Source organism: Enoplosus armatus, chromosome 2 (assembly GCF_043641665.1).
Source record: "Enoplosus armatus isolate fEnoArm2 chromosome 2, fEnoArm2.hap1, whole genome shotgun sequence".
In the NCBI taxonomy this organism is placed as follows: domain Eukaryota; kingdom Metazoa; phylum Chordata; class Actinopteri; order Centrarchiformes; family Enoplosidae; genus Enoplosus; species Enoplosus armatus.
In genome coordinates, this window is record NC_092181.1 from 1,511,355 (window position 1) to 1,583,443 (window position 72,089).

The 72,089-nt window shown below is 42.6% G+C and overlaps 2 protein-coding genes across 2 annotated transcripts in view; both read right to left on the bottom strand.

The window, feature by feature from the left end:
* Positions 1-222: 222 nt before the first annotated feature.
* On the bottom strand, positions 223-40,701 carry crebbpa (CREB binding protein a). The gene is made up of 31 exons (XM_070926367.1): positions 40,593-40,701; positions 28,401-29,107; positions 23,565-23,744; positions 22,235-22,490; positions 18,912-19,025; positions 17,331-17,594; positions 16,891-16,990; positions 16,546-16,683; positions 16,302-16,419; positions 16,018-16,189; positions 15,256-15,318; positions 14,897-15,018; positions 13,311-13,523; positions 12,629-12,937; positions 12,158-12,310; positions 11,169-11,340; positions 10,631-10,749; positions 10,282-10,521; positions 9,835-9,923; positions 8,704-8,784; positions 8,260-8,316; positions 7,319-7,396; positions 7,152-7,219; positions 6,504-6,654; positions 5,361-5,507; positions 5,137-5,250; positions 4,818-4,983; positions 4,399-4,566; positions 3,932-4,093; positions 3,409-3,690; positions 223-2,878 (listed from the first exon to the last, which is right to left on the bottom strand). The coding sequence occupies exons 1-31, from the start codon at positions 40,678-40,680 to the stop codon at positions 590-592; spliced, it is 7,380 nt and encodes a 2,459-aa protein (XP_070782468.1). The 5' UTR covers positions 40,681-40,701; the 3' UTR covers positions 223-589.
* Positions 40,702-46,994: 6,293 nt separating this feature from the next.
* The window catches only part of adcy9 (adenylate cyclase 9), a 31,765-nt gene continuing 6,670 nt past the window's right edge, over positions 46,995-72,089 (bottom strand). The window contains exons 2-11 of the mRNA XM_070917723.1: positions 57,071-57,270; positions 56,501-56,608; positions 56,053-56,327; positions 55,232-55,334; positions 53,825-54,042; positions 52,754-52,913; positions 50,507-50,655; positions 49,910-49,939; positions 48,382-48,667; positions 46,995-48,086 (exon numbers count right to left, since the gene is read on the bottom strand). Of these exons, the coding sequence (XP_070773824.1) occupies positions 47,049-48,086; positions 48,382-48,667; positions 49,910-49,939; positions 50,507-50,655; positions 52,754-52,913; positions 53,825-54,042; positions 55,232-55,334; positions 56,053-56,327; positions 56,501-56,608; positions 57,071-57,270 (2,567 nt within the window). The 3' untranslated portion in view covers positions 46,995-47,048. The remainder of the gene's footprint in view (positions 48,087-48,381; positions 48,668-49,909; positions 49,940-50,506; positions 50,656-52,753; positions 52,914-53,824; positions 54,043-55,231; positions 55,335-56,052; positions 56,328-56,500; positions 56,609-57,070; positions 57,271-72,089) is intronic.

Consider the following 72,089-nt stretch of genomic DNA (forward strand, 5'->3'; position numbering starts at 1 on the left):
GGAATGACAGCTTGAGAAGAAAACAAAAACCTGGCCCAATTCCCAGACAAATTATTTTACAGTTTCAACACAAAAATGCTTTAAGTTTCTTTTCAAAAGGTACAAAATAAAAAGATATGAATAATATAATGCAATTGTACATTTTCTTTAAAAAAAAAGAAGAAAGAAACAAGAAAGGCATGAAGCCATACCAAAAACAAACCAAAAATAAATTGAGTATTGAACACATTTGGTCTCAACCAAAAAATATATTCTTTGTGATTTAAATTTCATTTAAGAAGCGACTTGCAAATCCCTCAACGTCTTAAGGAAGAAATACCCATCACTTAGGAAACAATTACATTCCCTACAAGTGTTGACTTTTTTCTCGTTTTTTCCCCCCATATTTTTCCTCAACCAAATCTTCTTTTTTCTTTTTACAACAGTTGAAATTTTTTTACATGTCAGTACAAAAAATGTTCTCAACTTTAGAAAGAACAAACAAAGCCCTCTAACGGGGTAAAGAGTCTGATGGGAAACTAGCAGGAAGAGGAGTGGGAGGATGGGTCCCTGGGAGTGAGATTGTGTTCTTTAGTTCCCAGCAGAAATGCTACAATCCTTCCACAAACTTCTCCAGAGTATCCCCTGTAGCATCTCCCACCATCCCCAAGTCACTGTTCAGCCCCCCTCTGTTGGGCGTGTTAAGCTGCGGTAGCATGGCGCTCTGTTCTGGTGTCCCCAAGTGTCCCTGCTCCATGGACCCTGACAGTGGGCCCCCGAGTCCCGGGTGGGGGGAGCCCGAGTGGGGTGGATGTGGGTGCTGAGGCGAGGGCTGGGGCTGGTTCTGGACCTGCGGTGAGGGACTGGAATGTGGCCGCTGCTGCTGTTGCGGGGGCGGACAGGGGGACTGTACTGGCGCGGGGGAACGGACCTGGTTGCTGAGGGCATTGGCTAGTGCGGGCTGGCCGGGGAGGTGGGCTCCACCTTGGGGCTGGCCGGCCAGCAGGTGGGTCTGGGGGCTCATGGGGCTGGGCTGGGCAGGTGAACCCAACTGCTGCTTCAGGACGGCCTGCTGCTGCTGGGGAAGTTGCTGCTGCTTCTGGAGCATTCGTTGATGTAGTAAGTTCTGGGTGGAGTCCATCCCCATGCCAGGCTGGGCCATCTGAGCCATGGGTGGGAGCTGGCCCATGGGTCCCCCAGCTGTTCCTGCACCTGCCTGCATGGCTATCTGCTGCTGCTGTTGCTGCATGCGGAGCTGGGAGTACGTAGCTGCGGTACCCTGCGACTGAGCAGGGAACTGGCCAGGATGGCCCTGAGGCATCACTCCCTGTTGCTGCTGCTGTTGCTGCTGCTGCTGCTGCTGCTGCTGCTGCTGTTGTCTTAAGAGTTGCCGACGGTAGAGCTCCTGGATCTGGGGGGTGGTGTGTGCTGCATTCATCAGCTGCCCTTGAGCCCCTATTGCGGCCATGCCCTGCGCAGGAGGCTGCTGGGGCTGCTGAGGGGGCATCCCCGGCCTTTGTACCGCCCCTCCTGGCATGGCCATGGCCTGCATTGCTGGCATGCCGGGCTGCTGTTGCTGACCTGCTTGCTGCTGTTGCTGTGGCTGGTTGGCATGGTACTTGGCTGTTCGCTGTTTGATGAAAGCAGCCATTAGCTGAGGGTTTGATTTGAGGATGTTGAGGACTTGCTGCTGCTGCTGGGGCGAGCTGGGGGACTTGAGGGTGCGGAGAAGGTCCTGCAGAGCGTTGGGTGCAATAGCACCAGGTCTCTGGGGTGTTTGCTGCCGGGCACCAGGCTGCTGTGGAATCAGCAGCCTCTGGCCCTGCTGAGGTTGCTGCCCTGGGGGCATCATGGCTCGCTGCATGGTCATGGCCTGCTGCGGTGTCTGGCCGGGGACAAGGCCTGGTTGTTGAGTTGGAGCTGCCTGCATAGGCCCTGCAGCTCCAGGCCACTGTCCTGGAGCCATGCCTGGTTGCATGACCTGTGGTCCCCGGGGCCCTGGCACCATCTGCATGGGGGGCTGCATTGGTCCAGTCATGCGTTGCTGTGGCTGCTGGGGGTTCATGGGCAAGCTGTTCATATTGACCCGGAAGTTCTGCTGGTTCTGCTGGGCCTGTGCCATCATCTCGATGTGTCGTGCCATCTTGACTGCAGCAAGGGGTGGCTGCTGCTGTAGCTGCTGAGGTGGCTGGGGCGGCTGGGGGAGAGGGGACTGCTGCTGGTGTAGAGGGGAAGCCTGGGGCCCAGGCTTGCCCTGAGACACCGGTGCTTGAGGCTGGCCATTGCGAGGTGTGTTGGGAAAGGAGGGGGACATGACGCCTGTTGAGTTGGGGGTCTGCGGCTGGTTGGAGAGTGGCTGCTGGGGCGTCTGGGGAGTGTTGGGTTGGGCATGGGAAGTGGGAGTGCTGGGAGCAGCTGAGGCCGGTGGGGACGGGAGTGGCATAGTTCTGCCTTGCATGGTGGCCATTCTTCTCCTCATCAGCTGAGCCTGCTGGAGCCTGTGCTGCAGCTGCTGCTGGCGGAGCTTGTGCTTTATGTTCAGGCAGAACGGGACAGGACACTTGTTCTCCTGACAGTGTTTTGCGTGGTAACAGCATAACGCAATAAGTTGTTTGCATACAGGGCAGCCACCATTGGTTTTGCGCTTGCAGCCCTTGGTGTGCTGCACCACTCGCTTCATCTTCTGGCAGGACGGCAGAGAACAGTTGGCATTGCGACACTGACAAGCATGGACCAGGGACTGGATGCAGCGTTGGATGCTTAAGCGCCGGCTCTCCTGTGGGCTCTTGGAGGCCTCTCCACTCTGGCTGTTGTTGTCGTCGTCCAGGCCAAGGCCCCACTTCACCATCTGGTGCTCGTGTCCCTTTGTATTGTAACAACTAATACAGAGATCAAAGTCCTGCAGAAATGGGCAGACAGGGACACAGTAATTAACATGAGTCTATCCAAGTCTGATAAACTGATTTGTCAGAAGTTTCACAAATGCTATTTAGAATACAAAAATGTGACGTAGTCCATAAATATCATTCCTGATTTAACCTCATCAGAATCAGAAACTGTTTATTGCCAAGTAACATACATTACAAGGAATTTGCCGTGGTCTGATGGTGCTATTGTTTAGACAACAAATATGTAAAAATAAAGGTAAAAGAATAAGATAAGATAAATAACAAACAGTGCAGTGACCAAAATAAAGTGTCCAGGTAAAGCGTCCAGTAGGGGGCGCGTGCGTTAATGTAACGCAGGGGGGACAGGGGCGGTGTACGTTAATATAACGTACAACTTGTGTTTGTGTTGGGGGGGGGATCAGTGCAAGACTTTGGCCGTGTTCATCATCTGTCCATGTCTGTAATCAAACACTGACACAGCAGTAATTCCAGCGTAAAAACACCATACAGCATACTAATAGTAGTAATAGCAGTAACTCACCTCGCACACAGTGCAGTGCCAGCGAGTCTCCACATGGTGCTTGCACTCGTTGCAAGTGTAGACAAAGCGATCCTGTCCCTGGTTGTGCAGCTCAACCAGCATACACATGGTGCTCCACTTGCACCTCCTGAGGGAGCTGAACTCCCAGTGTTTGTCCCTGGCCAGAGTCAGGAAGGCGTCGCGGCCATCCATCAGGTCACAGGAGAGCATAGGATCAGGGTCAACGATGGGCGGCAGGGTGTTGGCCATGGGACCGGAGTGGAGGTGGATCACAAAGAACACCTTCAGCAGCCACAGAAATGAGAGTTACAGAAGCACAAGCCAAACTGAAACAGGTATTTAACATATCAAATGATCACTAAATCTAAGTCAAATAGTAAGGAAGCAACTATAGTGTCTGACATTAACTACTGCCCTTTGTTCACCATGTAATACACAAACATCCATAAAAAGTCTGTTTATCTTCTAAATTACTGCCAATATCTATAATAAACTATTAAAAAAAATGTAAAAGAAGTCTGACCTCTTTGTGCTTCTCCATGGTGGCGTAGAGCTTCTGGGACAGATCATTGGCTACATTCGGCATGCCAGGCTTCTTCTTATTGGCTCGGCTCACGCTGCTTTTATTTTTATTGGTCTTCTTGTTGTTCTTCTTCTTAGCGTTCTTGCTGTCACCTGGTGTACCCTGAGAGAGATATCCAATGACAGATTATTAAACGATCACATATTCTCACAGGTTGATTGTTGATAGAATCTCCATCTGTCAAGTTAGTTCTCATTACAGTGAGGAGTGACACTGTGTTACTCTATGTTGTCACCTAGATCCGACTTCTATTAGAGTTTATTAAAATTCATGAAATTCAATAACATTATTCAAAAGCTTGAAAAACAAAAAGGGTGCACATGAAAGAATATTTAATCCATAGAAACACTCGAGGTTGGAAATCTCTGCTAGTAGCACGTCAACAAACCATGACACAATGTTCGCACCTCAGGAGTTTCAGAGGCAGCTGTGTTCTCCTCCTTCTTCCTCTCCTCCTCCTCCTGCTCCAGCTCCTTGATGCTCTCCTCCAGCACGTTGGGCCAGAAGTCGCCTTCGAAGTACGGCAGCTCATTAGCGCTGGTCAGACGGTCCTCAGTCGCCTGTTTGAAGATGTCCTGAGAGGAAGACAAAAAACATGGATGATTCAAGCTATTAAAGATGTATTTTACTTGTTTTCAGTAATCCAACATACCTGGCATTTTCCCCTGTTAAATACAGACAAATGTGTTCAGACTATCAACTATTCACACAGACTTGTCTCCCTTGCATGCACCTGTAAATTTGTCCTTTGATCTAAATATTACAGACTGTATATTCAGACGTAAGCCTTGGGTCAGTATTTAAAAGAAACATTTCTCCTCCTTACCTTGTAGTCATGCAGAATCCTCTCTGCAAAGGCCTTGTCTAGCATCTTCCTATACCACTCCTGCAGCCTCTTAGGCTTCGGGATCTTCTGGTCAGGAGGATGGCAGTGGAAGATGTAGTCGTCTCCTTCACTGGGCGGACACGCCCAGATATGGCCCTGGGCATACCTGCGGGCATACACACACCAAAAATAAGACCAGAGAGACAGTGTACAGGTTAGGACATCTGCTAGAACTGAATCACACAGTTCACTCCAGTGACTCTTCCCCATGTTGTATTTTTCAAGAGAGGAGGAAAAGGAGTGGTAGAGGAAGGCTTACCCAAGTTTCTTGACATATTCTAGATAGCCGATGAGGATCTCGTGGTACACTGCTGTTCGTAGAATCCGAGGTCTGAAGAAGTGAATACTGTCAAGGTATGATATGTAGACCCGTCTGCAGAGGTAGAGAGATGGCAACATGGTCAATTTCACCCGTAAAAAGCACCTGAAGTTTATTACCATGTACTACGTACAGTACTACATACAATAGTTGGAAATACAGACCTAGTGTTGGGGAATGGGCACTCGGAGCCGTACTCCTGCACGTGCATGCCGAAGAAGCACACGTCCACGCCGTCAATCTCCTCAAAGGCGAAAAGTGCTTTGGTTCTATAGGGAAAGGTCTCGGGCATCTCACCCGTGTCCACAAACCTGTCATAATGAAGACACTTCAAATATTAAGATGTGAAGAGCATAATGTGATCTATAGTTAGATGGAGAAGCTGGAACATTTTGTGACATTCAGTCTTGGGATATTGCCAGCTACAACATGTCACATGAGGCTCAGCTCTGAACACAACAAAACTCTCTCAACACAAACATGTGGACATGCAAAGATAGTTTCTCTAACTGTATTTGGGCAGGGTGTAAAGGTATGTTACAACAAAAACATCGTAAAACCAAAGGCTAAGATAAAGTATTCCATAGGTATATAATATAGTACATACACTTTTTATTTTGACAGTTTAAAATGCTTTCTTTATTTTATTGTGTCTATAAAAGCTTCTAGGAAACAAGAGTCATGAGCTGCCCAAGAAGTTGTCCTGTGTGTTGCTGCTCTTAGCGATACTCAAGAGCATAATGGGACAATTCAAGTCAAGTGGCCTTGAGTCAATAAAAAGCAAACAGCCTTAAATCAGTCAACCTGAAGATAACAGGTTCTTGGATGAGGGCCTCCTCCCTGCGAGGATGGGATGAGCATCACAGACTTTGATCTTGTGTGATGAAACTGAACAACCCTCTGAGGTACTCAGGGAGGGTGTGCACTCCATCTTGTCAAACATGCAGGTTCCACAATCACTCTGAGTGGGTATAAAAGCTTTATAGAGGGCGTTCAGCTTTGTATGGCAGGGACAATAAAAATAAGCTCAGGACAAATACGAGCTGTGCCAGTGCTTCTACAAATCAAAGAGGGCGAGACAGGTATTTGGTTGTCTACAACATTTTGGCCTCCCTCCTGTTGACTCTTTCTTTGTTCATTTATTTGAACAGGCAAATTGAAGTGATAAATAAAAAAAAAGATGGAGTGATTTAAGGTATAAAGTAATAAAAATGATTTAACACACCAGAGCATACATTACTTAGAAATAAAAGCCTGTTTCTGGAGACTTGATTGTCACCCAGCCCTCCTGTCAGTGATGCTCTCACCTGGCTTTCATGCCTGGTTTAACTTCCACCGTTTTGTCGGAGCTCGCCACCACTCGCACAAACACCTCTCCGGCCTCTGGGTGGTTCTGTCTCTTCAAGTATTTATTCACACGGTCCTCTATGTACATTCCCAATCGTGTCGTCTGCAGCCCTACAGTGCACAAACACACAGGGGAAATTTCAGAAAAATGTAAATTCTTTTAACTTTCTAGGATCGAAAAAAAGCGGGGGTTACACATTGGGTCTTTAACAACCTGCTGTGGCCTTCAATTTAAGCAATTCAAGCAAGCAAGAAAAGGCACTAGAACTGATTTAAGTGAGCCCATGAGAACTCAAATGGGTTAGCACCACATGTCATAAAGGTCAGAAATGTTCTCCAGGGCACCAAAAACACCAAACACCAAACTAAAAAATACCAGTGAAACCACGAGGCCAACATAAAACAAAAAGGAAAAAAAACAAGGCGCCACTGCAGGAAAGCCACTAGAGACATATGCAGTCCATGTGCAGGTGGTTTACATTCTCGTGTCTTCCATGCTTGTGAGACAAAACTGCAATGATCTGTTGAAAGCTTGAACACTGCATGAAACATTACAAGGAAAGCCGATTCAAGGACGTGATATTTAAAATGTAGAGAAATTAACTAACGTTTTGCAGAGAACTTGTTTTCCTTTCGTGTTTTTCCACTCTTCTTTAAACAGTTGTCACAGATGAATCTGGAAAGAGGAAGAGACAAGTTAGACTTATTGTTACAATTAACGCACAAACTATGCAAAAAAAATTATGCACATCAAAAGTAGGGGTTGACATCTCACCCAGATGGCCAAATGACCTCGTAGTGTAAGACGCATATCTGGTGCATCTTCCGTCCACAATCTTTACATTCAACAAACCTAAAAGAAAAGCAAACATTAAGTAAGACATTTCCACATTTTAAAATAGACTAAAAAAAGTTCACAAATCTCCATAGAAATCTTTGTGTTACAAGTCTCCTTTTAAGGAGTCCCTGAATAAGACATCTAAAGCCACCTAATTCACTCTTTGCTATATTAAGAGTGTCGGCCAAATGGTAAAAATGCAAAAATCTAGCATTGAGCAACTGCACCGTCCAATTACTGTTGAAGCAGCCCTTCAACGTGCGCTCTGACATGGATGACTCAAAAATTTCATACGTATGTAATAACCAAACACTGTTCGAAAACTGTTGTGCTCTTGATGGCCATCATTTGTATGAATGTTGATATCAATACTGCTGAGGCAGAAAGCAACAAACATCTCCATTCAAGTTTATTTTCCTCCAGTCGTTACACACTTACAAGCCAGCCAATGCAGGAGTGCCTTTGTGGGAGGATCAGTAAGTATTGTGCCTCTTACTTGACTAAGTCTCAATGAGAATGTGAAAAGCAATCACTGCATATCAAAAAACTAAGGGCCTGTTCTCTGATGGAAAATCTCTCATTGGACACACTCAAGTTCCACTCAGCAGGTGGCGCTGCTGAGTTGCCCTGTGGCTTCAACCAAAGTGATTGATCAGAGTTCCAGAGGGAAAATATGCAGAATGTGCACCAAAAGCGCTAAAACAATGCCAGATGTGAGTGGCAAAAAATTACTTTTTAAGATGTGATCAGGAACACGTCAGTAGGAAAACGAAGCAAAACTATTATTCAACGCATATGAGACTGAAAAAGAAGCACAGAAAGAACATGCTTCTCTGTCAGTGTTGGTCACAGAGGGTGTGGGCTTTGACTCTACTTACGGTTCAGGGTCGAGTACATCATTCTTCTTCCGTTCGAATTGGTCTTTTGATATCCTCCTGAAGTGTCAGAAAAAAGAAGTGAGAAAAACAAGACACACACAAAAACACTTCATTTCCAAGCTTGGTGCATTATACATTAACAATTTACACAAGATACGAATAAATGGACCTTTAATTTAATGTGTGAGCATGTGGACTGTTGTCGAGTGCTGTGTCAATAATGCACACATAATAATCATCTAAAAAGCATGAAGACACTGTTGAAGAAATACACGCCTTGACAAATCTGAAATTAAAATCCAATAAATAAGTTAGTTACGTCAGAGGGCCATTTTCCTTTACTCTTCAAAATGAATAAAGGTCCAGAAAAAGGCAAAAGTCTCCCCTCACAATATATTTCTAAACATGTATAAACTTTGTTTATGCAGTGGCCAGTTTACTTACGTCTGTGGCTGTGCAGGATCATCTCCTAACGTCACACTCTCCCCCTGGATCTCATTGAAGCATTTCTCACAGAAATGATACCTGCAAAAATACCCATTTAATGTTCAGCACAATCAACACTGTATGTGTAGCTGAACAACAGTTAAATGCAGCCCCTCATGTTCTTTTTCACTGAAATATAAAAATGTGTAATATTACAATGTTTAGTATTCAGCTACTTGTGTATGTGTGTCCAATAGAATTGTGCCCAGAATAACACTTGTCTTTTATGTTTTATAACAAGGAGCAGGGGGAATCCCTGAGCTCCCATTGAGAGTGTAAATGGACTGCGCTGCAGGAGCCTCATGCTGTCTGTCAGGCTGTGCTGTATCACTACTGCTGCTGTGCTGCTCCGCTCTCAGAGAGCTCAGTTCAAGTGTGGGGAAAAAGGCCGCAGTTACATAGTTTAAACCGCAGGGGGCGCAAGGGAATATGGTGTGAGTAGTCATCTGCTGGCTTTCAACTGAGGGGGAAAGGCAATGATGTGCAATGCTGTTTGTGGCTTGAACCAAAGCGTCACTGTCGTTCAAGTGAGGGGGCAGCAACACTGAGTTTCCTCAGTCCCTCAATAGATGCTGAGCAAAAAACAATCACACACTGCTTTGTTGCCATCATTGTCTGATGCTCTTTTGGGTTTAGGGTCTTCAGAGTGTTTCCCTTTATGTGCCATGCTGGAACCTTGCTGTTAATAAATCTTGTGGTGAGAAAAAACATTTTGTGCCGTGCCAGGACCGCGAGGCAGAGCCATTAAAGCCGAAGCTGTCAGGATGACACTACTGCCTGGACCACAGTGGTCCCTCTAGAGCTACAGGGGAACAGATCCCAGGCTGCAGGGGACGGGTGATAGAGTTCAAATGGCTTCATTTATTTCCCATCAAAACACAACAACTGTGCATGCAAATGTGTGATGCGTATGAGATGATTCAGTGAGATTAAAATTCCAGCTAGTGCTATATTATTTTACACCAAATACATAGTTGAGTTCACGGCCGCCCATAAAGATATACACCGACAAACACACACATTTATTTACACACATGAACACACACACACACACACACACACACACACATATATACAAATGTGGGTTACCTGTTCTGGTAACTGTAGTATGTGCCTCCAGTAGATATGGTGCAGAGCTGCTTGCCATAGCAACAGAGGGTTTGAGGAGAGAACTCGTACTGCAGACACAAGTGAGATGACAAAGGTCAAAACATTTCAAAACAAAATTCATATAAATCCAGATTCAATAAATCCTTTCTATCAGCAGCAGGCATATTAATCAGTCAGAGTTATCATTTAAACTTTATCTCTTTAGCTTAGCATCTAAATTTGCTTTACTAATCTTCAGTGCTGGGTGATGTGGACAAAATGTTCGAAGCGTTATGGAAAGACTTTTAGAAAAAAATCCTTTTGTGATGTAGCTGCCATTTAGGGCTAACAGACAAAACCATGTCCCTCACATCAATGCCTGTTCATTCTTTCCCACTCCATTCTCTGTGTTTTTAACCTCCCTGTTGTCCACCCCCTTCAACTCACCTTCCTCCCGCAGCAGTACCCCAGGCCCTGCATGACGGGGTCGATCTCTGACTCGAACACCTCGGCCAGCTTGGAGCAGTACTTGTAGACACGGGACGTCTTGCGGTTGTAGAGCCAGGCGTTGTTGAACATCAACCAGACGTCGTCAACGTATTGCCAGGGCTCTTGGTATTGGCCCGTGTCAAGCTTACGCTTTATTGTGGACAGGTCTATTGGGTTCTTGACAATGTCAAAGTAGTCCTAAAGTGACAAATAAGGGCAAATAAAATGTTTTGTGTTACAAGATAAAAAATCCCCCAAGCAACACTTTTAAGTAAAAACAACTGGCAAGTGCATGTGTGCCACCTACCGGGATACCCAGAAGCATGGGGTCTACTGGCTGTCTGAAGGGCAGCGACTCAGGGTCCTGCCTGTAGAGAGACTCCAGAGTCGGCATCAGAGCCTGGCGCAACTCCTCGGGCTTAAAGACTGAAAAATGGAAAGGCAAGGTAGGTGTAAGTAACACTTTTTTCTGACATATCTTGAAGACAAGATTCAAATTAGCTTCACAAAGACAACAGACTTGCTGAACACTACAGAGTGCAACCCTATTACATCACCTGTTTCTAATTAACAACTGAAACACAATGACACGTCAACATTACACAACTATAATTTCATATTCTGCTTGCGCCCTACCTGTGGTCAAAGAAGGCTTATGACAGTCTGGACACTGTTCCGACTAATAATGCTACAATATTATGGTAAAATGGAACTTGAAATAAGTCACAGCTGTCTCACAGTTGGCACAGAGTGAGTGTATTAACATTACAGACCATGATGGAAACCCTCTCTGCTTACTGAGTGGAGCTTGTTTCAATCTATTTATCGTTTGGCATCAGACTCACTTTTCCTCCGTGACTGAGAGGGGGATGACGAGGTTGTGCTGTTGGCTCCACCCTCTTCCTCTTCTTTGGATTCTGTCTTCATTTCCGGCTTTTTCTCCTCCACCTCCATTGGCTCTGGCTTTTCCTCTGGCTCCTCCTTCTTCACCAACGTTGAAGCAGCATCTTCCTCAGTCTGCAGACAACAAGGACAACGACTCATACCACGGTCATGCTTTAAAACTTCACACTCAAAAGAGTTGGATGACTGATTGGCATTTGTCTCTCATATGCAAGACGCTGATGATGTGGAGGGAAATAAGTTTTCCCTGGCATTACCCGAAGTGTGACCTGTGAATAGTTTCAAGGGATGCACTACATGTGCATCCGGATAATCTGGTAAATTCTCAAAATTAAGGATGAAGGAGTGTAATTATATGCGCATCACACAGGTGCAAGGCTATTAAAAAAGCAACATCAATGTCACAAAACAGAGAGAGAAAAAGATCCATTTGGTTTCGGTCCATGTGAAAGCATTTTGTGGCTTTGTTTGCAGGCATTGTACCTGTTCGTGTGCATGAGTCAGGGGCCCACTGTGACTTGATGAATGTAACCGATAGCGTAAGACACAGAATTTTATAATGACATTAACAATTTAATGTGGATCGATGCTGTGGTGGCTAATACCCAATCTGCTCAAGAAGGTCTGTATCAGGGCCAATACCAATAAATGGGAGCATCCATACTAAAAATCACAAAACTGATTTTAACTATATACTACATGCCATAACATGGCAAAACCTGGATGACGTTTATTCTCCTGTTGCAATGTCCATAGACGAAATTAATTTAATTAAACATAATTAAAGTTTAATTTGAACTTTATTTTTATCTAAAAATGTAGTGAAGGATGATTAATTGGCAGAATGCACGAATTAGTTAAAAGCAGCACGAATCAACAAATGGACAGATGAATAAGTTTACGTGTGTTTTAATACATAGCTTCAACCCACCTCCATCTTGGGCTCAGTTTTGCCGCCAGCGGCCTCAAACTCCTTTTGGTCATGGTGTGCCTCTGTTTTGATCTCCTGGACAGGCAGATCGGCGCTGGCAGCTGAGGCCGGCGTGGGCACCCGGTTATCCAGGCTAGCCCCCGGTTGAGACAACTTAAACACAGAGGGAAAGAGGCAGAGAAAGACAAGACAAATATGAGGTGTTGGCAACAGTTCAGTTGCTTTTTTGCATGCAAGGCTGAAGCCACGACACAGATGAACACCTCCCATATTGACTTCATGGTTCCCTTAAATTGAAAGATGTAACATTCGCATTGTGATGGATACAACAAACAGTGGTGAAGATGACGTTATCACACAGAAAGGTGGATGTAGCTGGGACGGGTTGGTACATGGCAGTCAGAGGGAGGGGAGTTTGCGGGGGGGGGGGGGGATTCAGAGTGGAGGGCATGCGGAGGGTCTCAGTCTCACCGGCGTGGTAGGGGGCTGAGGCGGGGGCTGCGTCTGTGCTGCTGCGGGGTGCTCCGCCTGGGGTTGGGGTTGGGTGGGGCGGGGCGGGGTGGCACCCGGGGCTGGGGCAGGGCCAGGGCCAGGGAGGGTGGGGGTGGAGCTGCGGCTGGAGGGCTGGGGGTGCGGCAGGTTAGTGGCCCCCCCAGCCGTGGAGGCGGAGGAGGTAGCAGGCGGAGGCGTGGAGTGCAAGGGGGTTTGGGAGGAGGCTAGCTGAGGGCCCAGCGAGGGGCCAAGTGCATTCATGGGGAGGTTAGCGCTCTGCTGCTGCTGCTGGAGAGAAGGACACATACAAAAGGGCAGGCGGACATACGTACGTACGCACACGCACACACACACACACACACACACACACACACACACACACAGGAAAAGCAGACAAACATACAGTCATTAGGTCAATCAGACAAACAACACACAATTTGAGGTTTAGAGAGCACCTTGTGATTGGTATGAGAACAATTTAAGAGCAATTAGTGCGTAGTATGATTGGTGAAAGTAGTTTGAGTTTAGTTCCACAGCAGCTAGTTGGTATTAGCACAACTTTGTAGCAACTCTAAAAAGGGACAGCATTACTGAAAACAGCCAAACCAATCATCCAACGTTTACTACAGCTCCACACCCCTCGTCTCTCTTCATGTCTCACCTGTGTGACGGCAGCCTGTGCAGGTGGCTGACCCACGCCAGTCCCCACGGTGACATTCATGGCACCCGTTGCAGCAACTGCAGCAGATCCTGGAGGGAACTGGGTCTGAGCCAGAAACTGTCCCTGGCTGGCCGTCTGGCCTACCATGTTACCACCACCATGTCCGGCCATCATGCCTTGGGCCTGGGGCATCCTGGAGGGAGACATGCCCATCTACAAGGCAGGAGGAGATGATGTTACTATGAGCAGAGTGACAGGAGTTTCCATTGACCAAACCAGAAGCATGAGCCGTGGCAAAGATCAATCGCATTAATGGCATTCCAGGTACATAATAATGCAGTGATGGTGTACAATGAATCGCTTCAATCTACAATAAGGACGTACGAGTGTGTGATTGAGGATGAAGGGCTGCAGCAGTGTTTTAGTGTGTGTCTCATGTCTATATTTCCCACTCTTACACAGTCTTCCTGCTCATGTCTATATTGACTATATTGTCTTATTCTCATAATTATTCGATTATTTTCCTTATAAAACATGAACAGCTTAGTGCTTTCTTTGAAGTGGCCTGCAAGTTTCATCACATCTGAAGGTAAAATCCTTAATGACAATATTTTTTTGTTTTGTTTCATATATAATTCAAAATATTTACTTTATTTAATGTATGAATCCAATACCTAACTTATTTGGTTATGCTGTGAAAATAGCATGAATTTTTCATTTCATAGACTTTTAATGATTAATATATTATCGATTATTAACAGAGCTGATGATCAATTAAGGAAATAAGTATCCCTACTAGAGCCTCCACTCAATACATATCTTGCTCACAATTCTTTAATAAAAAAATTTAAGTTTTTTAAATATGTTTATGGTGAATATTGGACAATTTATTGCTCAGATCTCTCTCAATTATCTAGATCCGCCTCAAAAATCCAGTATAAGTCAGGCTCTAATCCCTACAGTAGAAGTAACAAGCTGCTTTAACATACATTCATACATGTGTACGAAACCTAAAATGCCCATAAGCGTTATGAAACTGCCTGCCTCATCCCAAACTTTATGGAATTATTTTGAACGAGGATAATTTAGTACTTAAATCGATGTCTCTCACACTGCATTGGTAAACCTTCCTTCTAAATATGATTGAAACTGATAAAAAATGGCCCTGACGCACACCTTGTATCCACTGCCGTTCTGTTTTTTAACAGGACATGTAATAACCGGGCAAAGGCTCTATCCCACACCTGGGTTCCCTAAAGCTCTGCTTGGCACATTCTGGCTAAACACAACACTGCAGAGCAGGAAACAGTCTGCTTTTTACTTTACGAGTTACCCTCTTCTATTGACAGCAGGTCTTTGGCTTTTTTGTTAGATGTCCACCTGGTGCAGTGCCTCGTCCATCTTAAAATTCACCAGCCACTCACAACCTGACCAGTCAACTACATGTTTAATGAGCCTGAGGGCGCTTGTGCCGACATCCAGAGTGTGAATTTACCAGCAACAGAGTGTTCGCTCATGGTACTTATTCATGCGTGCATGTGTGTGTATTGTGATTTGCGTGTCCCTCTGTCCCCTGCTCTCCTCACCGCTGGGACGGAGCTCATGTTCATTTGCTGTGGGTGGTTCATGGGTGAGGCAGCTCGGGCTCCAATTGGTGCCTGGGATATCTGGGCATTGGGCAGAGCCATGTGGTTGAACTGGTTGATTCCTGTAGAGAACAGTGGACCACAACCATAGTGGTGAAAGTTTAGATCCAAAGTTCCTATTTATTGGTACATCTTCCATATCTTTGTTAATGCTAGTCTTCAAGCACCTTTTCTGGTTAGAAATGCGACTTTCCCAGATATGTTTTCTGCATTCTGACTTCAAGTTGTTTTAACTGACTCTAAAAATACCTGTCTGAATCTGAAAATACCATGTGAAACATGCAACATCCAAGACGTACCTTGTGAAACCTGCATGCGATTTATGATCTGATTTGGCATGTTGGGTAGAGGAACAGGTCCATCTACGAAGCAAAAAGAAAAAACACTGAACCAAAAGACAGCCTGGAGAACATAACCAGCTGCAATGAAAAAAACCAAATCACCTCTACTGCCTGGTTATTCCACTGAAGAGTTATTTATTTCAACTTTAGAATACAAGCAAATTATTAAAGCTACTGAAAACAAATGGCTGGATATTGGACAATATGGATAAAATCCGTCCTTCGTGGTATATGTAATTTTATATTTGAATATATTTTCTGGAAATGAAATTAAGAAACCTATACATCAGCGATAGATCAAATATCCAGATGGGACTGCTTGTTTTTTTGTGGGTGAAAAAAGTACCTGACAAATCAAGAAACATTTCACGCTGTGGCCTAATGCAACAAGATATTAAAAGGTATATCTACCCCAATTTAAAGGGTATAGCGAGATCTCTTCAGGCTCACGCATCCCCAAATAGTCTCCCAGTATACATCTGTATCCATATGATCCAACACCACTAAGTAATATGTCAACTTGGCCATACAGCTTTGCAGCCAAGGAGAATTCCTTTTAATAACCAAGATGAAAATATGTGACACTGAATAAAATATCAGGTTCTTTGTGTATATCAGAGACATAGAAAGATGTTTAAGGTTTCCAGAAATGCTCAAGGGAACTTTTAAATGATTTGAGATTTTACCCGAAACTCTAAGTCTTGTAAACATTGTACTCACTCTGTGGCCTTGGGCCAAAGGCATTGGGCTGGGGAAGGCCGGGCTGCTGGGTCCCCTGGGCGGCTATAGGTGCCTGGTTGATGATCTGCTTCTGTAGCCTTGAGCGCCTCTTCTCCTCCAGTTCCTTTTGGATTTTGTAAATTTTCTCAGCCAGGAAGTGATAGTACTCATCCTGAAGGGGAGGAAGGTGGAAGTGGAAGGAGACGGTAAAGTTGAAAAAAACGATGAACAATGGTGAGAAATTAAAGTTATGTCCTAGTTGAGGCCAGTTTCAAAAAACCTACCCGGCTGTTAGCTGACTCGTACATGTCTCCCTCCACCTTTCTGGCGTAGGCCACCAGATTCTCCATTCGTCTGTCCTTCAAAGCTGCCGGGTCAGGGGTAGGGAATATGGCTTGTACTCTGCCACGGAAGAGATTTTAGCAGAAATTAACATTTCTACTAGTGCACTTTGCTTTAAAAATCAGGAAACAGTCAAGAGTCGAGCATTCTTAAACTATTACATCTCTCCAGCAGGAGAGCACTCACAGTTTGTGTACTAGGTGATTGCGCAGGTCCTGAGTCACATGCTCATGCCAGGCTTTCCTGGTGCCTGTGGCGGAGATGGGTGCTGCCGTCGGTAGGTTGCCCATTGAGCCCACAGCTGATCCGTCTGACAGCAGCTGACTGGAGGTGGAACAGCAGGAAGGTAAGAAGTTACAGCTTTTATTTCTGCGTTTTTATATATTGTGTGAAATTGTTCAGGCAATTGCGCTGTCACAATAGCATCAGATCTAGTAAACCTGTATGTTGTAAGTAGCTACTTTACGTCCTGCATTCAAAAATCGTTTAGGGTTAACAAATGCAATTTAGTTATTTATAGCAGGGACTGACTTGTTAGTGTTGAGTGTGTTGGGAAGGGAGTCTGTATGCAGGTTTGTCTGATCTGAAGTGGTCACGCCCATTGTCGCACCTCCAAGAGCCATCTGGTTACCTGTAGATAAAGAGACCTGTGAGCAAACAGCACCGCCTCGATTTCAAAATCAAGCTCAGTGTATACAATATGGCTTTGAATAGCCACCATGTCTACAGAGTACTCTATACAACAAAAGAACATACTAAAATAGCACTTATACCTTAATCTTTTCTTCAGATTTGTTTTACATACATTTTAGACCCATTTAGGAGCCTTACACTTGGGTGTCCTGTGCATTTACAAGTCAATCAATACATATATATCAATAAATAGATTTGACAGCAGACCCAATATCGCAAGGGCTCTAAAAGAAAGTTCCTAGAAAATATAAGAATGAAATCAGCCCATCTGGCTTTACCAAGTGCATTGATGGGTCTCATCTGTGGAAGCTGCTGGGCCTGTGCGTTCTGTGCGCCTGCTGTCTGTCCTGGGCCTGTGGCCTGCTGGGCCCCGGCCTGCCCAGTGGCCTGGCTGCTGTAGGGCAGCCCAAGTGCCGCGTAGGCTCTCTGCATGGAGCTGGGGTCTATGGGGGTTGAGGTATTGATGTTGGGAGCACTGGGCTGGCCCACACCAACTGTGGACATGGGGTTCTGAAGGCCCGTATTGGGGGAGCTCAGCATGGCTGGGGAGAGAGACGGAGCAGTCAGTCAAAAACACTCAACAATCATTCTGAATATACTGTCAGCAGTTTGCAATGTTGACCATCTTGCTTAATCTACTGCTGCACCAGCTAGAGAATGTAAACAAAATGCAAATGTTGACACTGTGTGTCAAGGCCAATAAATATAAAAACAATCTGTTTTGGTGAAAACCCGGCCGAGACGTGGAATACTTAACAGGTAGTACCAAATACACATGCATATACACTTTGACCTCTGGCAAGATGAAGCCACACGGCAGCATGATACACTGAGAACATTAATGTAAGGCTAAACGCTTTAAACAGCAGTGAACTGAATAAATGCATAAATCCCTTCAGGGGACAGAGCATTAGCATATTTCTCTGGGTTCAGGCTTTGGTCGGGCTAAAAAAGCTCGTAGTTTGTGTAAAGACAAAAATCAGAGGAGGCAGAACAAAGAAATACTGCGCTCTGTTTGTGTTGGCAGGAGAGACACAAGCCCCGGCATCATGTTCTTTAACATGCAAGCCAAACAGAGACGGACCAACACTGGAATGCTTTAACTGATGAAAAGTGCTGAGCAGAGTGGTGAAGTAAAGAAACAAAACTGAGAGACAGAACACAAAAGAGGGGAAAGAAAGTTTAAGAGCAACTAAGTAAGTAATCCCGAGAGATACCAGAAACTAATGCAAGTATTCCAAAGAAGGATCCAAAAGATGGTAGGGCATAAAAAGAGAACAGACTGTGAACTTGTGACATCAGTTACATGGAGAGGGTGAAAAACAAAACAGAAAGAAAAGCAGTTTTAGTATGAGGCAGAGTGTCAAACTCTGCTCTAGTGGGGAGTAGCAGTAAACAGCCCAACAGCCAATGGCTCAGCGGGACACCTCTAGCACACACTCTCCGTTTCCTCCCCCTCTCCCTCCATCACACTCCTATCCCTCCTGTGTGTCAGATTACAAGCCCAGCAGGACCACACTCTTACTCATCGAGTGCTTTTAGTCATCGTGGAGGAGCACAAAACTAGGAATAAATTGTCTGACTTGCCCGAATGTTAAAACATACACACACACAAAGCAACAAGCAGGTCTGATTCTTTCTAAGACGGTCACTATGGACTATTAGAGCTCAATATACCAGCATAATCTCCCATAACGAGATAAAGATTGAGGCCTTTGTCAGACAAACCCAGAGCTTGCCATGTCTGGATGTCCAGCTTTATTAACACAGTCCATGGAAGTAATTCAGCCTTGCGTTTGGTGTCTGTGGTTACGTTGAGCGACTCGATGGTTGAGCGGCAGTGGGCTACTTGTACTTACGCTGCTGGGTGCGCTTGTCGCTGGCGTTCTTCAGCGGCAGGCAGACGGGACAGTCGTGTCGTGTGCAATTTTTCCAGTGGGAGATGATTTGTCTGGACGACGCACAGTGAGCCACTGCAGAGAAAGAGAGCAACAGGGTTTAGAATCTTGATGCTGAAAGTTTGCCGTATTTGGTCACCAACCAACATTAGGGATTTTGAAATCAGTATCATGGTTGTCACATTTATCCGGTAATGATAAATGAAACAGTAGCCATTTCCCAGCTTCTTTTTGATCTGTATTGCGTTTACTGAAGTATGCAAACGTGACCAAAATCATCTACAGCCCACAATCCCAGCAGCAGTCTACATTTGAGTTGCATTATGTATCTTGGTAATGGTAAATTACATTGCTTTAACCTGCTAGGATGCATAATTTAGATAGGACTTCTTCGCAAGAAGCACAGGAGTGTCTTGTTGTTAGTATGAGGTAGATGCGATTCACTGTTTTAACCAGTTTTGGCAAATGTTTGGTTAATTGCTCGGCCCAACTTAACACTGTATTTCTGAGTATCTGTTAGTCATGAGTCTCCTGGGAACATTTGTTTTTTCTTAATGTAGTGGGAAAATACAACACATTCCTTTTCTACCCTGAAGAGTTCATTTATGGTCACAGGCATTTGCCTTTGTGCCCTTTGACCCTAGTAAAAGGACTATAGCTTTCTTTATAATTTCTTAGCTGTGCGTTATCAGCTATCTGTAATTACCTTTTATTGTGGCTTTGTTTCCTACAAGATAATGATTGTCAAAGAGAGTGACATGTGTCTTACGAGTGTTCACATTCCTTGCTGTACATGCTGTATAAAAGCAGACCACTCTGAGATGCAGGATGGTCAGCCGGGCAGGAGCAACTGAGTTGCTGTCGGGGCCGTCCGTCTGCAGACGTGAATAAAACCACAAGAACAACTCCCTTGTTGCCAGTCTTCTGTTTTCCTGAAATTCCCACGACACTTAACCTGGCTGAAAAGTGGTTACATGAAAACAATACCATACATAAAATGTGAATTTGCATTAAGCTCTAAACTAGGAGAGGAAAAACCTGCTCTATAAACGTGTATAAAAAGGTGGGCCTAGTGGTCCTGTGAGAAAAAGACATTTTCAAAATGTATAGAAAGTGAGACAGATGGACAGCCAGAGCTAATGAGAGAAACTAGAGTAAAGAAATGTGTCTGTCCAAAACTCAAAGATCTCAGGTTCAGCTCGCTGCACTAATTTCCACTCTTGGGAGGCTGTTGGTTTGGCCCAGTGGAAAGGGAACCTAAGCCGTATTTCCTGGTGCGTGACTAAACAAACCGAGGCGCTTCATTTCATCTGTGGCCAGGCTAATGTGCTAGCAGCTAATGTGACAAGAAATCACAAGCAGGCTAAACTCAGCCTTGCTAGCTGCCTGGCATTTCTAAGTACTGTCCCATATACAATTGCTACATGACTTCAAGCTTCAAGGGCTTTGCACAAACAAACACAATTAAACTTTATTATCTTTGTAAGAACGCCAATACTACTGGCAAAGACTCAAACATAGCGGGGCTATCTTGTTGGTGGCTTTTTTGTAGATTTGGAATGCAGTGATGAACAAAGAAAGAGCCTCAGATTGAGGTCCAGAGCCAATCCAAGCACAAGTCACACCGCAGACCCCAGGGTGCCTCAGGTGAAAATGAACTAGGCCAACAGACATCAGATACGTCTAAAATCTTAGAGATGGTAACTGGGTGTTGAGGAACAAAATTTCTCTCCACAGTTATTTCAGTTGCACCAAGAAGCAGAGAGTCTGAGCAAGAGGAAATGAGTTGGCATGCAGGTAGCAGAGACACAGACTCCCTCACACTTAACACACCTCGGCCCCTGAGCATGTTTGGCTTGAAATTATTTAATTCAAGCATTCAAGTCCAAGGCCAGAGCAAAGATGTGGAGCCAGATATGACTAAATCTGGAATACAGCCCCTCTCTGTATTTTGATGATTTATTATAACTGTATACATTTCTATCTGTCGTCATTCATTTTCTTGGGTTGTTGGGTTGGGTTTTAATGTTATGTGTGACGCCAAAGACAATTTTTCAGATTGTGGACAATTAAGTTCCTAAACTAACGTGTTATGGTTGTGATTTGTAATCATAGAAAAAGCTTTTGAAGTCAGTATGTAAAAATGATGGAATTAATTTATGCAGACCATTTTACCAAGATGACGACAAAAAGATAATCTTGGAAAATAACTGAGATCATCATTGTGCAGCCTCATCAAGAAACCATTTTTCCACATCTCGTGGTAATACTGTCAATGTCGACTGAAGGTAAAAATTAATCGTTGACCTTTCCAACTAGAAATATTAGCATATTCTGTATGCGCTGTTATCAACATTTAATCTCAACTGTCCACTCTCAACAACCATCGCACACCCAATTGTCCCATTAGGGGAATCCCCATCTATATTGATGCCATTTTCAAGTTTTTCTCCTAATGATGTTTTGATGAGTTTTTCATTGTTTGCTTGTTTTACATGATGTGATGTTTTCACCTAGTGTTTTCTAAATGTGGACTATGTCTGAAACGCGGTTCCATAAACATTAGGCGTGTAATAAATTACAGTTTTTCCTTTGATATTTAATATAGTGCTCTAAATCAGAGTCATATATATCTATATATATATGACAATCTATACAGACGTTGCGGAGAGAAACACAAGTTCCACATTTTGAAGAACTAAACACAACGTTTGGTTAGACTTTTGTTTAACTGGCCCAAGGCTGACAACACTCCTTCAACACAGTAGCAAAAATGTAAAGTAGTTAAAAAAAAAAAAAAACAGAATATTGTTGATTCTCTCGGTTTGAGCACACCTACCAGGTGCGAATGAAAGTGGTTGGAGACTGGTAGCTATGTAGGTCCTTTGACTGATCTTTAAGTGTTGTTAAAGATCAGTGTAGTTGCACAGAAAGAACTGGTCAGAAATTCAGTACTAAAAGCAGATGGAAGTGTGTGTAAATCTAAGTCAAGTACGTCAAATTACAAACTGTCATATTTTGGTTAAAGTCATCGGTATATTGTTATGGGGTATATGGAGTAGGAAAAGCAAAAATTGCCTGTGTTTACTTTCTGAAGATTGCCATGAACATTAATTAACAGCTAAAAAGAACTGAGTTAAGGTGTCCTAACCTTTAATGATGTGATCACACAGCAGCAAAGTCTCAATCCGTAAAAAGGGTGGATGATTTCCTCAAACTTTTCAGCACCAGGAAATGATCAATTGGATTTAATTAATCTAATTGTTTCAAATGCTCCAACTCACCCTGGCAGGATTTGCCGGCCTGGCAGTGGGTCATGTGGTTGAGGACGTTCTTCATGGTGCGGCAGTGAGGCAGCGCGCAGGCCCTCACCTCCCCGTTGGCCTGCTCCCGTCGCTGGCACTTGTGTGCGTGAAGCAGCAGGACCAGCTGCTGCTGGATCAGCTTGCGCTTCTCTGGGTCGGCTGTGGGGCCCGCCGAAGGCACTGCCACGCCTCCACTGCCGGCCAGTGGGAGCATTGCCGCCTGCTGCTGAGGCTGCTGGGTTGACAAAGAACAAGACACAGATAAATGTCAAAGTTGTAATGGGTTAAAACAATGTCTTCAATCTCTTTTTGCTGGCGGTACAGTCAATGCCATGGTTGTAGAGAGGCAAATTCTCGTCAGTCACTTAAGGTGCGATGATGCATTAAGTGGTGATAAAACAATTAGCAGCATAAAATATTTGCTAATAGTGTATTAAACATTTGCTGGTCAAAGCTTAAAAATGTTGAGGTTTTGCTGTATCCAACAATACATTGAAATAACATCGATTAATTTTACTGTTGGTCAGAAACAATATGCTATTTTATTATAGAATTTGGATCATTTTCATGTTTCAGATTTGTTGATTAATGAGAAAAATCATTAATCAAGTAGTTAAGAACAAAACAAGTCTGGTTTTTATTGAAGAGTATAAAACTAAATGGTAGGCAGGAGAGTACATACTTTCACCAATCCTAAAAGAATGTCATTATGCGCCAGCTCACTTGATCATGCCATTACCAATCGGAATCAAGAGCTATTAACATTTTTATCACTTTATCTGAAGTGAGACATGAGACATGCCTGTTCAAAATCTAGAGAAACACCAAGTGGCAACTCAGCCTCTGCCTTTGTTCAGTGGCTGTTAAGGCTGCCCCTCTGACATTTTATGAAAGTTAAGAGTTGAAGTCCAAGTGAAATCACATGCAGTCCCTTTTTTATATTCAAAAATAATGTCAACATGTTTTTGAGTGCCGGTGTTACACTGTAGGTAAGGAGAGACAAAGTTAACAAACTAGTGCTGTAGCCTACATGTCATGGGCAGACAGCGTATTGTTAACAGGCGCTCATTCACTCAAGCTATGGTGCAGGACAAGAAGTGTGTTCATGTTTGTAAGTTAGATAAGAAGGAGACTTTAGCAGAAAGCTAATGTGGGTTGTTCAGAGTCTGATGCTACTGGCGTTACTCCTTTATGCAAGATTTGATCGACTGTATCAAAATGAGGTGTGTCTGCACATCCATCAAGTGTCTAATAACATTTAGGTTGTTATCTGTATGGTAATGTCTTAATATGTGTAACAAGCACTAACCATGTTTGGCACGCTAGTGACAGCAGCCCCTTTGAGCTCATTGGGGAAGGGTGGCAGGCTGTTGGCAAGGGCTGCCTTATTTTGGAGCTGCTGCTGAGGGTTAAGCTGCTGGCCGGGCCCCGTTGCACCCTGACCGTAGGGCTGGGCCCCAAACGGACCCCCATTGGTGCCGAGGCCCATCTGGGAAGACAGACAGATGACAGAAAAGTTAATATAATAATTTGGCAGCATCAGTTTCGTAGACTGACAGTACGATCTACTTTATAGCCCTGAATCCTGTAGGGTGTGAGTAAGAGTTTGGTCGAAGAGTTCTTAAGTTTAAAATATTAACATGATATGTTTCTCACTGCCCCAACAAGTTCCTGTCATTTATTCATTTACACACTACTACCTGACTAGCAGCTAACATCTGTCTGAAAATTATGTGGCACCATTAGCTAAAATGTTTCCATAAACAGAAAACTCAACAGCAAACAGGCACAGCTTTTATATTTTTGGAAGTCTGGACATTATGATGGATTTTGATTTATTTGAGGGTTATTATTCTCCTACATTTGCCAAAACAGCACCAACAGGCCAACAAAGGTTCAGCCTTCATTTCAATGCCAATTTGTCACTACAAGACCCTTTCTGCCAATGCAGGCCCCATCATAGCTGTGCCAGGATGACTGTGCCTGGTTCTGTCTAAACCAGCTCATGTTCTGGCACCAGGGCTGCTCAGCATGACACCCGCTATTGGCAGGCAGGACTTAAACTACAGAAACATTTTCAACCTTTAATCCTCCGCCTCACTTCTCTTCTCAAGCTAGTCGGTAGTTTGCAATCAGTGGAACAACACAGTTAACAACAATGTTGTTAACATTGCAGTGAGTAGGTTAGGGAGCCACCAGATAAATGATGTCCTATCTTGGCAAAGTGTTTCTTCCATTAGCCACTTTGAAAGGTAATAACTTGGCACCACTTGCCAGCTAATTAGGGCTCACAAATGAACTGCCTGCACTCAGGAAGACCAATACGTACCATGAAAGTATCAATTTGTTTATTCTGTGTGACACTGCTTTAGAGCTGCAACAATTACTCGATTAATCGATCCAAAGAAAATTAGTTGCCAACTATTTTGGTAATCAATAAATCGTGTGTCATTTTTCAAGCAAAAATGTAAAACGTTTGCTGGTTCCAGCTTTGTCGTTAATGATAGTAAATGAAGAGTGTTTGGGTTTTGGACTGTTGGTTGAACAAAAGAAGCAATTAGAAGGCGTACCTTTGGGCTCTGGGATGCTGTGATGAGCATTTTTCAAAATGTTTTGACATTTTATAGACCAAATTGTGAAAGTAGATTAATCGATAATGAAAATAATCATTAATTGCAGCCCTACATTGCATACATCTGTATTGTAAGTATCTATACTGTAAAAATATTTTTATTGATAACATGACACAGATACCAACTCTATTGCCCAGCCCTAGGTGAGATGATAGGAATATGTTATCCATCAGATTTATATACTGATACTAATGTAGCTCTGCCTTTAATAGCTATGGTTGTATTTAGACATTGGTGCCAATACTGTAAATCAATAATCACAAAATATATCGATACGACAATATGAAATTTCTCATTCTGTGACAGAAGAGTTGCCGTTATTTCCCGCTCTCAACAAGAACCATGGCATACATTAAAGATGTGAGGCACCGGGTGGAATAAAACCCTTGTTAGTGCCATGCTTTACACACTGATCAACTCTCATCCACAGAGCTGCTGGGAGACCAGACCAGACTCCGCCATGCCAGGCCAGGCTGTATCCCCTCAGGCTGTTGACACCGCTCCAACAGACCAGATAAAAAAGACCCAGCTGAGACGACCAGACACTGGCAGCCTTTCAACACAGCTGAGCAGGCGGACACACTCAGTTGCACACACACAAATGCCCCCCCCCCCCTCCACTTTGCTCTTCCCATTCAGTCCCCTGCTCTCCGACACACTCCACTCATCGGCAGGCAGGACAGTTGCCAGCTATCATCTCACCGCTCTGCTGCCAGGCCAGACTATTCAGCTGAGCTGCCCTCCCTCCTTCTTCCTCATCGCACTCACCCTCTGTCATTCTAACTGATTAAGTGGTTTACAATACCCGTCTTTCCCTGCGTGACTGACAGGGCAAGCAGCCATCCAATAAGCCAGAGAAAGCAAGGGGAGTGTTCATGCGAATACAATAATAAAGGAGCATGGGGCGGGAAGGAGTGACAGCAGCCTCTAACCAACACAAATGCCCAAAAAGAGATTTGCAACCAGCAATTAAAGCACAATAGAGGAAGCCACACACAAAGACAGGGTCTAGTGGTCTTTTTCTCTAGAGCTGGTGGTGACATGATAACCACTGGAGACCGGCTAAGCTTACAACACACACAAGCCTTCTCCTGCAAATGCTGACAGTCCCTTTGTGGATACTTCTACATCAGCTTTTAATCTTTCTTGTGGTTAAAGCATGTGTACACACTCTATTTGAGAATGAATTTCAACACACACATTCACTATCTCTCCAAGTCTCTTCTCAGTAGCTCACAGCATCTGCGTGTGTTGTGGTTACGTACCACTTCAGTGTCTTGGCTCTGACACAGCCAGTAAAATAAATGGCTTCCTCCTGATTTCCTGTCAAACCACATTGGTAGCAAGCTCACGCATAAGCAGCCAATGACACTATAAACTCTCACACACACAGAATTTACAGTCGCAAGACTAATCTTAACAATGACTGAGCAGTTGACAGCAGTGTCAACATTAGGTCCTTGCCAAAAGTGAGAGTAGAGCTGCCAAATGTGGAGTGTACATTTCATTTCAGAACAATCAAGAGTGCTGAAAATGAGCAGAGAGGGAGAAAAGTCTGTGCAGATGAACCAACAGAGCAATACATATACTAGGGCTGCACGATTATGGCTATAATGATAATCACAATTATTTTGATCAATATTGAGATAACGATTATTCACTGACTTTAGGGACAAAATATTTTTGTTGCTCTTTCACAATTAAATAAACAGCGCACTGCTTTCACTTCCATCTTGTGCTACAGTCCTGCTAATGTACAAATCTTGGCATCAAAATAAGACGGCCCTTATTCACATTCACGTGCATCTCCTAAAAGCAAATTATTAATTAAATTGTACCAAAACTTTTTACAGTGACAGGCTGTACAGTGCACTGGACAAGGACGGGGATTCAGTGAGGTAACGTTAGCAACCTTATTTTTTTTGGCCTTCATGCATTCATCGTACTTAAGTTTGTGGTGTTTTTTCAGGTTGTTGAACAAGTTAGCTGTGTTGCTTTGCAGTGCAGACACAAGTCTCATGCACTCTTTGCATATGATTTGTTCTTGCTTAACATCACATCACTTGCTCTTCGTCTTCTGCTCCAGACATTTGAGTTTCATTTTACCCGTCTACTCTCTGCACTGTTCTACTCTGGACGCAACATCCATGACATTTCGCACAGGCTCCCCAAAAGCAGAGCCAAGTGAAGAGACTCTCTTTACGTGACTCAAAAGTACAGCGCTAAAACGAAGTGTGGCAATAGGACTGGCTTTGCAAGACTACCTCAAAAGTGAAACATCTCCATCGCTCCCGGGTAGCTGGCTGTTCGCTGCATATGAAATCAAGTGCTTATGAGTAAAGCACGCATTTTAAACGTCAATATCGCAGTAAATCATGTTCATTTAATTGTGGGAAGCCAAAATCATGAAGGAGATTAATATTCGATTAATTGTACAGCCCTAATATATACACGGATGCATTCACCACACATGCAAAAAACTAGCAATTAAGAGTGTGGGAGGCTTCAATGCAATTCCTTATCAATGAACAAGCTGCAAATGAATAGCTACATAAAGCTCAGCACTAGCAATTATCGTATAATCACAATGCATTTCACAAATTAACCACTGTATGCAGACCATGCTCCCACTCTTAATATGAGGGTTGCTTGATTGATTGTTGATCATCAGCATGAGCCTGGATTTACCAGTTTGCCGTATAAATGGAGTTCACGCATGGTGACACAATGAATTATCACAGGAAGCACGTAGTTGTCTACACCCTCGCCAGACCAGTAGTGGAGTTAGCAGTGACCAGGAGCACAGTACACATCCTTTGGCCATAAATTGGAAAGAAGATTTTCTCTTTTACAATGCAATACAAAAGCCAAATAAAAAAGGTCCCTTGTGGCGTTTTTGACCACTAGTGGTGCTGCAGAGCAGTGTTTACTGAGAGGGTCGCCATACTGTGTGTCTCATGCCCCAAATACAGGGCTGATGCAAAACATCATCTATGTCTGTCTATGGCTATGTAAATAATACTTTTTAAAAGGTTTTGAAGCCTTTGAAAATGTTTTATGGAGGTAGGAAAAGGATTTAAAGTGATTTTAAAGACACACAATATTTTTGGGGTGAGAAATAAAACTTGTTTGTTTACAGTGAAAACTCCACTGCTACTTACTACTACTCCACTACTTAAGTTCTGCTATGGTCACTGCAGTAAAACAAAATGCCTTTCCGTAATCATCATGCCAGCCAACCATATGAGAGCAGGTCATGCCTGCCTCCCACTGTCTACTAATGTTGCTTCATCATGCATGGGATAAGTGCACCAATACACAAAAACGCATTATCAAGCTTATTAAGTTTGTTCCATTTCATTTGTGTCCACACACAGTAAATTAATACTTCTGTGCAAATAATGAATCACGGCCAGCGACATATTCCATGTATGCCTTGATACATTCTCGCCTCAACATGCACAAACACTATTTTTAAAAGAGTGGTGGTGGGAAATGGGTGTGTGACTCACCTTGTTCATGTTGCCTGCTTGCTGGGCTGCACTGAGGGTGGCATGAGCCCCCATCTGCTGCCCTCCCTGCGTGAGTGTCTCTGCCAATGCACTCCCTGCTCCTCCTGATCCTGGTGCAGCTCCCTGCATTGTCGGTCCCTGGTACTGTATGCCTGCTCCCCGTCCTCTCCCAGCTTCAGGTCCGAGACCACCATTCATCACCTGCCCAGGTTGGGGCGGCCCTCCCTGGGCCAGGAGCCCAGCATGGCCCTGGCTATTGTTAATCATGGCCTGGTTGAAGCCTGTTGTGTTCAAGCCCATTGTTGCAGTATTATTGTTGTTGTTCTGTCCTGCTACTCCAGTTGGTGTTCCTGCTTTTTGGGCCTGGGGGGACGGGTGGTTGTTTGGGGAGCCCTGGCCAAGGGGGCTCTTTCCCAGAGGTGTGCCCAGCTGAGTCCCCATACCACCTGGCTGAGGGCTAGCTGAGTTCAGCCCTGCACCTGTGATACTGGAGGTGCTACCTGCTCGAAGGAGCTCTGAGAGCTGCTTGTGTTTGGCGGCTGCATCCGGTACACCAAGGCCTGCAGGGGTGCCACCTGGCCCACCAGCTCCAGGTGCTGCTCCACCGTTTGAAGGCATCCCACCCATCAGGTTCAGATCTCCTCCATTAGGGATCAATTCATCTGGAAGGTCATTCTCCAAATCATCCCAGGATAATAACCCCATATCTAGGAGAGAAGGAAGAGGAAACCAAACCTTTATTAATTGGATGGCTTAGAACATGTTATATAGCATATAGCCTAATCAATTCAACAGTGTGTGTTAGTAACGAACATTCATTCTCCTAACCCACGCCGCCATTGTGGTCTGTCAAAAAAGCCTGTATAAGAAGCATTTAGTGCCAAGTATTCATATTTTCTCAATGTACCACATGCAATTCAACCCAAAATTCAACATATGACAGTCAGTGCCAAAAATGACAAATATCCTCTTACTTCTTAGCTGACCCTCCTCAGTCCAAATGTTCATAATAATTCCCAATTATGGGATTTTAATGAGCTAACATGTTAACTAGTGATGCACTATGGCTTTGTCCCTTCAGCACAAGACGCAGCGTGATAATAAGACCATCGCTGCTGGCTGACAAACACAGTGTGACAAGAGAGACAATCCAGCAGCACTCACGGTTCCTGCTGGGCAATGGAGGAATATTTGTGTCACACCATCCAGAGGTGTGAGCATAATGCTGAGAGCCTGGGGAGCCATGATTTGCTTGAGATGAAGTGACTAAGACAGCGTGAAAAGATGGGAGGTGTGTGTGCATTAGGGCTGTCCTCCACCCAAAAAAAATCTTTAATCAATTAGTCGTACAAAAAAAGTCTTGTATGTGCTCGTCGAGTTTGGGGATGCCACTGTGTGCGAGAGTTTACTGGTTTAATGTCCTCCTCACTGCCGCGAGCGTTCCCTATTACCAGTTGAGTGTTGTATTATGTGTATTAAGTTATGGTACGGCTGGTGAGCATAAGCTAGTGAGTTTCTCTTGAGTGCTAGTACTGCTTTCAAAACTGAACTGAGCTGTGTGTACTCTAGACAATTGATCACAATATGATTTCAAAGTAAAGAAGTAAACTGTAAAATGTGTTGCCAGTGCTTACCTTCATGACATGTCAGAGGTATGTGAACACCCACACTGTCAACTGCAGCTCTTTATTTAACTAGACCACCAGTGTTTGGTTCCTGTTTAGCCACTACTCTATCTATCCCTTGCATCATTCCTAATTTTAGTAAACCAACCAAGCTATTGCATTGTGGGGATATTTTTCGTATGCAGACACAAAGGCAGGTACTAATAATATCATGTTTAAAAATTATAGCATTTTTAGGGCGAACCCAGTAAATAATTTTTAATTTGTTCATTTTTGGCGAAGTTATCACGTAAGTGTCACTAGTAGCACCATGGTTCACAGAGACGGCAAATTACTGCAGATGCACAGTAGAGGAATGTCACTTTAATTAAGACATACCCAAAATCAATCAAGCCTATCAGTTATCAACATATGATGAACAGGGCCTTGCCCTTAACGCTACAGGATGGGCGAGGACAAAACAGACATAGTGAGGCAGTCACCCTCCATCTGCTGCTGCTCTGCTGCTGGATGTCTTCATTGAGATTCAGTCAGAATCCAGCCTTTAATGAGGGCACTTGGCCTACACACTTCCCTGAGTAAACACAGCCTTCCAGATCTGCCGCGCTAGCCCGCTGTCTGTCCCTGGCATCAGGCAAGCAGGTGCTCCATGTGGAGGAAGCTTGTTCAAGGCTGAAGGGACCATCCGTCTTTCCCTCCCTCGCTCCTCCTCTCTAACCAGCAGCCACATGGATGCTCTCAGAGCAGCAGCATTTAGTTTAACCACATGTGCTCAGCCCCGGCCCTGCATTCAGTTCTGAATGGACATACACACACACTCTGAGACCTTGCCCCCAGGCTTATTGGCTGGAGACCAAAAATGCAAAGCAATGTTTTGGTTAGGTAGCGCCACATGCAGTCAGGGGAGCCCAAACCATGAGAGGAGGGGGAGGGGAGACAGATTGGAGTACTACTCCCTCTTCTCTTCTGGCAGCCTTCTTTTTTCCCTTTCCTCCCTCCCTCCCATTTGTTTCCTATTACTTATTCCTTCCTATGCTCTTTCACCCAATTATCCCCCTTCTTTAACTGACTGATTGCCATACTTTTTTTTTGTTATCCCCTGTGGCTCCCGTCCTGGAGTTGGTGGCTATAAATACCCACAAAAGCAGCTCCAGCAGTGGTCCAGACTGGGGATGTCTGTCATCTTGCCCTAGGGCTGAGTGTCTGGCCTTAGAGGGACAGGTGCAGCTCCCTGGCCTTTCACTTGCTTAGTATCACACCGAGGAGAGCAAAAAAGCCACTTAGCAATGAGAAGGTAATCTATCCTCTGCTTTTCAACAACACTTTAAGGGTCCTTGGAGTGGACAATAACATCTGAAGTTTGAAGGAGGTGTTGGGCAAAAAAAGCTAATGAAAGGCTATTCAGCTATGGCTGTATGGATTAAATTTTGACAGAATCATGGAGGATTTCACTGAATAAAGAAAAACTGAATTTTCATGTGACCAGGGACTCTCAAAGAGTTAGTCAGTGTAACTTGCATAGTATGTTATCAACCTTGCTTCAACAGGTTTAAAGGTCCCATATTGTTGAAGTGAGATTTCCATGTCTTGTTTGATTATAAAGCAGGTCTAGGTGCTGTATACACTCCCCTCCAAAAGTATTGGAACAGTGAGGCCAATTCCTTTGATTTTGCTGTAGACTGAAAACACATTGGGTTTGACATCAAAAGATGAATATGAGACAAGAGATCAACATTTCAGCTTTTATTTCCAGGTATTTACATCTGGATCTGATACACAACTTAGAAGATAGCACCTTTTGTTTGAACCCACCCATTTTTCATGTGAGCAAAAGTATTGGAACATGTGACTGACAGGTGTGTTTTGTTGCCCTGGTGTGTCCCATTACATTGATTATTCAAACAATAAATAGCGCTGAATGTCTACGTTCAGTTTCAGATTTGGGTTTTGCCTCTGCAGACTGCATTTATAGTTAGAGGTGTAACCAACATGAAAACCAGAGAGCTGTCTATGGGTGAAAAACAAGCAATTGTGAAGCTGAGAGAAGATGGAAAATCAATCAGAGCCATTGCACAAACATTGGCCATAGCCAGTACAACCATTTGGAATGTCCTGAAGAAGAAAGAAACCACTGGTGTACTAAGTAACAGACGTCCAACGGGTAGACCAAGGAAAACAGCAGCAGTTGACGACAGAAACATTGTGAGAGCTGTAAAGAAAGACCCTAAAACAGCTGTTCGTGACATCAGTAACAACCTCCAGAGGACAGGAGTGAAGGTATCACAATCTACTGTTCTACAAAAGACTTCATGAACAAGTACAGAGGCTACACCAGAAGATACAAACCACTCATTAGCAAGAAGAATAGGAAGGCCAGGCTGGAATTTGCCAAAAAGTACAGAGACAAGCCTCAAAAATTCTGGGACAAGGTTTTATGGACTGATGAGACAAAGATTAACCTTTACCTGCTCATGATCCCAAACATACAAGCTCATCTGTGAAACACAGTGGAGGTAATGTCATGGCTTGGGCTTGCATGGCTTCTTCTGGGACGGGCTCATTAATCTTCATTGATGATGTAACACATGATGGCAGCAGCAAAATGAACTCAGAAGTCTACAGAAACATTTTGTCTGCCAATTTAAAGAAAGATGCAACCAAACTGATTGGGAGATCCTTCACCGTGCAGCAAGATAATGACCCAAAACAACAAAGGAGTTCATCAGGGGCAAGAAGTGGAAGGTTCTAGACTGGCCACGTCAATCTCCAGACTTAAACCCTATGGAGCATGCATTTTACCTGCTAAAGAGGAGACTGAAGGGAGTAACCCCCCAAAACAAACAACAACTGAAAGAGGCTACGGTGAAAGCCTGGAAAAGCATCACAAAAGAAGAATGCAAAAGTTTAGTGAAGTCAATGGGTCACAGGCTTGATGCAGTTATTGCAAGCAAAGGATTTGCAACTAAATATTAAGTCTTATTCACCTTAATCTATTTTAAGTCTATCTGTTCCAATAGTTTTGCTCACCTAAAAATTTGGTGTTCCGTTACAAATAATGCTGCTATCTTCTAAGTTGTGTATCAGATCCAGATGTAAATACCTGGAAATAAAAGCTGAAATGTTGATCTCTTGTCTCATATTCATCTTTTGATGTCAAACCCAAATGTTTTCAGTCTACAGCAAAAATAAAGGAATTGGCCTCACTGTTCCAATACTTTTGGAGGGGAGTGTAAATACTGTGACAGTACCAAAATGCTCAGTCCACAGAGAAACGCACACAGCCCGTATTCAGAAACTGTGCCTTTAAACGAGTTGTCAGGACTTCCATAAGGTTGTGATGTCACAGCCACCACCCTCAGCCACGCCCCCAGCAGGTCATCTATGCCTGACACAGAACACCCATGAAGTACAGGGACGCTCATCCACCCGCTCAGTCTGTGTAAGTTATTCGACCGCTCTGCTCAGGACTACTCTTCAAGTTTTTGGAGGTTGTTCAGTTTGTCTAAAACGGCCAGTATAAGATAAATAAGGACTTTTTAAAACTTTGAATCATGCAAAGCTACTCTAGTGGAGTCCCAGAATACAAATGTAGAGCTGAAATGAGCATAATATGGGACCTTTAAGCATTTTACAGAAATTAGGCTTTAGTGAGTCATGCAGGACTTAAAATTGCATCACAGACATATTGGTATCAACGTATATGTTGTCAAATATGCTCCAATATGGTGTCATCACATAGTTTATCCAGTAGTGCGCTAGGAAGAATTCTTCAACACAAACTTAACAAACTATTCAGTTAAGTACTAGGCATGGTGGGAAATGTGGCCAGTCACTACAATACTCTCAGCATTGTCTGCAGCTCATGTGGCAGAGCTGTATCTTCACAGTAAGTTTGTCAAATACATTGCTGGAAAATTCATAAACAATGACCCCATCATTTTCCCCTTTCAATATAACTCTAATATAACCCTGTCCCTGACAACCGTAATGTCACTCATGCTTCTCTGTTTCTATGTTAGCGAGGTATCTAGCCAGCTATAGTTTGTCAGTCCAGTCCTTCTTTATGAGGTCCCCATATTTTACTCTCCTGTGACAACAGTCATGTCACTCGTTTGCTGTATTAGCTAGCTAGCTAACCACTTAGCTATTTTCATGCCTTGTCAGTTGAGTGGAGCATCTTAGACCATTCTGCCTAAACATTATAACACTAAGTGTACCGATAACGTTACATGTATTCTCACTAAACTGTTTTGTTCAGGACCCACAGTTTGGTACGGCCTCCAAACCGAACAATTCCAGTTGTTGCATTTACAAAATGTAAATTTTAAATGTCTGTTTTTTCCGCCAGATACATTGATAGTTTCCCCTGAACATTTATAACAGAGGCACTGTTCATCTCTTGACTCGGCAGCAGCAAACCATGAGTTAATGCTTGTGAACGTTATAAATTAAAGCAAAATATTGCTATGGATGAAATGTTTTGATAAGCAACCAAAAGGCGGTGGTAGCAGTAGAGAGGATATCAGACGTTTTGCTAGTGACTTCACTCATTACTAGTGGATGATTTTCCAAATCCACAATTTAATTAGACTTTCGATTATTAATGTCTCGATTTGATTTAAACATTTACGTTCCCCACAGTGTTTATTATGCAAGCAATGACAATACTAAAGTCCAACATACAGTACCCTGTTCAACACAACCCCAGAGTCGGGTGTAGCATCTGTCTTCATACTGAAGGTAATACTGCTTTTTTAAAAACAAAAGTTCCCACTTTGGGGATAATTTTGATTGAACAGCAATATCTTCAACTGGAAACCAGCTGCTTATTGCAACAACTGGAGGGCAAATTCAGCCTGGTAGTCCATTCTCTTGAGTTTGGTCATGCTAGTGGCATGTCTCTATGGGCTGGCAATGCTTATCTGTAGCTGGTCCACCACAAATTCCCATCAGCCTGTTTTGACAGTATTGCTACCATGCCAAAAGCAAGCGTGTTGCACTATCACACAAAATGTTAACATGTTACCATTCTAACATGCTAGGGATGCCATGGTAAGGACATTTTCCCAACGGTTAATAAACTTGTGACAACATCGGTGTTACAGATTACACCAGACAGTATAAAAGATTATAGCACTGAAACACAAAAATGAACTAAATGGGTTTTATTTCTATTTCTTAAAAAAGCAAAACAACGGCAAGCAAGTAATGTAATCGGTGTATGCCAGAACACCGTGTGACACTGTTAACTCAGGCTACCGCTGCAAGCCTATAATATGCTAAATGCAGAATGTTAGCAGGTGGACACATTAGCATTCAGCTTAATGCAGAGCTGAGGCTAAAACACAGCTGAAGTGTAAAGTACACTTGAGGCTCGTTATGTGCAACTTAGATTGAAGAAAACTGAGCCATGTCTGACAACATAGATCTGAGCCGAACAAGCGTCTGAGTCTGAGATGTCCTAAAATAATCACTGAAGACTTTTAAGTTAGGGGAAAACAAGGCCTTTTTTCCTCTTCCTCAACCCTCAGAACTTACATACACATTTACAGCCTCATGGGGCCATTAGCTTAAGTATAGATTCCCATTGACAGATTACTGTGATTTCAGTCTTGGTGTACCTTTTCACTTAACAACCAGTCAGAGAGTCTCAGCCTGAGCCAAAATCTACAACAAAGGCTTGCAATGCTTTGGTCTCTCCTCCTCCTCCTCCTCCTCTCTCTGTTAGAAAGTCTGCTAGTGAGTGAAATCACCTGTAGCTATACAGGAAGGATATAATAATATTATATTGATATGGTGGAAGAAAACTAGATACTTTATTAGATTGTTGTTGCCTCAGTATTGTGGTATAGCAAAGATGCACATTTTGTGCGGTTCATGGCACTGTGCAATGCAGGCTAATTGTGACAGCGCCCACTTCACCTGTGTCTCCTGGGTTAGAGACAACCTAGACCCTGACTCAGATGATCCACCAAGGCAGAGAAAAATGATTACTGATCTTGCAGTGTACCAGCGAGGTCACTACAAACTGCAGCTACTGTGCTATGACAACGTTTTTTGCACAATTTATTGTGTGGTGAAAATATCTTACACTTGTTTGTCTGAGATCAGTAAAATGTATTTTATTACACATAAGTCAGTAAAGTAAAAGTATGTACATTTGTATGAAGCTAACTAAACAAAAGTAAATGAGTGCATATAAATGTATGTATGTAACCCTTGGAAGCCAATACCTGCAAAATACCTGCTGTAACATCGCAAATAGGGGTGTCGTATAAAATGACCCAAAAATTCCCTCCTTAAGGAGAAATTATACTTTCCACATCTGCACGACGCACATTTCATCAACTACCCATGTCCAAGACAGTCAACGCAGACCATTTGCATGCAGCCCAAAATTTATGACCAACGTATGTGCAGCCTGTCAGCCTATGCAGGCACCCAGTGTAGTACAAACACACTTTAGTGATGCAGCTGCAGTTTTCTTCTCGACATGACTCAGTGTTAAACCTGCAATAACTGGTCTTTTAGGCCACTTGGGGGCAGCTGCAACAAGTTGTGAACAGAACATTGAAGTTTTACCCTTTAAGTTGATAAATGAATCAGCAAAAATAGCAATACTGGCTAATGGAAACAGACTGTATTATAACAAGAAGAAACAAGATTACATACAAGCACAGACAAGAGCAGCATTAAACAACATTTCCAATTAGCCCATGCTGCAAACTAAGCCAGTGGAAAAAAACAGAAGATGCTGTCATAAACACTTTACATGGAAGGGTTTGCAGCGACACAACACCCTCCGTTTCACCTTGTCTGCCCCGCTGCTCCCCCTTCTTTTTCTCAGGGTTTTTCTGGTTGCCCGCAGTTAGAAGCATAAATGGCTCCATTAGCAGCTGCGTCATGAGCTTACTGTCTGCCTGCTGGGCATTAAAGGTGCCATTTGCACAGTGGTAAGTGAACATTTGGGTGTTTGGAGGTGGGTGGGTTCATGGTCGTGATGGACACATGGAGTTCAACTAAGATCTCAGCAAGTATGTATCAAATATTCACTAGTTAGGTTTTAGCACACTTGTGGCTTTGAGTAGCATAAAGACAAACACCAGATATGCTGTGGCTCACCCTGCCCATACAAACCCTGAATTTTACCGGAGAAAAAGAGGTCTATTAGCTAAAGACCACCAGCCATTTACAGACTGTAGTGTATCAAAATACAGCAGCTCTGGGTGTGCTTTGACACATTTTTAACAACAAAACCACTGTCCCCATTTGAAAAGTCTCTACAATGTCAAGACATCCTACTAAAACTTATATGCACCACCAATGGATTTTTTTGTGGACAGAGGGGCAAGGGGTGCCCAGGGACCCTGCAGGGTGACACATGGCCTGAATAGAGAGAAAGGGGGGACTTGTGTTTGCTCACTGCCACAATACAAAGGAACCTCCCCAAACGCACACAAAACCTGACTGCATAAAAACATCACAAGTACATAGACACTGCAAGCGTATATGCTTTAAAACACATACAATTATGCAAACACTCCCCATAAACTTAGGCTACGTTACACCCCAAAACGGGATGTGCAACTCAAACCAGGATCTACTGCAAAAGGCAAAGGCCAAATGTCAGGGCAGAGGCGTGCTGCTCACAAAGCTCCAGGCATGACAAGTCATCAAAGAGTGAAAGCCAGCTCTTTATCCAAAGTAATTTACAGCTGATGGTAGTGTCGCCCAGTGCTGTCCCACGGGGTCCGTTAGGTCCCAATTGTAACTGGCAAAAACTATAAAGAGGAGGCGGGGAAGGTTTAATGATTGATCACTGCAGACATGTGGTGCCTCTGCCATGTGTGATGGGTGTTGTAATTCATTGTTGTTGTGACAGGGGCTTTTGTTGAAAGGCTGTCCAACTTATTATTTTTCTTGCAGACTAGACAAAATCAAACTCAATGAAGAACACGTGCCGTTTGATAGACGGGACACTCTCAAGAAAACCATTTGCCAAGCTACAAATACATATTAAAACATATACATCTTACTCTGTACATTATGCACAACGGATCTACATCCCTACAACTTTACTTACATATGATTCCAAAACATACTTTATGGCCCAAATACAGAGTTTATTTTCTGAAAAACCATGTTTGAATTGTGAGGATCCAATTACATTTGCAGACTATAACTTAAAGTATTCACAACAGCAGGCTGAGTAAATACTGACTTGTGTCCAGAGTTACGTTAAAGTTGCATTTATCCATTCTTGACCTCTACAGGGTATACATTTTTCAAACCAAGTTGACCAATAGACAGCCATTACATATTACGTTGTTATGGGTAATGTAATAATCTTTTAGTTTTTGCCAACTCCTGAGAACAATTTACCAGATAGATAGTTTGGCTTTCATCACCAACCATTTGGTAACTTTACCTGTTGTCAGCACAAAACAATGAACTACAAGACGTTAAGTCTCTGTGATCTCTATGATTTCAATGCATTTTAATATCAAAAACATAGGCTGTTTCAGGTTAAACAGAGTGTTGTATTATGGGTTGTTTATGCCTTAATTTAGTTAGGCTATCAAGTTTCTACCCATCAGTCTTACATGCATGTCTGCCATTATAAATCAGTCCCATCAGTGTCTAGTAAATCCAGGGTAGCCTACAGGAGCTGTCTGCTGGCTAATGTTACATGTTTTGCTGCCACTGAGGAAATAAATTCCTAACAACCTCTTTAACTCAGAAATGGATCAGAGACTCATCTGTCAAGCGGCCAAAAAAAAACACTGTTACAGAATATCATATCATCATGTCAGAAACGTCTACAGAGACTTTAAAGTGTTAAAGTTAGAGGAAATATATATTTTTTGGTCTCACACCAACTGCTTCCATGACTGTGACAGGAGTTTCTAATGTTCACTACACCAGTAACTACCTCCTTTAGTTACTTGGTTAGCCTAGTTTTTGTTTTCTGTTTCTTTTTTTATTTACTCAATATTTATTTAATTTGGAAAAAACATGTAAAAAAGGTATTCAATACAGTATGTCAGCTTACCTTGTTATAGTCTTTTTACTTAATCTTCAAAATGTATTTATGCAGAAACAGGGGGTTAGTCTTATAATCAGGCTCATCTTATTTTTTGCACAAGGCAGTAATTCATAACTCCCATATCTCCTTTCAAACTAAAACTAATGCAGTCAAGATACCAAACTGAAAGGCATTTCCTAATCCCAGTTGCTTTCACAGAGCATACATGAGGATCATGTATCCCAACACATTTCATTTCAAGAGTGCATGTGTCTACAGAGAGAAATTTCACTTAAGGACCTTGCACAAAGTGTAATCAGCGAGAACTTCAGCAAATAAAATATTCACAGTACAATCAAAGGCAGTCCGATCACATCCAGATTGGTCTGTGGGTTCGTATGCTTGCTTACGGGTGCGGCCAAGGAGATGACTGTGTTTTTGCCTCTGCTAATTCATGTTTTTATACTTGGTAGCTGAATTGAGCTCCAATATCAAGCACTGTTTGCCAGTCGCCCTTTTTCCCCCTCTTGCTGGAACGCCTGATCATCACTCTACACAGACCTGAACGCAATAAATAAAATGAAATATCTCTTCAAACAGATGGAACTGCTTTAGAAGGGCCAGCCTGGAAATTTGATTAGCTGTATTGGACTGTTTTAATCTCTTACTTTCATAAAAGCCCTTATAGGGATGGGTGTAGCAAATTAGCATCAGCTATAAACACCATGATACTTGCATCAGGTGGCTGTTTTCAGTTAGTCTATGTACACTGCATCAGTCCTTATTAAATAAATCATAAATAAAATAAATAAATACATAGATTTCTGACTCAAAGTATGGGATGAATTGACGTGGCACCTGATTTTAGAATGTGTGTGATTTTTGAGCAGATTTGCATCATTTGAGTATGTAAGATATCACTGTGTCACCATCACGCAATCAGAGCGCTGATGAAAAATGATCTTGAACATTACAACTCCCTAAACAGAGCTGTTTACTGCCATAAGCTTTCAGAGTGTGACAGAAAAAAGAAATACTCTTTGCTAACACATACATATGCTCAGTTGCCAGTGTGGTACACCCAGTTATAACTTAAACAGTGTAATGCAACAGCGCTGCAACACATCCAACTTTATAATCTTCAACAATGTTCAGTTTTTGCTTTAACTGTTTTAGAGAGGCGTTGCTTTAATTGTGTGGTAATTTTGGAGACTGTAGTTTGTAGTGCTGTTGAGTTGTATTGGAGGTAGGATTTATAACAGGACTGTTATTAGGACATAAGCACAAAACAAATGTACCTACTAAACTGGCATTTGAGTGTGCAGGATAGGTCGTTGCAATTACATGCTCACCACAGAACCAAACCACAACACTGCAGTAAAACCACAGTAACTACTACCAACAAACAGCTCAGCACACCTAGCTGACCTGTGTGTGTTGCATGGGTGGTCAATAAATTTAAGAAACAATATCACAGAGGAATGTTCGGTGTAAATCTTATTCATATGTGTGTTTACATGTGCATACTGTTTAGGCCTTTACCTGGTCCATCAGACGCTGACAGGGCAGGTGAATTCAGCTTCGGCCGCTTAGAGTTGGGAGGTCCGACGTCCAGCAGGTTTTCAGCCATAGTTGTTATGTTGTCCGGCTGGTTGCTTAAGTTGACAATTATGATTACCTTATGACAGGGAAGTTGTTCTATCAACCCGAACCTTCCCGGCACATTAGCAAGCTGGCAGCCTGCTAACGTTAGCTAACTGGCTAATAGCTAGCTAATTGCCTGCTACCAGCTAAGTTAACTGTTAGCGTTAGCTACTCCTTGCTGTGAGAGTCAATGTCTTTCAAAAGAGATGCAATAGCGCCCCGCTTCGCCACCGCCATTCACCCCATGATAATCCAACACCCAACACCCACATTATTATCGTTAAATAACCCAAAACAAAATATTCCCCATGTAAAAATCGCACTTCAGAATGACAATCCAATAAAATCAGGTGGACTGCTGCATTCCAGGGAAAAGGTCGTAATTTCTAGATGTTCGAAGTACCCATTTTGCGTGACGTCAAATTTCTTCATGCAAAAATCGCGCGAAGCTCCACAAAAATGCACAATTGCATAAAAATGCTGTATTTTTGCAAATCACTTCGAAAGTCACGATCTGGTCTCCGCTCACCAACGGTAAACAATACTGCTCCCGAACGGCGACAGGGGCTGAATCGCCGCACTCTGAAGGGGAAATCAGATATACGGAGCTTTTTTGCCCGACGACCACCGATCCAATTCCCGTTTTTTCGCACAAAATGTCTCCGAGGCGATGTTAAGATTTCGTTTTCGGGAGAAGGGCGCTGTCATATCGCGGTAAGGATGCTCGATTTCAACGTTAAAACCAGTGTTGGACCGAAATCCTAATTCCGAGCCACGACAAGATGGCGGCTGTTGATTCCTTCGATACAAAAAAGTTTTTTTTTCTTTTCCAGATCGGCTGTGGAGGGGGAGGGGCCGCGCAATCACGCCCTACGTGAAAACACCGCCCCCGTTGACCGCTGGGGGCGCTACAGCACCGCCAGAGATACATGCCAGCAATTTAGTCAGTTCATACATTACCAAGTCATTTTCACAAATACATTATTGTAAAATTATACATGAACATAATATTAAAATATGGATTGTTAAATAAATATTTAAAAATAATTTTGGACGTACATTTTACATTATAGCTCTGAGTTGCATGTTATTTTATGAGTTAAAAAGTCTTGTACATTATAACATCATTTAGATATTAAATTCAATACAGTTATGACACACTCAACGAGTAGAATGCCATAATGGTGGTAGGGTTACCTGTCTTTTTAATTTAAAAGAGGGAAAAAAATTTAAAGGCAGGCATGTTATAATCTAGCCACACCTTATAAATCTGTATCACAGGATCTGTATTTTTTGCTATTGGTAATACAGTTTCTCTGCATCACAAAAGTAAAGCAGAGGTTTGTGTATGTTAGTCCTCCCTGCAGATGAGCACAGCTACAACGAAAATGCACAAAAAAATCTTACACCCTGATATAGTTTTTTCCCACTTAATGGCCGGTCTTTTCTGCTAAAAGAGAATAACTACAGATGTCAAAAGCAAATCATTAATGTATATAGTTTTTGGCAGTGAATATTTAGTAAAATATACTGTGGATACACACTGTCTCCACTGCATTTTAGTCATCAGGTTCTGGCTGGTCAAAATTTGACAGTTTTGGGGCTCTCTGGATCTGCAATGTGCATATAGCCGAGTTCCAGACCTCTGGATCGCTGCCCACATCTCCAACTTGCTCAGCAATTTAAACACATGAAAATGGCAATTCAGTCTGACTGTCAGGCTTATATGCATATGGTTGGACACAAACCCGTCTTCACTTTATACTTCACAGTGCACTCAACTGTTTTCTGCTTGTAGATTTATTTCTCTCATACTGAAAAGAAAGAGTAATAAAATCATAACACTCACACTTACTCGACACACATTAAATCAATTTGATAATACGTGTCTCTTTTTCATTGTTTTCTGGCAAAATCTGACACATGCACATGTATAAAAAAAATCATATGTGACATAAAATAACTGCATATGTACAAACACTGAGTGCTTTGTGCAAATGTGTACAGATTACGATCATGTGTTGATAAATGATACATGGGTAATGTGCACAAAACATACATAATACATCTCATTCATGAAGATAAAACGAATACACAAAGATTTTAAATCAAACAACTCTGTCTAAATTTTGTCCCAGTGTAATTAAAAACACATACGGGTTGAATTTACTAGAACATTTTATAATGAACAAAATGTGGAGTTGTCACCATTTAAATGAGTGATTAGGCGATGCGATTTTGCTGTGATGATTTTAACAAGTGCAAATAAAACACTCCATGCCTTTATGCCTCTTTTTATGCCACAAAGCAGAATCACACTTCTTCAACAAAAAAGGGACTGATGACTGAATGCCTTACACGTCTCCTCAATGCACTTGGCTGCTTCTTGATTTCATTTTTTTAACTGGAGCACTGGACTTCTAGGGACACTTATTTCCCTCTGCCAAAACTAAAACAAATCACACACACATCATCCATCAATACACTGAGAAGGACAAAATCCAAGTAACCTTAAATGAGCAAAGCTTAGTGACTTGAAGAATCCTGCGTGTTGGCAATACGTGCTTAATGTTCGATATAATTGTAGAAAGAACGGTATTGAAATGAAATGACAGGATGATAGTATGGTGTAGAATCAAACTATAAATGTAGTGTGTCTAGCAAAGAAGAAAAGTGCTCATTCATTCCCATGCAAACACGATCACACCCCCCCACCCTCCCCCCGCTGTATCACAGATCACAGAGCCAGCAGTGTTCACTTTAATATTTTATTTATACGCGTGTACAGATGTGCGCTACTGGAGAGGTGGTGTGCCCATCAACCAGTGGAGTCTCACACCTCAAATCTAGTATGGCTAGTTTCTGTCAATGCTGTGCATGCGAGGGCTACAGCAACACGGCCTGAAAATCACCAAGGATTATCTAACAACGTGAGGCAGGAGGATAATCTGGAAAATGTAGGGGGGGGGGGGGGGGCAAAAACTTTCCTTCAAAACTGATACCTGATATTCTCATCTGTTCATAACTTTGTGTGGTATGGTTTATTAGCTTTGGCAAACTTAAAGTGTGTTGTGAATATGCATTACAAGAGCACAATGACAGATGTGCCTGAAAAGCAATGAAAAACGTTTTAACCAACAAAGCGGATCTCATGTAGCTAATCTTGAGTCTCAATCTAGAGTGACAGCTTCTGGAGAAACCTCTTTGGATTTTCAGGGATATCAGGATTATTTGATACAAATAATCACAGCTGACACACGCTGATTAAGCATATTCCTAACTCAAAAGGCACTGGTTGTGTAGGATGGCAGAGGTAAACAAAGATGCTTTTTATGCTACAGATGGAGATGGCCACATAAATAAGAGATGGTTCCTCCTTTTCATCTCTGTATCTATGTGTGTGGCCATGGCTCCTCAATGCAAGATTGGCCCAAATGTTGACCTGTCTCTAAAAGAGGTTGCCGTGATATGTGTTTGCAGGATCATTTGACAGATTTAAAACGGGCTTTATTTTCTCCATTTTAAAGAAATTAGCTTGTAATGCATGTAATTGCTCTACAGTTAAGGCAGCAACAGCAAAATAAAAGTTAAACAGTGGCCATGTAGTTGATTGATTTTCCTTTTGCATCATATTACGGTGATCTTTTCCGTGTTGTTTACTTGGAGTTCAAATTAAACAGCTTTCTCACATACATACACACACACACACACACACGCAAAGTACAAGGGGGAAACAAGTGCTTTCAGGAGTAACGACAAGGACAAAGCAAGTAAAGAGCAAAGAGAGGACTAATAAGGTGCCAGCTATTCGATGGGAACACCACCACACTATTCAAGGCGACCACTAAATGACAGCCTTAAAGAACTGGAAAAGAGCAAAAAAAAAAAAAAAAAAAAGATGGAATTTGTCAAAAAAAAAGTTGCAGCAAAACCCGCACAACGAGCATAATTTCCTCAAACATACAATCAGAATCTATCCTCATTATGAAAACAGCATGATAAAAAAAACTTTCTGAAAACCAAAATACTCCAAAAAACACAGTCATACTTTTAGGCACCACACAACAATCAGCTAGTTTAGGTTGCACTGCACCTATAGATCACTCAATTAAAGTGGCACGATTTAAGTATATTGATACAGTAGAGGGCCCCCTCCTTATAAAGGCTGTGACAGGATGAAGTTAAAAATCCCACCTCAACAGCAAATCACACAGCTAAAGGCAGACGATACTTAACTACGGACTAAATCTATAGTGATGGACTGACCAATGTTTTTTCTTCTGGCAATGAAGGCAATGAATGAAACGTCACAAAATTTGAATGTGAGCTTTTACACACAGTACTGCAGAAACTGTAGTTGATCTGTGCTTTGACACTTTAACCAACAGCAATGTGGACCACCCTATCATCTATCAAGAGCTACACAGTGATTGTCCCTCACAGTCCCACTTCAAGTGATACTAAAAATCTTTAGAGTATCAAACTCTCACCCCACTGTGGGCTTTAAGGGATAAGTCTGGTGTATTTTTTCTTGTTGTTAACAAATGAAAAGACCAAAACCAACAATGAAACGATCCTACAAACAAGCAAAGCCTGATATATCTTATTCCTCTGCGCCTTTGAGCTCCATTGTCGTCCAGAAACAAATAAAAACACATCACTGAGCCACATCATTGCACTGGGTGGCATGTTCTTTCATTACAATGAACATGAGCTCTGCAGTTTTATTCTGAGTCAATCCCACATGCACCATCCTGCTGCTGTAAATACTCACTAGCACACCAAATCAGCCACTGAAAATAGTCCCCCAACAAATGCACTATTTACTCCTACGGTGCCCAGGGGCGCTGTGCTGGCGTAGGCGTTAAGGTGAAACCATGAATGGCAACCTACCGCATTTAGTGTATGGCCTGGGACCTTTGTTGCATGTCATTCCCCATCTCTCTCTCTCCCCTTGTTACCTGTCAGGACTCTATTGTCTGCTATAATGAAAAAAAGGCATTAAATGCCCCAAAATATATTTTCAAAGAAAGACTACGGTTACCAGCTGAGAGCCACAGACAGGGTAAGTATTGAGAGACAAACTAACACATTGTTGGTTTTGGACTTTTCATGGGAATCATTAACAATAGGATGTTAGGTAAAGGTAAAGGGACAAGTTTGTAGTTTGCTCTTTTACAAAGCGCAGCGGCTTTCATTTTAGTCTATGGGCATACAGAAGTGGATTAAGGTTACTGTGGAAACCGACATCAGTTCAATCTGATCACATTCACTGTGCTTCATGTAGGATCAAACTACAACCTTTTTTACACTCATCTTTTAGGTCTACAGGGGGCGAGTGTTTCATACTGAAAAGACATATCTTGGGTGGAGCATCACAAGCATATTTAAAGTGCCTTCCTGCTTTTGCGATGATTTCACTTTTTTCTTCCAAATCTATATTCCCTTATCTGATTTGATTTTGTGCTTTTGATTGTACTTGTTGTGACAGACAAGAATTCTGTTTAAACTTGCTTAAAAGCTATTTCACGGTAATAACTACCAAATACAAGTGGTCAAGAAAACACTGTGCAAGACCTGTGCTTAAAATGTGCATTTAGCTGCTACACAAACTAAAATCTATGCAGCCTGCTTTGTAGCATGTCCCCTTTTACAGAGACTCTAGCACAAATGAATACTGTATTAAGCCCTCATGTCAAAGCAGAACACATAAATTAACACTGCTTCATGTGATTCCCTCATTCTTCCCATAGTTCCCTGCTCAGTCCATTATGCTGCACTGGCACTTATGTAGAATCTAAAACAATTTTCCCTTAAGTAAGGTCAAGACTTTGATCAAGTTAAAACAAATGATATGGCACAACAATAATGATTTTCTTAACGAAATACTTGCATTGAAAATAAAAGCATGGAGTAAGAAACCACAGCATGTTCCGTAGTCTAAGATTGTTAAAACTTTGTTCAGTGTTCATATTTGTTCGTTCATTGTTCTAGTCCTGAAGGCACTTAATAACAAAAACAAATAAGAAAAAACATCAAGAACAACACCAACAAATCTTCCTTCCCTCTGAACCCCTTTCAGCCTTCTCCCTTATACACTGCTGTGCTCAACACAGGTCTAACCCACCCCAGCACTCAGGCGACATTCCCATGGAAGACGTTAGTAGCCGTTTTTACAGCCACTGAAGCCACTGTCTGTGTTGGAGTGACAAACTCCCTTTTCTTCATCAGTGCCGAAGACACCTCACCCGTGCCTAAAGGACGGGACATCCTGCCCACATCTGCAATCAGTCCTGGAGAGGCAGAAGCTGGGGGTAGCAGGGGGCAGAAGACAGGGGAAGAGGAGAGGAGGGATCAGAGACGAGCATAAAACTCCTCGTTGAGTTTTGTTAGCTCGTTGGCCTCCTCTTCATCCTCCTCCTCTTGAAGTGCGAGAGGAGCAGGCTGCACCTGGGAGGGCACTTGTGCAGCACTAGGCTCTGGGCCTAGTTCAGAGTGGGGAGGGAGGTGAAGGTCTGTAGCAGGGGACTGCCCAGGGAGGTGTGGAGCGTCCCTATATCCTTCCTCCCTCATCTCTGTGGACTGAGCTTGGACAGGCTCAGGCCCTGCTCTTGAAGGCATTACAGCGCTTTGTGGTTGAGGAGGGAGTGTAGAAACAGAGGAGGGAGGAGGAGGAAGAGCTGCTGCCTGGGCAACAGATCCTGAAGTCTTATTGGCTGATGATGCCACGGATGAGGGTCCCACGCTAGCACCCAGCTCCGTTCGATCTTGACATATACTTTCCCCACTTTTGGGGTACAGAAAGGTCCTCATTTGACCTTTGCCCTTAACATTCACTGTACCTCTATAGTCAAAATCTAAGCCCATTGCACTGAGCACAGCATGGCTCTCCTCGCTCACCTGCACCCGACACTCCACGCCGGTTGAGTCCATGCGGCTGGCAATGTTGACCGTGTCTCCCCAGATGTCGTAGAGCAGCTTAGTGGTGCCGATCACCCCCGCCGTCAGCGGTCCGTGGTTAAATCCAATACGGAGCTTGAAACCGAAACCCAGCATGTTCTTGTTGAAGTCGTCCAGGACGCCCATCATTTCTAAGGCAAAGTTGAAAAGTGCCCTCAGGTGAGCGTGTGGAGAGTCTTCATCATTCTCTGCCAGCTGCCGGACATTAAGCCCAGACGCTGCCATGTAGGTGGCACCGATTGTCTTGATTTTTTCCACGCTTTTGAATTCAGGTTTGCGGAGGAGCTCGTCAAAGTCTCCAATTAGTTCGTTGAGAACACGGTAGCACTCTTTTCCACCCTCGTAGCTCTCTTCATAGAACTCACTGAAATTTACGATACTGGCAAAGATCACGCCCACACTGTCGTGGTTTTTGGAGTAGCTCTGGGTCACCTGAGGAGACAAAGATGGCCGCATTACAATGAGCGCATTTAAAGAGAGAAATGTGTTCAAATATTTTAAACACCAAAATGTGTATATATTGATGATGATAGTGATGACACAATGGTTAAGATTCTAATCTTTCATCTCCTTCATTCAAGAAAAATTACTAAGAAGAATCTATTTGTCTACTTTCTATTTTAATCGTGTGTTCTGGATTGTAAAACAAAAAAATGTATGGATTAAGCACTGTTCTGATAACCTTCATAATTAAATTAGATTTTTTTGTTTCAACAACTAAAAAAACCTTGAGCTGGTCAGCGACGTGGATGGGGATGATGTTTCCCAGCAGCCACTCAGCCTGGTCTCGCATCGTCTGGATCTTGGAGCGGTGTTTGTCAGCCTCTACGTTGCCATGGTAATGGAGACGATAGCTGACCTCGAACTCGCGGTTGAGGAACCAGACCAAGAGAAGAAGCAGGAAGAAAGCCAGGACAGCCTCTGGGACCAGGAGGTCAAGAGGTCGCGGGGAAGGGTCAGGACCAGGAGTGACCAACGCTGAACCACCATCGCCAGATGTGGAGATGTTCAGTCTTAGCGAGAAAACGTGAGAGAACAGAAGAAAAGTGAGAGTGGTTCAAGCTGAACATACTGATAGCAAACAGGAAAATGATCATCAGGATTAAGAGGAGGGAGGAAAGGGAGGCCAGAGAATCCATCACATACCCACTGACACACTGGCTAAGAAAACAAGTTTTACCTTGTATTTCCTGGCCCAATGTGTGACGATGCCAATGCTACATGTGGATGACATGGCATCATGATGAAATATTTCCAGTGCAGCCTTAATAGTTTGATAACATGATTACTTCAAAATCAGTGAGCCAGAGTGTAATTCTACTTGTGTAGACTCACAATTTTACACCAATGTTCAAAGTCATCATAGAGTGAGCAGAAATACTTGGTCTCAATAAATCACACCCAATGCTCACGACTAGTTGACTACCTAACTACACTTCCATATGTCCATCTTTGACTGCAAAACAGCATGTTTATGCTGCTTCTCTGGGGTTGTTGTCAAAAAGCATTGTGGGAGATGTGAGAAATCACTAACTGAAGTTGAAGTAGATGAGTGACAAAATGATAATATTATAAAAGAAATCTTGGAATGCAGACTACTAATTCAATCATTAGTCATTTAAAGCAAAAGTCTGGTCATTGAAAGTGTCAACTTCTTCATTTAAAAAGTACATTGTAGGGGACAATATGATAAGAAATGTCGCTGTGTCAGTTCATTTTTGAACTGAAGATGTACTATAACAAAGTACACACTGTAACCAATATTATTAGCTATAGCCTCAAGCAAATCTTCATATATATATATAGCATTTGCAATTAACACAGGTGTACATATAAGCACTAACAATGTAAGAAAGGTTTGAGGGTTTATTTGTCCTTTTAAAAAAACCCCTCAGAAACCTCATGTTCGGCCAATCAAAATGCTAACTGATTAAGAAATGGAGTCTTGTCCAGCCCTCTCTCCTCCCCAGTAATGTAGTTAGTTAACTTGTGGCTCTAATACAAAATTCAAGCCAGCACGGGCTGTATGAGTCATTTCCACCACTAGTGACATTTAGCAGCCATTTCTGGCGGTGCACACAGGGAGAGGCAGAGGAAGAGAGAGAGAAGGGCCCTAAAGAGCAGGAAAGCGTGAGAGTGAGTAAAAGCCAGAGAGAGCTGTAGTTATGAAAAATATAAAAGAGAGCCTTCACTCCTGTTGACCCTTCAAATGTCACTCATCCATCAAACCAATCTGTTTCCACGGAGACACTCACCCATGAACTGGAAAGCTGTTATTACCGGAGCTGAAAGACGACGGGAGTGGTGTCAGTCAGGAGAACGAAAGGGTCACACACACACGAACTAACATATATAATACAGATCATATTAAATCCTCTTTACTGGCTAAAGAACAGAGGTATGTAGTATCAAACCAACTGAGTAAATGATACTGTTTGAAAATAATGAACTCATGTATACATTTATTGATGAATTAATATTTGGAGCACAAACTCATGGCTAGAGACAGAGGTGGATGAAATATATGAGTACAATCTACATGCCAAACACAAAGCTCTACATTTGTGTTTTCACATTGCGTTATTAACTCCTAGCTTTTGCTTACATACTGCTTATAAATTACTGCATTTATGTCTTAGACACTTGAGAATTTTGTAGTGCTGCAGGATGATCAATGTTTGCATATTTCACTTGTATGAACTTCATAGTGCTCGGACTGGATTATAAGTCTTTCATTCGAATGAAATGTGAGATGCCACACTGTGTGTATGTGTTGACTTGCGTGTGTGTGTGTGTGTATACTGTATATTTGCATTTGGTTATCTGTGTATGTGTGCAAATAAAGTGCTCACCTGTACCTGTGCAAGGGGCTGTACAGCAACAGCAGCAGGGCGACCCCAGTAGCAGTAGCCAAGACTGAGCGCATCCAAAAGCTTAGCTGACAGAAGTTACAATACTGGATGATGGCCAAGATGGTGGCACAGCACAAGAACATGGTCACCTGGAGAAAAAAGGCTAGTCATTAAAGTGACTTAACAAACCAACTAAGGACTATACTGGAAGAGCAAAACTAAACAAACACAATGCAGCTTGTAAGGAGTTGTGTGTGTGTGTGTGTGTGTGTGTGTGTGTGTGTGTGTGTGTGCTTTTCCCCCTGATTTAAAGAAAACAACTACATTTTCTTATTGTATTCATTATCCAACGGTGGTGACTACTGCTGGTTGTCTATAAATATCTCAATGGCTTTGAACCAAAATACATCTCTGACTGTCTTTTACCATATGAGCCCTCTCGGCCTAGTTTACTTTTTTCAATTATAGTTGTAGTTTTATTTGTATTGTCACAGGAATGTCTTAGGTAACATTAAAAGAAGCTTCCCTTGTGAAGGTATTTATTTACACACTTCAAGTCCGCACAGAGTACCTATTATGAACTGCACGGCATAAGACAAGAAGGCAGGGTGTTATTGTTTGACAATGTCAAAACTAATACATGTAAACGTCAAAGAGCAGATGATAAGAAAACTACATTTTTCCATACTTTGACTTTAACTATCCAGACTTGAGACAAACCATACCAGACATTAAACTGAATGCAGGGGCACTCCATTAAGCAATACCGTCAAATTGAAAGCTCGTAACTATTTAATACACTGAAGAGTATTATTAGAAACAATATTGAGCTGCATTTTTCAGCGAATACAATCAAGGCACATGATAAATGAGTCATAAGTCATAGCGCATAATTCAACGCAACTTACTAGTTACAGTAGAGGACTGTATCCTTTCGTTCTGACTGCAGTAGCTACATTTATAATAATAATAATATCACTTTTCACTTTGTTCCTTGCATGTAATTTCACTGATATCAAATGCAAAAAAATGATCTTCATAAATCAAGTGCAAGGAAAGGTTTCCAATGTCAGAAAGGGGAGGAAATACCTATTTTCTACAATATATTTGATGTAAAACACGCTGATTTGGGCTCTCAGAAATAAACATGAATCTATTCAAGCAAACACACATGGAGACAGCAGTCAGAACTTGCGGACATCCACAGGTTGTTCATGATGACATTGACAGGATAACATCTTTTTCCCTCTCATCCCTACACATGTCCTCCCTCTCTCGCAGTCACCCCCCCCCCCCCACCCCCCCACCGGCACTGTTATTGGGTTTTATATCTTCAAAGGCATTAAAGTCCAGAAAACTGCATGTCTAATTAACAACCCTCCTTGAGACTACCGCTTTGATCTTCAAGCCCCGAAGAGATGGAAAGAGGGGAGGGGAGAGACAGAGCAGGGTGCGACAGAAATGGATAGAGAAATGGGGTGTTGAAAATCCTTGAAAAACAAGATATCAACACACCACACATCTTGCAAGCAGCCGTTGGCGCAACGCTGGATGGATGGAGTCAAACTAATACAGAGCTGGATATGGCCTTGACTCAAAACAGCACAAAAACGCTGCAAAGTGTGGCTGCTCTCAATCTTCTCACATGCAGGACTCAGAGAAGAAGAAATGTCAACATTTCTGGTGCCAAGGTCCACAGGGGAAGCCTACTGAAGACTCCTAGCTGTTTTCCTTCTACAGTTCCTATCAGGGCTAATGCCAGCTAACGGCTCTGCTTGTCTCCAAGGATCTCTGGCTTCAGACCACCACGGGCAAGGTTTCAATCCGTCCGACTCCTCTCTGCTTACTTTGGCTTTGAGATATCAGTGAGGGCAAATCATTATAGCGTGTACCACTACCACAATTAGCAGATTCCCCCGTAACTGCAGAGGCAGTACGAGCAGTAGTTAAATCAGCTGCAGTACTAGTACAAATGGTAACAGGGATGGCAGCCTTCGCAGTAGTGCTGACAGCAGCAATAGTAGTGAGTATCACAACAAATCTAATATTCAACTAATTGTTTTAGGACTACAAAAGACACCAAACAAGTCATCAACCAAGCTGCAAACAGTGTGATGTGAAGCCCATTTCTCCAGAGCAGGATTCTTAGGACAGTGATGGACACACTTACAGCACAGCCTCTTCCCTTTTACTCATTCACCCACACAGTCAGTTTTTATCCTACCACCCACCAATAGACATGTTTACCTGGAGGGGCAAGTGGACGCTGCGGGTGAGGTGGGACAAGACAGATATGGCAGGTAGGGAAACTAACACAGCCCCAATCACGTGACGGGGGACCCATCCAGAGACCACCAGCAGCAGGGAGCGGGTACAGTTCATCACCTCCTCCAGATAGAAGGCCATACTGCAGGAGAGGAGAGGAGGACAAAGTGTTAGGAGGAGACAATGGAGGATGAGTTTCCAGCACTCTAAAGCAATATCAATTCTTCTTAAACTTGTGTGAATGAGCTCAAAATGAAAATCAACCAAAACATCACGCAGAGTAAAGAAAAACATATTATCTATCCCTCTATTACTCTCACTCCACCTCTTCAAGCTCAGTCAGGGAAAAACTGCAGCACACTCTCATCAGTCCTTAATTAAGACACTTTATTAAAACACAGCTATGCTGTCCAAGTCCCAGCAAGAAGAGGAAGATTTATTGTCCATTTTTGGTAGGCAATAAGTGAAAATTAATTTGTTTTTAAATACTCTCCACTGGGATGCATGCACACCCATAAAAACACACCACAAAACAAATAAAACACATATTTAGCACTTCAAATACTGGAAACTCCAAGTAGAAAGGGTTTTTTTTTGGTTTGGAACTCTACTTGGTACCAGGACATCATTGGTCTTTCACAAATAACTGGACATGAGCCATTCATATCTGATGGGGGAAGTTAATCCATTCTGGTGTGGGAGCCAACGACCACATGCAATCATTTGTTCAGTGGAGAGTTGTGGTGCTGCGTGATGGTCTATCAGTGGTTTTCAATCCTGTGCCACTGAGGCCCAAGAGATACAGGCTTTTATTCCAACCAAGCACAACAGCAGTCAATTTGAAAACACAGCAAAGACAACACAACAGCCTAAAAGACGTTTTCAGAGGCCTTTCCATCCTGCCAGGAAAATAAATTAAATCTGGGGAAAACACAGAGTTCTTGTCATTTTCTTTCACAAAAACCAAAAAAAGTTTGAGACAATGAATGTATTATTTTATATAGTATAGTATTATATGTGTGTGTGTGAGTGTGTTTTAATTGGCCTCCTCACCGTATGGACAACACCAGGGAGGCCAGCTCCAACAGGCCAGCTAGGGGAGCCAGGGCCAGGGCAGCGGGAGCTGGAGGGCCCACGGTGGATGGGCTCACCAGAGGCGGAAGGAAGCAGGCCAGTGTCAGTGCCAGGAAGACAAAACAGCTGAGGAGAACGTCCAGGAAAGAGCTGAAGGTAGAGCTCGCAAAAGTCTGCACCTGAACCTGGTTCTTCACCTGGAGGGTAAAGAATAAAACATAGAGAAAAGACAAACAAAACTAAATCTAAGCCGTTATGTGTAGTATGGTGAAAGGTGTGTGTTTAAAACTGTCTGAAAATGTGTTTTTTTTTTAGTCTGTGAAAAAAACTACAGCTAAACTGAAACCATCCTGTCGACAGGTAAACAAAAACTAAACTAAAATCTAGTCCAGTTGTTACATTTTTAGCATACTTTTATATGTAAGTTTGTTTATGTGCACAATTTAGTTTTTTTGTTTGTTTAAATGTTACTGAATGTACTTGAAAAATATTATATTATGTTATATATATAATATATATATATTTTAGGATACATGGGTTAATGTGTCCATTACAAAGTACCCGTCTTAAAAGAAATATAAAATAATATATATGTGCTGACCTGACTACATATCACTATATCTTTTAAACAAATATTTCAACAAAACTAGTAAAAACAGAACTGAAACTAGATTAAAAAACTAAAGTAAAACAAACCATTTGTCAAATATAACCTTAAACACACACGAGTAAACAGTGAAAGCTATCTTTATCTAAAATATAAAATAAAAAATATAAATAAAAGTGAACAACATAGGCAAAGTTAGACTCATTATCAGGAGTTTCTACTTCATAGCTTCGCCAGGAAGTCTTCACCAAGAACAAAGACTGACCACCACTGACCACCACTAACACTGGGTTTTTTTTAGCTCTGCAGTAACACTGTTGTAACAGCAGGGGGCTGCAAGGCTGGAACTGTTCCTGAGTGTGTGAGAGTGTGTTGCACCACTGTGGCATAAAATCTGCACCCTCCACTCACAAACACACGCACACACACATACACAAAGCACACTATCCAAGACCCTAAGATGTATTATAACATACATTTTTGTCATTATATTTTCCTAGGGATATTTTTTACATGTGATATCTGTTTATATGTGTTTGTGCTTTTTTCTCCCCTTCCATGTACTGGACAAATATCCTCACAAGGATAGGAAAATCAGGAAAAGTCTCTAAAGTCAGAATATTTCACCAGTACTAGCGCTGAGTACAGTGACAAGTAGGGTAATGAAAAAAGTCAATTCAATTCAAACTTCTTAGAGGTATGATAGCACAGACGTCGAAGTGTGTGTGTGTGTGTGTGTGTGTGTGTGTGTGTGTGTGTGTGTGTGTGTGTGTGTGTACCTCCTCCTTGTAGCTGCTGCGATAGGCCTTTTCCAGAGGTCTCTCTAGGAAATTGAGGCTGATCTTGTTGATGGGTGGCTTGAAAAAGTAGTCCTTCATCAGACTGAACCACAGAGAAACAAGACCAAATATAAGGTAATATATGATTCCATATAAACATATTCTGGTGTGTTTTACATACTGGGATGTGAATGAGCGCAATCAACAGTTGCTGACAGCTAGCTGGAGAACACATCGAGGTCTGACCTGGACTAACAACAAAGTACGTTTTCTTCTTGATATTTTTGCAGATTTCTTCATAACCTTCTTCCTGTGTTTACTTTCTCTCTCCCGCCCCAGACACATCTAACCAATGAGCGGACTGAACTTTCTCACATGGCTTTTAGTGATGCATTTTGGTTTGCTGGAAATGGCCTCTGCATGTACAGTTATCGAGGTATCAAATGGAAATGACAGTGGCAAACCTTTTGCATTTTATTTCTAAGAGCACCCTGAGGCCTTTTTGCATGGAGTTTGCATGTTTATCTCTGTGTTTGCGTGTGTTTCCTGCCTCACTCCAAAGACATGTAAAATGTGAGCGTGAATGTGTCTGTTTAATGTATTATCGCTGTGATAGACTGGTGTGGATAGATACACACCCTGAAAATTATGTAGAGAGGTTTATACAATTAATTCAGTTGATGCTTACTGATTTAGAAAGTTATAAAAAATTATTCATGACCAAATGGATCCCTACTCACACTATCACCTAATCATACATAATCAGCCACCCTTGAGTGGTATTATCAGTCCATATTCTACCTCTTCACCTCTTTGCTCACCTGTCCTCCCTAATAACATCCACAAAGTGGGCGTCGCTCTTTTCTCTGAAGTTCTTGGCACGCAGTTGGATCAGGGCGGAGTGGTCCATTCCTGTGCCCGCCGCCCCTGTGCCGCCCGCCATGCCTAGGCTGGTGCCGGTCCCCGTGCTAGTGCTGGTCTTTTTTTCTTTCTCTTGGAGCATGTCGCACAGGGAGCTCTGGCTGGCTCGCACTGGGTCCTCCAGCGGGGGACTCAGGAGACCGTTGACTGCCCTGGGGCTGTGACCTGGGATGAACTGGATGGGGCGGAGAAGGTGAAGAAGACAAAGAAGAAAATAGGGACAAGAAAAAGGTCACAAAGAGGGAGGGACACAGGGCATGATTGTTGAGTAGCTTAAGTGACAAAGGGCAAAGGGGTGCTTGACAAATGCACTGGTGCCGTCACTGTTCATGCATGTGTGTGTTATACTTTGGCACTGCTGGTCTTGTGCTCCTCCTGGCAGCCGTTCAGCACAGCCACATCATCACTCTGCTCTGCCCCCGAAGACAAGACCACACTACAGGACACACAGGGAGGCTAAAGAGAGAAAAGGACAGTTGTGGGGGGGTTGACAAATTAAAACACATCACACAGAAGCATCGTCTGATATAACAACATCACTTAGACAGATAGGAGCATTGTTTCATTATAAGTTAGACTCATACCTGGGTGTGTGGGTCACAAAATGACACACCACCTAATATTTGCAAAACATCCCTCCATCTAGGTTTGGCAGAATAACTGATCCACTGGTTACAGCCATCATTATCATCATCGTATGAAAAGCAACATTCATGACAACAGCCGTCATGAGGAGCAGAAGAACAGTGAATGCTAATTAGAGCTGTATTTGATGTGTTTTCAGCCACAAAGAAAGTGTGTAATAATGCAACAGTCATCATCATTTCTTTTAGAAATTAGCAGAACCCATCACAGACTGAACAGCAGAGGTATCCATCTCTATGTTCCACCCTCAACTTTTTGTCTCGTCTGACTTACCCCGATCCTGTCTGGCGGTTGGTGGGGCAGCAGGGGCGGCTCAGCCTGTGCTCCCCCAGGGATGAGGTCCGGTGTCCGGGGCTGAGGGCATGAAGACAGGCTGACCCCAACAAAATCTCCGCCTGACAGTCCCACCTGAGAGCAGCCACACTGCGCATCATGCTCCAACTTCCTCCCTGAGATCAGGTAGGTTTTCAGCCCTGAGGAGAAACACAATCAGAAAACCCCTTCTGTTTAGAACTCCATAATCATGATTTTCATTGCTTGGTTTGTCTTTAAAGTGGATTTTGTTGTCATTCACAGAAATCAAAACAGTGGCAATTAATGGTGAGATGTTCCTAAAAAGCGTAACTGTTGGCAGTGAAACTGAGAACGCAATTCTTTCAACAACACAGGAAGCTGGACCACCGCAAAGTGATGAGCAATTTGTTTATGCCAAACATTCTCTGGGAAACAAATCCTCTCACGTGAGGATTGCTGCATATTACATCAGGGACTCTAATCTAGTGCTGAAACAATAAGTCAGTTTATATCCATTTAAATGTTTGTTCAATTTCTATCATAATGAAAATAAACAGTTTTTTTGGGATGTTGATGAGACTAAATCTGACTTGAAATCACACAATACAATTTGAGGATCTCATAATTTTTTTACATTTGTGAAAATCATAATTTGTTGCAGACATACCCTCAGCCAATCACCAGCCACTCTTTGTTGATGCACACACTCACTGAGCAGGCGGTAATGCAATACTGGGTGTTTCACCAACTATGTTTGCACATCAGCCCAGAGCTCTGACCATGTTCACACTGGTGTAGGGCCAACAAGGAAATACACAAACAGTGGATTAGAGCGGTGGCCCGCAGCCAGCTGCTATCAGTCTGTCCAAACACACAGTAACCTGGCTAGCTGGCCTCTTTGTTCAAACAGCTAAAGGTGCTAACCTTGTTAGCATGGTGATGACTGGAGGAGCAACTGTAGGCCACAAAGGGACCTGGTCTAGGGGTCTTTATGGGCTCCCTGCCTCAAACTGATTGCTGATGTTACATTTCATTGTATACCATTTACACTAAGACACCCCTTAGGCATCCCCGCACCATGGACACAAGTTGTCCCTACAGCATACATGTTGGCATATATATATATATATATATATATATATATATATATATACTGTATTATGTATTACTATCATTTTATTATTTACTACTATTTCGTTTGGAAATGATCTGGAGCCCATGGAGCCATTGAAAATATGTGAGTATAAAATAAGAACAAAAAATCTCTGGAATTATCCTTTAAAAAGTTGATCCTGCCCCTCGCTGACAACTCGGTTAATTTTGATGCATGTTGTGCTTTATAAGTGAACTGGATTGACTGGATTGCTCTCTGTTGGAGGCAAAACAGAATAATTGTACAGAAAAAAGTATCAAAGATATGCAATGACGTGTCAGCATGTGTAAGTGTGACTGATGAGCATCCCCCTCATGTCTGCCCGTCTCTCCTCTCACTGGATGCACCTACAGTTTTTAATATCTCTTCTGATCCTCCCTCTCTGTACAAGTTACTCCCTGTCTTCTACTCTCTCCACTTTTTAGTGAGTGAGTGTAACAGAAAACTAATGAGAGTATTAAAACAACAACAAATAGGACATTTTGTAGAGCAGCAGCTGTAGTGGTACACTGCTACCATCCCTGGATTTCAATTTCAATAAATGCTTTTCCAACCTGCTACTCACAACGACTAAGGGAACCATTGAACTCTTGTGATTTTAGGATTCAATAAAGTGGAATAAGAATAGCAGCTTGACTTAAAAACTGCAAGTTTATCACATTAATCAGACGTCAGCAATCAATTTATATGATGTGGTGTATGATCATTTCACTGATACAGGATTAATCTGCCATGAACTGCAAATATAAAATGATACACCAGAGGTTAAGTTGGCCACAGTGGAACCAATGGGTATGACTGAGTTTCACCACAGCTTTTTGTCCTGCTTCCCTGTGTGCATAAATAAAATTAGTTATGAATGCGTAACTAACAATGAACTTATCTTGGGAGTCTGGAAGTACTGTGTGTCTTGTTCCGGGCCGTGGGACAGTGTAGACTTGGCAGGCGTCCTCAGCCCTTTAGGCCAACAACAGCCCTAACTTAGGGTTTTGAGTCCTTTGCCAAGCAGGTGACAAAGGCCATTTATGGGACTTCAACCCTCTCTCACACACACACACACACACACACACACACACACACACACACACACACACACACACACACACACACACACACACACACACACACACACACACACACACACACACACACACACACACACAGTCATGCAAAGGTTCACCGCTGTTCTCTGCCGTCCATTAGCTCTTAGGCAAGAGTTGTGTACTCTATCAGATTTTTTATGGATGTTAACAGGGGCTCTCTGTTCAACAAGTGAAGCATATGGCTGTGAATCGCAGGCCTGGCGATGGCTTGTGTGCCTCTTTCTATTTAGCTCTTGATCTCTGAACGCTCACTGTCACACAGAGCAGGTCGCCGTCAGAGACAGAAGGTCGATTTGTTGTGAGAAACAGCTCGAGCAAGTGGGTCACGTAATAGTGGACCTTATTCAGAGAGAAAGGAGCACAAGTAAATAAATTGCTCTTTTGTATCGCTATCGTTTCTTCTTAATCTGCAGTATTCTGCATTTGTCCTGTCTGAAGTGACAGAAACGTAAAAAGACTAATTATAGGATAATAGTGTAAATGTTTTTCTTCTCTTCATGCTGTTCCATGAAAAGACATGTAACCATCATCAAAAAACCATCATCAAAAAAATATCTTTAGAAAAAATTGTGTTCATCCCACCAGTAAAGTTTTAGAGACTATGCCAAGAATCTGTGCCAAAGAGCGCTGAAGCTGTTCTGGAGGCCACTAGTAACACCTTTTCCTTTGATTTGTCGTTTGTATTCTTCCCAATAATTCTGATTTGAATATTTGAAATTATATTTGTTGATTTGCATGTAGTGTATACAGCATTAGAACATGGCTAACAACAGGAAGAGAGAGAGGGATGACTATGGTTTGACTGTAATTTAGATTTGATCAGTTCTGATTCCAATTTCCCAGGTAGCATCCCATCCCAAGTGACAAACGATTACCATCAAACAGTCAAAACAAAAATGTGACCAGTTTATCATGGGAAACAGCGAAGCGGCCACCACCACACCCAGACACTGAAGACAACGCAGACGTGCCTTAAGATGCAGGGCCATCCTGCAAGTGTCCCTGTAGGCCATGAGCCAGCATCCACAATACCAGGACCCTGGAACTGAAGCAGCTAAATGGAATCCCTCATTCATCCGTCATTAATTTTATTATTTAGACTTGTGCTTTTCCAACTGAGATATGTCAAAATGCATCTGTGAGAAAGGTCAATTAGAAGGATATTAAACCTTACACAAAGCTAAGGTACAAGAGACTCCCTAGCTTCTATAAATGTAAACATAAAAGACACAAGTCTTTATAAATATTATACATATAGTCTTACTTCCAGTCTGCAGTTGGCTGAAATCGGCTGCTGAAGTGACAGAAAAACCTCACTTTCATGTCAGTAAAGGCTGGAAAATAGCGGCCAGAGAGGTAGAAGCAGACAGTGACTGCAGACGCTTATTTTGTGATCTTACTCTAGCATGCGTCCTGCATGAGAGGCAAAATGCTGACGAGTTAGAGACACAGGCATAGCGGAGAGGAGATGGCAAGGGGGAGGGAGAGACCGAGAGCACTTTGAAGGTCACTGAGTAGTTTAGCATGCTTCACATAACCCACATTCCTTGTCTACTTCCATTTCAGCTTTCTAACTTTATCAACAGCCTGCTCTAAGCTCTAAAACAGGCCTTGAATTGTGGGGGCGTTTAAAGGCTTGACATAATAGACACTGAAGAATTCCAGTTTTCCGACCGTCAAGTGCACAGTAAGTTCGTGTGTGTGTGCTCAAGTGCAAATGTATGAGTGTCAACTATTTTCAAGATATGATAAAGAGCCACATGTACTGTATCTTCTGTGTGTTTATCCAAGCTTGACGGCATAACAGAGCTAATCCTTAACTACTGAGTTTGTGCAGCCAACGTCACTGAAACACACTGTAGAGCTTCCTTGTGTGTGTGTGAATATCTGCCCGTGTGTGTGTGTGTGTGTGTGTGTGTGTGTGTGTGTGTGTGTGTGTGTGTGTGTGTGGTGTGGGTGTGGGGGGGGGGGGGGTGTATTGATCTTCTCCAGGTTCTGTAAAGGCAGCACTCTGAGAGAGAAACTGACACCAGCACGTTAAAGTCTCAATCCAGCTCAATGGTTTTTATTGATTTATTCAGACCAGCTGGACGGAGCAGAGAGGGTTCAGCTGAGGACAGCTACTACTACTACAACGAATACAATACACACAGACATACAAACACACACACACACCCAAAGAAATTCCCATACAGTATGTACAGTCACCTAGTCATGTACACATGGGCAGACCTGAAGACCCAACACAACCTAAACTACATGTGATAATATGAGCAAAACATGGAAATTACTGACTTACTGATGGTTTGGCTACATCTTTACATTACACTTCCAGAGTAAGTCAGTATAGATTTTTAAAACTTTTACACTCTTTTCAAGCTTCTGAAGACTCAAAGACACTAAGAAAAACAACACACACACACACACACACAGATACCTGCAGGTGTACACACACATATGCCCAAGTAGTGCTAAGAATTATTTCCCTTTCATACAGCAGACCTGTGTGAGACAGCCTTACCTTGCCTTAATGTACATTCAAGCCCCAGTTTGACCCCATTCATGTGAGACTGCTGTCCCAGGTAAATGTCTGCTGTCACAGAGAATAAAGTCTGCACCTGCAGTTACATACACATAACTGGCAAACCACAGACCTACATACAGTACATAATGTACCTTACAAAGTTCCAATCAGGCACTATCACCCCCTCTCACACTTTGTCTCATTTTTTAGACTTGTTTCTTTATAATGTAAGTGAAGTTTAATAACATCAACTAAAAAAATCCATCCCTAATAAAGCCTCCTCAAAACCAGGCCCAGTCAAAACTTGTGTTCAACCCAGTTTGGGAGCAGGGTTGCACAGCAAGTCTCTTCCTCAATCCACACCTTCACTCTAATGAAGGACTCAGCATCAAGCAGACACTAATTTGGCCTTGAATGCACACTGAACCACATGCACACATTTGAATTATTACACTTGCAACAAAACTGACACTGACTGACAGTGTGTGTGTGTGTGTGTGTGTGTGTGTGTGTGTGTGTGTGTGTGTGTAGGTATGTGGAGTGACCACACAAACCAAACAAGGCAAGAGGGCATAGCCCTTTACACACAAGACAGGAAATATGCAGCATCTGAGACACATTGGATGGACGATATATCAGAACAAACACACACACACACACACACACACACACACACACACACACACACACACACACACACACACACACACACACACACACACACACACACACACACACAAACTTGGTATTTCCTGCGTGTATGACTCATCCAAGGTAGTGCACTGCAATGTGATCGCCTTTGCCCCTCATATCCTCCTTTATTAGAAAACACCCCCAACGTGCAAACACACTCATGTCACTTTCACAAGACCAAATGTAAAAGGTGTATACGCATGAATGAATGAATGAACAGAAGGATGAATGGAGAGGAAGCATAGCTGAGTCGTCACATTCCACATGTACACCCGAAGACCATACACACCATCGACACACACATCAGAAAATAACTCACCTACGAACACACTCCCTACTCACACACACAGCCCTGTATACAGATGCAAACACATCACACTAGTGCTGAAACAACTGGTAAATGAATCGAACAACAGAAAATTATCCTTAAACGATGTTGATAATTAACAACCATAAACATTTAAATCCTTTCTTAAGCAAAAGGGTCAAACATTTGCTGCATCCAGCTTCTCAAATGCAAAGATTTGCTGCTTTTCTCTATATCATATCATTGTAAAAAGAATATTTTGAGGTTTTGGACTTTTTGTCGGACAAAACAATCTATCTAAAGAGGTGTGATGTGTCTTTTTCACTATTTGATTGATATGTATATTATATATTGACGTCATACTGAATCAAAGATGAATTAATTAACCGGTAAAACAAATGACTTGGTTATGGAAATCCTCATTAGTTGCAGCCCTACATTGCGCATCTACTCTTACCAACATAGTTGCTCACTCACACACAAGTTCAGGTGAATGATTGCACAGCCTTGTAGGCCTACATACACACCCACACACACACTCTCACCCTCTAACCATACTGCATGCCAACACACACACACACACACACACACACACACACACACACACACACACACACACACGCACGCGCAAGCCCCTGGAAAACAATTCCTCTAAAAGGCTTGTGTGCAAACTCACACAGGAATTAACACACATACCCACTCAAAAATGTGTAAAGCACACACAGACACACACACACACACACACACACACACACACACACACACACACACACACACACACACACACACACACACACACACACACACACACACACACACACACACACACACACACACACACACACCCCGTCCCCCTGTGAGAGTGTCTGGGTGAACGTTTTAGACTGAAGCTGACATTTCAGACAATCCCCAGAGGGCCGTCCCAATCCGGACTCTGCACTTCCTGACAAATGACCTTTGACCTTATGGCGGCTTCCAACCACATGATCAAAACCATCCCCAGTGACCCAAAGGTCGCCAACTCCCCTCTGGTCCCACACACAGAAAAGTGAACATGTTTGTGGACGTGAAAGACAGAGGGAGACAAAGAGAGACACTTAACAAACAACATTTACTGAAACCAATTAAGCATCAAAGTACCATAAGTCAACCTCAAAACTGAAGCAGAAAAGGACAAATTAGGACAGACAGTGGCTTAACTTCCCCTTCTCTCTTTGAGCTTCATCTAACCCTTTTCTCTCATTCTTCACTTTCATCTCGCTGCTTGGAACAGTCAAAAAATAAACAACTCCAGCACTAAAAATAGACTTCAATTTGTTTTCCCTTTTCGCAGACTTGGCCTTCCAACTGTCCAACGTCTCCTCAACTATCAGTCTAACCATCGCCTTCAACTTTTTGTCTTTTGTCTTGCCAAACCTTACATCTCTCGCCGCCTCTCACTACCTTTCTTATATTATATATCTTATATATTTAGCTCTTGTCTCTGCTGTCTCCTTCTCTCATTTTTCAGCCATCTTCCTTTCACGTAAACTTTCTCCCACCGGTCTTTCTTTTTTTCCCTACCCCCTCCCTCCCTACCCTCCAGTTTTCTCCCTGGTCAGTGGCGGGTCTTGAGAACAGGCCTCGTGCAATAGCAGATGCCTCCATATTTGGACACGCTGATGGAACCGAGGGATGAGGCTCTCACACGATCCTCCTTCAAATACCCTCCCATCTATCCATCCCTCCTCCCTTCCCTCTTTTGTGCCATCTTTTGAGTCCAGGGAGTTCCTCACTCACTCTCCTTCCTCCCTTTCTCTTTTCTCTCCACCTCCTTGATCTCTTTTTTAAAATAATACTCTAGGATTTAACAAAGCATCTATGGGCAGCCTGGTGGATCAGTGGACGTGTACTTCATGTCCATGACTTCTTACTTTTGGGTCTAACTCAAGACCTTTGTCACTTCATTCCTTGGGTAGGTAGGGTATCGAGAACTGGTTCTAACTGGAACCAGTTCTAAAAGTGAGAAACAATACCGCTTGGTGAAAGCAAAGGTGGGTTTTTTTGCATCATATGTCTTTTTATGCTCAAATAACACAACATGAATTGGAGGGAGTATTCAAAAACAACAGATTGATGAGCAGAATTGGAATCAGAACTGATAAAATCTAAATTATACCCAAACCATAGTCATCCCTCTCTCTCTTCCTGTTGTTTTCCACTAATATTACATCTGTCCAATAAAGGCATAATAATTAAAAGGTACCATATGTATCAATATGCAACAAATGACATTTTTTAATAAATTTCTATTGCCATGTGTGAACGGAGTTTAACGTCACTTAAAAAATGAGACCCTCCCCGACTTTCCCAGTTGCCTATAACAGCCTGTGGACTGATTTCTATGTAAAGGACTCGGGACTGTTTTCCAGAGGATCTTATTATTAATATTATTATTATCTGATTATGCATGCTCCCGAGTGCTTAGCCTCTCTTCAGCTCCATGTTCAGCTCAGTCACCTACCGTCAACAAAAGACCGGCATCCACCAAAACACAGATCTGGCTGATAACTTGGCTCGCTTGCCGTTTGCAAATCACTTTATCAGCTCACAATATGAACGCTAGATCCATGCAGTAGCTAAGTTACAGCTAGCTGGTTAACCTTAGCTTGCTCGCTAACAATATCGCTAGCAAAATACTGATACTAACTGATGTATGACAAACTGCGTTGCTTTTAGCCAACAATAAATGATGTAATGGTACAAAGCAAAGGTGTATTAACGTTATAGGGTTGGTTTTGAGAGCCGCAGCTCAGCAACGGGCTCTCGTTCAGCGAGCTAACCCAGAGAGGCAGCGGGGGAACACAGTGAGTCACGTTACAGCCAGAATATTTTATATATATATATATATATTATATGTTAAGGGCTTATCTCGACCAAAACCGTGTTGGTGATTGTTGGAACAGTCGAAAGACTCACCAAGACGGTTTTTGTGAGTTTTAGTTTGTTTGAAGTGTGTTTTATGATGAGTTAATAAGCTAATTAAGCTAGTCTTAGTCCGGTGGGCGAGAGAAACTTGAATTCAGAAGGTACACAATTGTTTTTTTCTGTTTAGTAAGGAAAGTAGGTGTAAGAGTATTTCATTTGACATTTTGTGAGTTTATTTATCAGACTAAAGAAAGCTAAAAGGGATTGTGGAGCATAGCGAATCTCCCAGCTCTCGGGGGTCATGGCTCGCGAATATACCGGCAATTGCCGGCTGTTGGGCCGACTGTGGCCGGCTGGAAAAACATATTGCCCAACCCAGTGTATAACTAACGTTTTCTACTAGCCAAGAGCAATGCAAGGCAGGGGTGGACAACTCGCTAACTTAACCTGAGCTAAGGTAACGTTCATTTTAGCCAGCTAGCTGTAAATTAGCTATCCGGCATGGATCTGGCCTTGGTTGCTTCGTAACATTAGCTGATGAAGTAACTTGCAAACGGTAAGCTAGTTTGTATCGCAGAGCCAAGGAACATTACAGATAGCAACGTTATTGTAAATCACAGTAAATCAGTCTGGTGTATGTCACTTCACTTTTGTGGCTTACTTGCGCCTACAGACTGCGGGCACGAGCAACAGGATGATGACTGCCGCTCACTTAATGGCCAGTGGTGTCATTAATGACTTTCTGAAAACTCGATGTAGAACCTTTAAAGACTACAAATATCCCCTTTTCCATCACCATCTGTTTATCAATGACTCTTCTCTCTTAAAGTGTGCGTGTGTTTGTGACATGTAATGCAGTGGGTTGACAGGAACAGTGACGCACTCCGACTGTCACTGCGTCAATCTGATAAACACACACACACACACACACACACACACACACAGCTGTTAAAAGACATTTTAGTGTCTCTCATCACAGAGGCTCTGAGTTTCTCTCAGGGAGGCTGTCGCTCAGCGGCAGAGGACAGTCCTTGAGCAAGAAATGACCAACCTTGGTCCCGCTGCAAAGGGGACACCAGTGACGGCTAGCACGTCATTTTGTTTCATGCATGCATGCATGTTAACTCTAAGCACGCAGGTAGGTTAACAGTGTATTTATGTGTTATTAAAATCCACACAGGCAGCAGGGTGACAGATGTTTATCATCCTTATAAGACTCTCTCTTCATAAAACATATTTTTAGGTGTGCACAAAGGCACCTTTTTTGCATGGTCTCATTTGAGTCATATAGTCGTTGCACAGGGTGATTCATTCTGCTGTATGCCATTGATTCACAATGCCCCTCGTCAACCACACACACACACACACACACACACACTTCCCCCACTGCCCTAAGCTAGACTGTGGGAAATCCTTGGGAAAGGGTCATGACCAGAAAATATGCTCCTTCTTCTGCCTTCTTCTTTCTCTCCCTCCCTCTTCTGTTCTTCCCTCTAATGTCACACAACTCTTTCCACAAACCACCAGGGAACTGGGCTTTACATGTTGTTTATGGTAGGACTTGACTAATACAGAAGTTTTTGAAGGCCAGTACTTACATTTTTAGACAGACGTCTCAGATATGCTGTGCCAAAACGCTGCATCTGAAAATATACATTTAAATAAAGCCGTCTTGATGTTCGGTGATTCAAAAACACAAACTTCAACACATTAAGAGCTTCAGGGTCCAGAAAAAAGGGATTATTTCTAGTCTCACTACTTCATCAACATTCAACACTTACTCAGGCAGAAATCCATCAAAGTAGAGGCAGAGATGCTGATGTCTCCACTAAAAGTAACCTAAAATTGACCAGCATGCAATGATATCACAAAACATATTGTAAGCAGGGATGTAACTTAGGTGTGCAACTCCCAATTCTCCTTAATTATAGATACTAACTCTGCAGCTCTTACTATTCCCCAGCAGTCATTCTCCACCTACAAATACTGAACAAAACAACTTCATGACGCTTCTATGAGACCAAAGGGCACGCTGGGAAACAGAGGAAATTATTGACTGAAGTAGTAGTAGTTAGAGGAAACTGGGCACACCAGATAACTCCAGGCATACACTATAGAGGGTCAATGAAGACACACACATCATGGGGGATGGTTAAACTGGTGCTACCACCCTCCACCATAAGAAGCACTACACCCATACACAACAGAGCATATGGTATATTCTTTTTACATTATTAAATATATACATGCATACAGGACAGGTCTAATGAACAGAGACAAAGTGATGTTCCACTGCGTATTCTGTGATTTTCTGGGACAATGGATTTGGACACAGTTGAACAATTAAACAAATAAATACTGAGAGCTGTGAAAAAATGTCAATGCAGATCTTCCAGACTGTTTTCTGCACAACTGTGTCATGTAATGAGCCAGTCAAACATTTGAGCAAATTCATCTGAAAGTGTCTGCGTTTGTCTCACTTTCTTTGTTTATATCGGGTTTGTGATTGCCCAAATCTCATCCCTACTTTTCCCCATGCAGGCTATAAACTGTCTTTCTCTCTCTCATAAGCACTTCAGCTATATAAACCAGTGCAAAGGAAGCGCATGGATTTTTTAACAGGCTTGAGGCCGCGCTCTGTATCCATTATTCAGTACAGTCGTTTAACAGAGCACCACTCGAGCGTACTGTAGTTGGCACACACACACACACACAGGGCAGTAGAGACAACCAGCTGCGTTTGCCACATTGGCACATACAGCTGTCGCAAAAGTGGAATTTTAAATATGTCATATTACACACATACACACAAAATACAGAATAACTAGCAGGTAAATGTGTGCAACCCCAAAAGAAAGCCAGAAAGCCGTGACCCAGCCTTGACCCACACACAGCCCGGCTATTCTGACACAATCCGTATCAACTGGTCAATTAGTAACAGTATGACAGGCGTGTTATGCCCAGCAATGTGCATGACAAGGCAGAGTTCAACATCCCACTCTGATAAGCATAGGGTTTTTATTGTATTTTCACACGACTTGAGTGTTTATGCAAGCCAGCTTTATCAATATCTACATAATGTTGAAATATTTGGTGGGTATTTTCAGCTACACATTTCACGGCCAGGGCAGGACGGAGCCAGTGACCAGGACAACAGTGAACAACAGCAAATGTAACCAGGTAGTGAGTGAATCCACCTGTAACATTCCAGTAATTCATTACATGAATTCTTGCAGCTATGAGATAAAACTTTAGCGTCTGTTAAATACAGGCAAACACACATGTATTGTTATGTAATGCTTAACTGAATGGCTGACAACTCACGTACAAACATAAGCATGTGCAACCTTTGGTCTCCATCACACACACACACACACACACACACGCTGGAAAGACTGGACAGACCTGTCAAAAAGATTAAATACAATATGAGCAGGTGACTCATCTGTTTGGGATTTATTTAATTACAGACATTAACTCTTGTACCAAAAATAGAAAGGTGTATTACACGGACAGCAGACTGCCAGGAAGGACTAGTCAAAGACTAGGTGTGTGTGTTTGTGTGTGCGTGTGTGTGCACACTACACATGCAATCAGGCTAGGACAGGGTTGGGCACGCTTATCAGCACTGAACACACACACACGAACACATTTGACTCAACACATTCTTGAGCAATAGGAATGACAAACGTCCAGTGAAATACGTCGGGTGGATGAATGAAAGAAAGCTGGGAGAGGAATGAGTCTATTAGGAAAGAGTGTGAGAGATGCAGAAGAGGATTAGGAGAGAGAGAGAGAAGAAAAAAGACTGCTATCAGTGCTTCTGGCCTCCCCTTACACTCTGCTGGTTCATTAGCTACCAGCTGCCACAGTTAAATTATGATTTAGTGTCACATCCACACCGCCCTTTCCCTCTCTGGAACATACACGTGCATTATTGATAATTGAAAATAGATGTACCTAATGTAATATTGTAGAAGCGCATAATGCCAGTAACTCCTGTCCACTCCTGTACAGTATGTGTATGTGTGCAGCATTGATAATGCTTTTTCATCTTTGAACGTCTTTAAACATCGTTAGACTTTTAGTCAGCTGAATGATAGTTTTATTCAGAAAATGTGTGTGTCGCAAGTTACGTTTGTCTGTTGGCAGTGTGCATTGTCAAATGTAGAAGGAGCTAATTTCCAAAACTTTGTGATTGAGTAAGTGGAAAAAAACAATCTTGGTAATGCACATGGTGTGCTTTGGAACATGACTGGCAGTAAACACAAGTTAGTGTTACCTAGCAATCAATGTTGTAATATGAATAACTGTTTAGGATGACTGATAACTCAAACATAGATGAAATCTGTATCCACTAATTTAACACCCGGCCATGGGACAACAGTTGCAAATAAGCCTTAAGGCTAACACAGGCACATTTATACTGATGTTAATCAATGTGCATTGTCCCTGAAAAAATAAATAATCAATATTTTTATATTTGCTGTAAGTCTGGTGAGTCTTTCAAAAAAAATGCTCTTTGACGCAACAAGAGATGTGTTTTCCATTTGTTGTTGTTTTGAATAAAGCAAACAACTTTGTAGTTAGCGCAAGCAGCAACAACAGACAAAGAAAAGAGTTCTGCAGTAAAGTGAGGAATTCAATTAAATTGATTCATATTGGTTTAACGAGTGGCCCATGCGTCGCAAAACACTGCTGCTGTCATGAATATTGGTGAAGAGGAATTTGACAAGCTGGACGAATTTCAAAACTGCATTTTACCGGTATGTTACCACCACCAAGTCACATGAAGCCCAGGCTGGACCGGATTAGGGAGTGATAAAACATGAACCCTGGTCCTCTCTGTCACACCTAGGGTAAAGACATGTAGCAAAAAAATGTTTCTAAAACAAAGGAAACAGCTGATTACCACCGTTTCAATCACAATGTATGATCCTACATCAAAAGTCCCTTTTTGTCTTTCTTTTCTGTGACCCTCACCAGTGTATTCAAGCCTGGCTCAGCTGTTACTGGACAGCACTTTTCTTTTCATTCTGTTATCAAACACAACAACAGTCAGATACAGAGACACTTAGACACTTTCAAGACCACCTAGTCAAACGATTACAGTTGACCTTCGAACCTTGTAGTGACAGCGTTGCCGAAACCCAATGAGGTATGAGTAGCGGGGGCGAAACAACACCATGTTGGGTCACAGGCCTCAGGGCAACTGTCTCCTCTTAACTTTATACAGAGCATCGCTCTCGCACAAACACACACATATAACACAAGACACGGGGGGAGGAGAGATGTGCTGTATGCATACAGAGAAACAGAGGACATCCTGAAGGTGGGAAAGAAAGAAAGAGAAAAAAGATAGAAAAATAAATGAAGAGAAACATGCACACACAGGGCGTTTACTGTACAAAGACAACATTAAAAGGCCTGAATTAGTTTCTACTCTCTCTGTGATAAATCTCTGTGTATACACAATTGCATCTTTGTATCTCAGACACAAAGACTTTGATCAGTCATTTTGTTTTATGTCCTGGACGCCTTATCTTTATTATAAAACACACACACACACACACACACACACACACACACACACACACACACAGGCGAATGCAGCGCTGCAGCTCTCATCAAAAGGTGAAGATCTGAGGAGGAGAGGCAACTATAATGCAGCAGCTTTTCTTCTTCAGGTGCACTGTACTGAAAACATGAAAATAAACATGTAAATATGAAATACTGTATCAAAAGAGCTTTTCAGAGGTAAAGAGCCTGTCAAATTTTAATGTACCAATATTTGGTTTGTATTTGCCCGAAAATTACATAAATGGTTGTTGTCAATTAAGATGTCAATTAAGAATTTTCTTCTGAAAATGGAACTCAACCATCATCAATTTTATTATTTACACCTGTGCTTTTCCTGTGACATGTCAAAATGTTTTATATTGCCTTTATATTTCTTTTATATTTTGTCTTAATGCCTTCATGTTTGATGCAAAACACTTTGAATTGCCTTGTAGTTGTAAGGTGCTACACATGGATTTGTCTGGCCTGCTATGAACAATATATAAGTATATAAGTGGGGCAGTGCTGGTGAAAAACTACACAGCACATCTTCCCTAGACAGCCTGAATAAAAACTAAACATTACATGACATCAATGAGCCAAGAAGACTTCACCATCAGACAGCTTATTGTTTGTCTTCACCTATTAGTATGAATGTCCCAGTCTCAGCAGAATTTCACACAGACTCATCAATGTATTCCATGAAATTTGGCACTTAGATCGGCCTTTGGTCAATGAACTACTGATAGTGC

Bases quoted from the DNA above. Each gene is read 5' to 3' on its own strand.
- crebbpa (XM_070926367.1), bottom strand. From the start codon at position 40,680: ATGGCTGAAAACCTGCTGGACGTCGGACCTCCCAACTCTAAGCGGCCG. The intron at 19,026-22,234 runs GTGAGTTGGAGC...CTTTCTCTGCAG, and splicing joins GGCCGGCAAATCCTGCCAGG to TGGCTCACTGTGCGTCGTCC. The intron at 5,508-6,503 runs GTGAGAGCATCA...TCATTATGACAG, and splicing joins AAACCAGGCATGAAAGCCAG to GTTTGTGGACACGGGTGAGA.